We start from the raw sequence: 72,089 nt of genomic DNA on the forward strand, positions 1-72,089 counted from the left end.
GCTACAGTAAACGGTAGTTGTTCGAGTTTTTCTATATGCAACATAGTGTATGTAGCGTCTTTCATGGCCATTAATTGTTGCTCATTTGTGAAATTGAAAGGTAAGAACACACTTCCTTTAAGATAATACCGGGGAACTCACCCAAGTGTTTGTAGTGTCCCCCCAAATTGCGTAACTGATCGAAGTTGGTGTTGACCATGATATCATGTAGACACTTCATTCTTTACAATATAAATAGCAGAAGATAAAATATTGTCTAAAGTATAAATACGGAATGACAATGTTAATAATTTTTATCGACAACAGCAAGGACTTTATCCAAATTGTCCTGATCTATTTGTCGTAGACGTACATCAGCTTCTAGTTGTGATAATTTCCAAAATTCGTTAGAAGCAGCATAAACAAGATGCTTAGCACAGGGGGATTTTTGACCCAAAAGGTCTTCCCGTACATGATCTTGTTTCGTATTGTAATATCAGGAAGTCCCAGGCATGGAGTGCAGTCCCAAAAAAAACTGTGTGCTTCACACGGAACGGATACCTCAAAATAGAATCAGCGATGCTTAGTTTTAAAATTTCACAAAACGTTACTGCTTACCCTCATGAACACAGTGGTGTTCTAAAACATAAGTGACCTAATTGTATTTGGTTTGTCACACTGTCAATACAGTGTATTCCAGAGACCAGGGCTCAAGTTTCCTGAATGCAACTCAAATCAGAGCTACGTGGCATATAATCAGCATTTGTGAGGATTGCCATAGATTCAGATAAGCTTCCATGAAAGGTTGACTAGATTTTCAAATCAAAAAACCGGTACAGGTCATAGACATAGCAGTAGGACTACAGTTTGCTGCAACCGTCGACATAAAAGTAGGGCTATTTGGTAGCTTTCATAGACCTAGAAAAGGGATCACAAGGACAGCTCCTCCACAGACACGGATGAAGAACTGCAGACGAAAAATCAGAGGTATTATACTGGCGGTATCCTTAATTCCATTTCAACAGACTTTGCCTCAACATTTTGGTATAGTTGGTGACCACCCTTGCCTTGAAACTCCAAGTATGTGTTCTTATTAAATGAGTCAATATACATATGGTGCAGTCATCGAAATCAGATACTGCTGTATGTAGAATACTCCTCCCCATATATCACTCCCCTATATTCAACACAGTTGACTAAAATATATAAATAATTTTTGCTTTACTAAAAAAAAAACTTTCATATTTCAAGACATTAATTGAAAAATTATATATACAGGGTAAAAATCCATAAAGTAAGACCAAACTGAAAGACAGCTAAAAATGCTGTTTGATGTAAAAATCCCTCTGTTGCGTTGCACAGTACTTATCTGAGGAATGGATTTGTTACAGCACCATTTGTATTGCAACAGCCAATTGTGGAACTCAGTGCAGCTTTGTTCAAAGCTGACCTTTTGTGATCATCAATGCTTTTAGAGTCTCTGGTTTCTTTCGGTTATCAGTCTGAGTCATTCAGAATGGAAAAATTTCTTTAAACTGGAGCATAAGTTTCTGGCAGATATAATGCAAACTGGAATAGCAGGCCAATGTTCCTAAATGTAATATTGTGATATTTCCACCCAACTTTTTTTCTACAGTCTTTTTATGATCATTGCATTCAAGTCTATCTGCTATGTATTTTGGTACTAAGGTGAATTTGTCGAAACGCTCCATATCATCCATCTCAAATCGGCTTGATACTGATAGTAGAAATAGTTGAGACATTTCAACAGTATCCCAGACAGAATCAGTATCAAGAAGAATCCAGGAAACAGTGTTTAAGTCCAAAACAAGTGCCCCCCACTCTTCCAAGTAATCAATACTGCTGTTGTAGAAAGCGCACACAGCGTTACAGATTTTGGTTTCTGGTGAGAGTCCTTGTTCTTACAGGTATTTATTCACCCTAAGGCCCATGAAGCAGTCCTCTCTCATTTCCTTCAATTTACCAACTAATTGTGTAATTTGTCTATGGCATTTGCATGCTGCTTTTCAATCTCCTTTATTGTGATACTATAAAGACAGTTGGTTGCGCAAAAAAAGCCTAATTTCAGCAAGAGGGTTTTGCTGTTGGGGGATTTGCTTGTGACAAAACATCAGAACGTAGTGCTGGGATTAGTTTTAGCACCCTGTCAACTGCAGGAAGTATGAAAAGCCTGCGAGTGTTGCTAGCATTTAGTAGTCTTTGATTATCTAGATCGTCACTCACCAATGATTTCAGTTCAGTTTGGATGGTGTAGATGTGCAAATGTGTACTACTTTAACACACAAGATTCTATGTCCATAAGCATCCCATCAGCAGCAGTTTGCACTGCATAATTCGCAATGTGTGCTGTACACTCTATCCCAAGTATTTTATTATCAGGAATAGCTTCCTTAAGCTTGCAGAACACATTGTTTTATCCAGCTCTACACTTCCCCCAAAGTTAGTGTTAGTATTATCTGCACAAAACCCAACTGCTTTTTCAAGCAAATTACACTTTTCAAGGGCATGGTACAGTTATTCAGAGTATTGCAGATGTTTCACCAGGTATGGTTGTAATCTCTAAACATGTTCACTTTAACACCCTGAAAGTACTTGAAATACCTAATGACAATTGGTATTAATGTAACTTCTTTCCTGTTGGAAGCATCAATAGACACTTATATGCAAGCAATGTTATTCAAGTCAGAATTTAGGTCAATCATTGCAAGAAGAGCCAGTCCTTTTGTAATCAAGGCTCCAGTCTTGGTGTGAGTACAGCAAAGCTTTTCATATTCTAGTTTGTAAAACAATGCTGATGTACAGTCCATTGAACAAAAACTGTGGTCATGCTTAGCAAGATGACATGCTAATGTACCTTCAGCAGCAGCCCTACTGAGTTCACTATGTCCAGGGGCTGCCTTTTCCCAGAAAGTGGTAAGGTTGCTATTGCTGCTTGAAGATTCGACCCACAACTTGTGGCTTTTTTTTGTCGGTGTGCGCTCCTTTATAGCAGAATTTGCACCATGGCTAATGGAGAATGTGGATTTGCAGATCTTTCAAAACACATTGGCATCACTATTAACGACCATGCTCAAAAGGGGAAAATCTTTACATCTCCTTGCTGACAGAACACTTTTGCTTAGGCATCTGGTAGGTAGCTAGCCTTTCTGTTATTGAATGTAGACCAGTCATGTAACTATTGTTGCAGGGATTCTGTACATATACAAACTATGCGCATGATTATGGGACCTTGGTGTATAGGGGCTAAGCCTTCCCACCACCTTAGTTCCCACAAGCCCAGGACCGAGAAGCTATAGTGTCTGTCTCTCTCTCCTACACACTCACGAAGAAGCAAATGATTAGACACCCCAGAACACAACACTCCCAGATCTCTCAGGAATTGCATTAGGAAGACACACCTTTTCAATTACTCTCGCACCTGTCCACAATAAGATATGACCGAGACACGACTATAGTTTAAAACTGTTATTTCAACTATTGTGCTCTAACATGCAGTATACGAGCCGCAACAAGCAGGAAAATGCTTAACATTAATATAGTTAGCATTGCAGCTAGGCCATACAACATAAAGGGAGATGTCCTCATATAAAGACAATGGAGAAAGGGCTATAATCCCTAACCTCCCTCCCCTTGGTAAGAAGAAGTATTATTGTATAATATCATCTCTGGGCTTTGTCAGCAGACCCCCTTACCTTAGTGCCTAGATGGTATAACTACATTATAGGAATATCATTGCTCTTCCCTATGGAAATCTCCCTCTCCAAGTGTGTCCCAATAATAATGCATCCCTGTAATATCAAAGTACGAGCTTCCAGCAGTAGATGCATTGCAGACAGAATAACAAGGGGCATTGGTTATTGACCTTGCTCGCAATGTTCAGACTAAACACCAGGAACAGGCAGAGAAAGAATACAGCAGACAGTTCTCATGTGAAAGGCATAAACAGTTTTGCAAAAATAAAGCCATGTAGTAACGTGCGCAAAAGCTTCATCATGGCTGCTGGGCTCATGCTAACTTTGTCAACATCACTATGTCCCGATCGGTCACCTGAGGCTATCTCCTTGGGCAGGTTGTAGCATATAGAAAAACAGAATACAACGGTAAGCAAGGTCAAAAGATGCTTGAAAAAAGGCCAAATCATAAAAATGTAGTAATCCAGTTTAAAAAGTTTTTTCGGCAAATCTGGAAAATTCACCGGATTAAGTGAACCGTGGCATGCACACTGTTCCAAAAGGTCATCCCTGTCGCTCATAGCAAAAAAGGATGCCATCCAGTTGAGCAGTTCGAATGAACATACGTGCTCTTCAAAATCAAATGCCTCTAGGAGCCTATCCAGGCAATTTGCGTGATGTTCGATGAAACTCCGTGGTAAGAGGTGCTGTACAACCTCGTGGGTAGTCCAGCCTGCAAACACCAAGTGCTGCTGCATGCATCAAATGACCGTCCCCAGAACAGGCCTGGTCATGACCCAGCAATGGAACCACCAAAAGATCATAATCCAGGTCGACGCATGATGTACTGGAGAAGCAGACATCCAAAGGCCAACAGAAATTATACCGTCTGCAATAGAACACAGGTTGCACACAAGTGAAGTAGGCAAAGCAAAAGATAAGCCATAACTCACTCCAAGCATCGCCAGTGGCAAGCATCCAAGCATTTGGTCAAGGTACAGTTGCAATTGGCTGGGTCTGTGCAGTACCACAGGATGGGCAGCCATTGCGTAACAGAATCAGAAGTACCAGCATGCAGCACGCCAGCAAGAGGCTCAATGGAAACACTCCAAAAGAGCTGGAAAAATAGAATGAATAAAGGCCGGTATTACTGCAAACATCATCTGAAAAGAGGAGACCAGGCCTGATCCCACAAGTTTAAAAAATGTACAAGGCCTTCAGTATCAGACGCATTAAATATTTGGGGCCATATGTAGGTAGCTAAATACCGGTCGGTAACGGCCGAAATTCGGTAAATATCCCGTTACCGACCAGTATTTAGCCAATTGAGATGTAGGAGGCCAAAAAGAAGGATTCGGTAAATATGAATCGGTAAATACCGAATCATATTTACCGAATTCTAAATTACCGATTCATATTTACCGAATACATATTTTCCGAATCGGTAAATATGAAGTGCTAAAACGAGAAAAGAGATGTAGGTAAATTCGGTATTTCAGAAATCCCTGAAATTCGGTATTTAAGAGTCGGTAATTAACACAGATTGAAAGCAGGTGGTAATCAGCAACAGTGCATATAAGCAATCCCAAAATGCAAGAGCGTGAACACCATGGCCGCTCTGTATGTGATTGCAAGGCGCCTACGTCTACAGGCAGCAGCTCTGAGGATTTAGAGACGGGAGGAACGCATTTACAGACAGCGCATCACACTCTTTCAACAGACTGAGGCTGAGATACATGAAAGGTACAGGCTACACCCCCAAACCATCATGGACCTGATAAGGGACCTGCACCCACTCCTGGACCAGCCAACAAGAAGGGCGCATGCCATACCACCACATGTGCAGGTTCTCCGTAGCCTACATCTACTTGCATCTGGCAGTTACCAGGGGGTGATGGCTGCGGTAGGCGGGGTATCCCAGAGTTGCCTGTCCCGTTTTTTCAGGAAGTTCCTGGATGCCATGATGCTGAGAATGCAACACTACATCAGCTTCCCAAACACACAGGCTGAACTGCAGAAAACCAAGACAGACTTTTACCAGATGGCACAGTTCCTGCATGTCATAGGCTGTGGCACACACATTCCAATCTGCCCACCAGCAGCCACTGAGCACATCTACAGGAACAAAGTCCACCCACTCCATAAATGTGCAGGTAATCTGCGATGCAGGGAACATAATCACTGATATCGTAGCTAAGTTTCCTGGGAGCACCCACAACTCCATCTTCCAGAACAGTGGGATCTACACACGACTGGTTGCCGGAGAATTTGGAGAAGGATACCTGCTAAGTAAATCACTGTGACGCTCCCTAATACTTATTGCAAATGATTGTGTATTGAGGCATGTGACTGATGGTACTCTCTTACTCACCTAGGCGACAGTGCATATGCCGTGCGGTCATTCATCCTCACTCCCTACCTACACCCATCAACCCTGAGTGAGAGACGATATAATGTGGCACACAAATCAACATGCAACGTGGTGGAGCGCACGTTTGGACTATTGAAAAGCAGGTTCTGCTGCCTCCACAAAAGTGGAGACGCATGCCAGTACACACCCATCATCTGCTGCAAGATCATTGCCACTTGTGCAATGCTGCACAACCTTGCCACGAAGAGAGGTACAGAGGTGGAACTAACTGATTTTGAGGACAATGATGATGAGTCTGCACAGCCAGAGGCCAACGCAGCAGCAGGAGTGGCAACAGATGGGAGAGTGAGACGGGCAGAGATCACATGCAACTATTTCTGAGTAAGTAAGGGGACACAGCCAGTAGTTGGATGCAATGACTTAGTTTAATCATGCGGCACTACGCCACAACACAAAGGAAAAACTGTCCTATCAATATTGTGCAAGCACTTGTTGTAAGTCAAGGGTTACTTCACCCAATAGTCTCATGCAATTGTGTGCAGCATCAGTGTCTGCGCCCACGCACTACAGTGCGGGATGCCATTGATTGTGCGTCCTCACTGGCTGTGGGACCAGTGGCAGCCCCATGCCGCCTGCTGCTCCTCCGTGTGTCTGGGACGGGGGGGGGGGGGGTAAATGCTGCTCCTGCTGGTGGTTTCTTCGCTGTCCCCAGCATCCACAGCACCAGTTGTGGCAGACTGGCTAGTTAGCAGCACCTCAAGTGCACTGGTGACCCTCACCATCCCCCTTGACACGTCATTGCTGCAGTGCGCAAGCCCCTCCTGCATTGCCACGGAGCGCCTGCAGAGCAGCAAAGTGGCAGTTGCCAGCCGGTTCACTGCCCTTGTGTGATCTTGTTTCTGCCGTTCCCGGCGCCGTGCTGCTCTGTCCTCATCAATCTTTGTGCACAGCAGCATGACGGACTGGGACATGTCCCACATGCCCGCATGCCCGCAGCCATCTCACTCATTCCCTCAGCCATAGCGCTTATGCCCCTGTCAATATTGCCCAAGGTATCATTGAGGCCCCGCATTTGGCGCTGTACTGGCATTATTGCCTTTGCTTGTAGGCACTGTATCTTGACCATGGTGGCCTCCAGGACTGAGAATACTCCATGGCTCTCACCCTGTGGAGGTGGACTTTGCACCCGAGCCCTGCGGCGACGTCTGGCACCTGTGTGTGCTCCCTCAGAGGCGGAGGGCACACTGGCATGGCTACCATCCAGGGGCACAGTGGATGTTTCCGCACACCTCGAGTCTTCAGATGAGGACTCCGAGACATTTAACCTGCAAGCAGCACGCCTCCTCGACCTGAGCAATGCAGGTGGTGTTGATGCCGGTAACTCCAGCAGGAGTGGTGAGGCTGGCTGGGGTGGTGAGGCTGGCTGGGGTGGTGAGGCTGGCTGGGGTGCTGATCTCTGCCCAGAACTTGTGGTGGCCTTCTCTGCGCTGTCCCTCCGGGGTGCCCTCTCTCCCTTCTCATGTGCAGTCCTGCGCAAAGTATCGTCTGTGGACAGAAATGCAACATCAGCTCAGTGTACCTGAAGCCCTGCATTGCTAGCATCACAATACATTTCTGAAACACTCTCTCATTGTCCTCTGCCTGCTTTTCGCTAATGTGTGTAACATGCCTTGTTTGTTCTGTGCTATTCTTCTCATGTTTGGGGTTTCAGTGACTACATCTCCCATAATTCATTGCTAGTATAAACCAACACCTGTACTGGAGTGGGATTTTCATTGCCCAATTGGGGAGTTGGGATAGGGGTAGGGGGGGGCCACATTGCTGTGCATGCGTCTTACCTTGTTTGGTGGCGGCTCTTGCAGAGCTGTCTGCATCCCCAATCCCCACGACACTCTCGGGCTCAATTGTTGACTCCACCAGCTCCTCCAGTTCTGTCAGGGCAGGTGCCCTGTTCCTTCCCCCTCCTGTCCGGCTGGCCTCTTTCTGCAGTTCCCCCATCTTCCTCTTCGTGACGATACGGAGGTCGTACCACCGCTTCTTCAGCAGGTCTATGTCCCGGGGGGGTCACTCCTATTGCATTGACCTGCACCTGGATTCCCAGCCAGATTTACCTTTTCTCAGACTCAGGCACTTGCAGGGACTGCTTTCCAAACAGCTTCTGGTGCTGCTTGACCACCTCCTCCACTAGTTCCTGCAGTTCCTTTGGGCTGAATTTATGTTTTCTCCTCCTTTCACCTCCATCTCTCTCTGTCTCCTGGCTGGACATTGTGTCAGTTTGTTGTTCACAATCAGGCACTGGCTCTGTTGCTCTGCTCTGCACTACCAGCCTCTCCAGAGTCTGATGATTGTGTGCACCTGCCTGGGTGTGGCCACTTCCTGGTTGGCTGGGGTTGGCCTTGCACAGGATTGGCTGATTCCTCAAGTGATATATATTTGAATTACCGATTCAGTAAAATCCGATTCGGTATTTACCGATTCGGTAAATACCGCTTCATGATTCCGCCCGGTATTGTGGATTCGGTGTTCATTTACCGAATTTTACCGATTCGGTAATTTATACCGAATGTTTACCTACATACTATTTACCGATTCATAAATACCGATTCAGTAAAATTCGGTATTTATGAATCGGTAAATAGTATGTTACCTACATGAGGCCCTTGGTGTATTAATTCTCCAAAATGAGTGGCAGATTTGTGTTCGATAACGAGTGTATCTCACTTGTGGTTCTCTCCACCTGCAATTCGAAGGTCTCTCGTGCTGATGTGAGAGCCACTTCTTGTTGAAACAATAGCGCTTTGAGTCTGCTTACATCATTGAAATCTGTTTTCAAAGTTGGAATGGAAGGCCAAAGCAAACTATCTACAATCCCATGTGGGGGTGGAAAAAGGACAGTGCTACAACAAGTAAAACGTTGTGAAACGTTTACTATATACGGGATGCCGGTCCGTAAGCCGCAGCATTCGTGGTTATTCAAAATAAGAACTCCCATTAGAAAGAAAATATTGTGCAGGAATAATCAATGGGACAGTCGTACCTTTTTTTTTTTTTTTTTCTTTTTTAAAAAGGCAGATTAGGTGCAGACACGTTACATGCGCCTTGCAATTTAACTTGTTTGCAAACTAGGGAATGTCCGACTGTGGAATCGCAATCCTCCCTTGTTAGGAAAACTTCCATACCTGCACGCTGACATATGTAGGTGAAAGGTAATGACCACAATTCAAGAATAAATGCACTTCCCAGGGTCTCAAAGCATCCCACAGGAAAGTGTTTGTTTCATGCAAGATGTAAACTGAAATAGTGAAAAGCGCAGTGAAATAACATGCAGCTGAATCTGTCTCTGCTATAGAAAAAGGTAACTATTTTAATTGTTCTATATGTAATAACGTGTAAGATGCGTCTTTCATAGACAAAGTTTTGTTTCAGTCAAATTAAATGGTAAAAACAGTGCAAAAGAATTCAAATAATCCCATGGAACTTTCAGGTTTTGGAGCATTTGTAACGTCCAGGCAAATTGCATTACAGAGCACAATTGATTTTGACCATGATACAACACAGATACATAATTCTATACAATATCAATAACTGAGGAACCAACATTATCCAAGGTGTATATGGGGTAAGATAATGTATTAGTTCTATTATCGACCACTGCAAGAACTTTTTCCAAATTAGCTTGGTCAATTTGGTGCAGGCGCACCGCAGCTTCCATCAGCAACAGTTTCCACAATTGATTATATGCTTTAGAAATAAAACATTTTGATCTAGGTGGTTTTGGACCTAAAACAAATTCAGCCAAATTGATGTCACTCGACAAAAGGGACAGGTATTGTTTCACTGAGTGTGTAGTGTCCCAACCATTGTTTACACAATATCCCCACCAAATACGTGGTGACTGAATGAGAATGTGGATCAGGTCTGCTTTGCGTGAAACCTGTTGTATAAAGAAAATGCAGTTGACATGCATTAGAACTTATTGGCCACAATAACCAACCCGAGGGGTCAATATCAGGAGAATTTATGCTACTATTTTTAGACCGGGCAATCAATACATCAATCGTACAATTGGTGTGCATACGCAAGGCCAAGGAGGCAAAATCACCCTTCAATCCAGGAATGAAGACAGGAGCACGATAAGAGGGACCAAATTATTTTTTGTTCTCCAGCTCTTCTCGTACCAGATCACCAACTTTAGGAAGCCAGCCAGTAACAGGAATCTGCACTGCTGCTTCAGTGGACGAGGGCAAATGATCATTAGCTAGTGTGTTGCTGGTCTTTTGTAGTTCCTGTTGCACTGTAGAATGATAATCTACGTCGAATGTTGCAGCAGCTGCCATAATGTCTATACCATAAAGGTCTGGCACAAACATTTTAATGCCAAAGAGCATTTTGTATGGGGTCCTACCACCCAGAGATCTTCTTGGGAGATTATTAAGTGCACTCTGAACCCCATACAAATCAGTCAGCAAACCCCTGCCAGTACTTAAGACTATAGCTGTCAAAGATTGCTTTAAGTCACGGTTCAGTCGCTCCACTATAGAATTGCCCTCAGGCCTGTATGGAGACAAACTGCTCCCGCGCCCCTGCCCCCAAGACCTCATTGAATCCTTGTAAGCCTTGGAGGAAAATACAAGACCTTGGTCAGAATGGAAGATCCCACAGGTAAGTCCTGACAAAGACATGCAAATCTCTAATGACATTTCGAGCATCAGCACTGTGTTGCGTCCAAAACCAAAGGAATCGAGTGCACGAATCCACTGCAACTAGAATATTTTTATAGGCAGTGTCAGATGACCGCAGTGATCAAGATAAATATAACCAAACGGTAAATTAGAAATGTATAGCTGTGTATATGGTGGACGTGCAACCGTAGAGGGTTTAATCCGGTGACACATGTCACAAGACAATACATAATTACGTGTTTGCTTATATAATCTACACCACCAATAACGTTGCTATAAAATGGAAGCAGTTGCAGAACCCCCGCATGTGTATAAGCCATGCCGCCTTGTGCGGCTATAATCAAAGGAAGTCTGAGGTACTTGTTGGGAGTGAGCCGATCCCCAACGGACTGTATCATAGCAAATGGGACTTGCTCAGGTGACAAATGATAAGAATACTTCAAAGGGAAACCCGTCCCACCCGTCATAGCAGCTATTACTGCAAGAATATCATTATCAATTTTAGTCATGGACCTAGTTACTGCTGCTACTGAACATGTGGCAACTGCAGATTTAACTGCTTCATCAGCCAAAGAATTACCAACCGCATGTGTTCCCACACGGTGAAGGCCAAGAATATGGATAACATGTGTGATTGGCAAACGTTCCTTAAGTTCTGCCACATGGACCCAAAGCGTTTTTCATGCTTTATTGTGCTACCTTCAGAGTCTTGATAATCAGTCTGAGACCAAAAGAATAAATTGTCATTGAAAGCCTGTACACAGTAGTAGGAATTGGACACAACTGTTTATCAGGTTCTGCGAATCCTAGAGCTCAAATCAAGGCAGGCAGCTCCACCAATTGAGCTGTACAGTCCCCAAGTGCTTGTGTATGGACTATGGAAGACTTAAATTCACCATTTACAATTGAGCCAGCCACTATAGAGCAAGTCGCCGAATAGGCACTTTGACCCAACGGCTTGCTGAGCAGAAACATCGGTATAGATGACACATTTGTAACCATCTAGAGGAAACAAAGACAACGGAGGAGGATGAACATGTTCATATTGTAAAAGCTCCTGTGTCTGCAAAGAGGAATCCAAGAACTTGCCCATTGTATCCAACGTTGATGTAAAGCTTTAGACTTCAGAACACTTGCCTTTACCACTGCTTCTAAAGCAGGAACAGGCGAGACCATAAGAATGCATTTTCCCTGCGCCAGAGAGCGTTCGTTCAGAATAGTCATCTGTACTGCTGTTAAAATCTTCAACTGTGAAAAAGCGCATTTCTGCCAATGTGTACAAATGCAATTTATAAGCTATTGGTACTGTGTCACGTTCATTGAACGTCAAATAAATGACACCTATAGTCCCTGGCACAATTCTTATGACCGAGTTCGTATAATTGTCAAGTGTTAACAAGAAGTTGGTCTCAAGCAGATCAGACTACAAAGACTAAAAGATTGTGGTATGTTCCGGAAGCCAGTTGATAGACGAAAACGAGGGTTGTATGAAAGCATAAAGCGCTTTGATATGCTGGGCATAATCTGGAATATAAGGATTGCAGTTTTTTCAATGAAGATGGAGGTTGCAATTGTGCACATTACTCCACAAAGTAGGGGCCAACCCCCTACCTTCATTCCTGAGCTTGTATCCCAAGAAGAGTACCGCTAAATAGGCGATGTGACTTTGCAAATTAAATTAGTACCCCAAGTCCGCAAAAGACAGAATGATGCAATCCACAAGCACAAGATGCGGTATTAATTTGTCATCTGCCAAATATGTCATCGGCATATGAGAAAGCATCTGTGCTGTGTAAAAGAGACATGACACGCACAGCAAAAGCCCCAGGTCTGTAATAGCCCATAGGCAAATGCGTAAATGGCTTCTGATTGCCGACAGTGTTAAATGGCGGTCAGGTCACGGCTATCGGGAGCCAAATTGTGGCTATAAAATCCATTGAAAATATCCAGTGTTTTTTACCTTTTGCGAACTGTTATTCACTAACGCAGAGCTGTGTATGTTTTGTACTGCAAATGTACGAACGTGACTGTTTAAATGTCTGTAATCAAAAATGATACAATATGAACCATCCGCTTTTGATATTTTAAAAAGAGGATTATTCATGGATAAGACACAGGTTTCATTGACACCCTGATATTCCAACTGGGTCAAAATTTTACTTACAGAAGCTTTTGCCTCTCGCTTGATCAGATATTGTACTTGTGGCTGCAGGATAGATCTTAAAGGAATTTTATGTGCTGGCAAATCTCTATCCCAGCGCACCTAATTACAATACACAGCCAGCGCTAGGGCTAACGCCATTCTGCTGCGTAAGCTTGTTTAGCTTCTTCAGAGACGTAACTGGAAAAACTTGGGAGTAGCACGTCCTCCCCTCTGGAAGAAGCCAAAACGAATGGAGGAGGCCAATCTGCCTCTGCCAACAAAATGTTATAAGAGGAGGCAATGTTATCCCAAAAGACTGCCTTAATTGTCCATTTTATATTAACTTCAATTTGGAGGACTATCTCATAAAGACTATCAGGGGTGCAACTCGTGTATCTGCTGTTTCCACTGTAATGAAAGTATCAGTTGGTCTCGCCTCCAGACTAGGTTAGAGTGCCTACCTCACTGTGGTAACTTCCGCTGTGCTGTCGGAGTGTCACCGGCCATCTCCAATCTAAGAGTAGGGTTCTCACAGTCTGAGGCATACTTCAATGTCGGAGGCAATATTCTTCTTCTGAAACAGGGCACAAAAGGGAGGTTGTCCCTCCGGTTTGGCTTTTACGTCAAACTGGCATGGCGGATCACGTCGTTGAGTGGTCTCGCCTTTTCTGCGATCCTGTCACTCTCCCCCACCGAACTGTAGATCTGATGATTCCTGAAAGGAACGAGGAGAGCCCGAATCAGGAACCTGAAACCTCTCTGGTGTCTTTAAATTTAGAGTGGTCACGCAAATCATATCTACGCTCAGAAGCATCAGGTGTTGGTGAACCTGCACGCTAACCTTGCTTCTGCTGTTGCTGCTGATTTCTATTCCAAGCCTTTTTTGGAAAGACCAGATGCCCCTCCTTTTCAGGTGGGGGTTTATTCTTTGTCTGAGTAAAAGTCTAATACCCAGAATATTGCGCCCCAAGGACTTATATACGTTCACAATCATCTTTGGCAACTCGCGTTCATCTACGTCAGCTACTGCCTCCAGGCACTGACTTACCTGTAAACTTACTGCTTCCTCCTTGATGTTAGCAAGAGTCATGTCAGAGACCATAGGTAACATGCCCACTAATCCCATCCCGACTCCAGGGCAGCCTCTGCCCGTGTTAATCTTGAACCTTTTTAAGGACCGTTCAAAGCACTGTTATGGAGGGGGTGCCAACACATAGCAAATAAACTGCTGTAATCACCTTCCCACCCCACCCCCGCAAGTGGTGCAATCAGCCAGATTGGGAATAAGGCCTTTAGGCATGCTCATCCTAAGTATCCTGTGTTTATCCACAGGAGATGTGTGCGGAAAAACAGCTTCAAGTTGCACAAATCTTTCGGCCATCCAAAAAGGAAAGTCATTCCTATTCTGAGGACGCTTTCCCATCACGGAATTAATCATGATAGGACTTGTAACCACGCCACCACCATGCCCTGGTGGCTGAGTGGCACCAGCCGGAGCCGCCAGTTCATTACAAGATCGATACTGAATGACACTTCTCTGTATATGAATTAAAGACATGTATTATATGCTCAGCTCTGCGTGTGAAGCACCAAGACAATTTGGCTGTGGTGTAAATCCCGCCAAAATGGGCCATGTGGCCCCATAAACCGATAAGGGGCCGGGACAGACCACTGAAAGAGGGTGAGGAAGGGCACCATTAAACCATATGGTATGCTCCCAAGCCGACAACGGAACTTCAAGTAAACGATATGGATGGATGGTAAATCACTGGAACCGCACCACTCTCATTTTCATGAAAGGTGACCGTTTCCATCAACAGCTAGAACTAAACCCAAGAGTAAAAAACTTTAAAGTGGACAGCTGCATCCACATCTATCAAGAATATGAAATCTGCTCCCTCAACCGAAACTCCATGTTGAGTCAAATGCACAGTAACTGCGGTCTGGTTATGTGCAGCAATGTTAATCGCCATAATAGAATTTTAAGTAAGAAAAACTGTAGCGCAATACTGGGTCTAATATATTAAGCTTTTAAAATTCAAGCTGGAAAAACCTATAAAAGCTCTAATAAAGGAGGTACACCCCGCGCACCATGGACGTCTCTGAAACTGGTGAGAGGGTATTGTGGACATGCACAAGCGCTACCCAGGGTTCTCGTGAATATGAACCAGAACATACTTTGGTGGCGCCATGTTGCAGGGATTCTACACATACACAGAACTTTGCGCAGGATAAAGGGACCTTGATGTATAGGGGCTAAGCCTTTCTACCACCTTAGTTCCCATGTCCCAGGACCGACTAGCTATAGTGTCACACTAACTCTCCTACACACTCACGATGAAGCAAATGATTAGACACTCCAGAATACAACACTCCCGGATCTGTCAGGAATAGAGGTAACAAGACACCTTTTGCTCACACTCTAGTACCTGTCCACTATAAGGTATGACCGAGACACATATGTAGATTAAAACTATTATTTTAACTATTGGGCTCTAACATGCAGTTTATGATCCACAACAAGCAGGAAAATGCTTAACACTAATATAGTTAGCATTGCAGCTAGGCCATACAACATAAAGGGAGATGTCATCCTATAAAGACAATGGAGAAAGGACTATAATGCCTAACCTCCCGCCCCTTCGTAAGAAGTATTGTATAATAGAAGTTGAGTAAATACAAATAACCTGTAAGAAAACAGGAAAGCAATAGCAACAGTTAAACATAAATGCCAGTAATGTTAAATAGCCCTGATTATCTTGGAGAAAGTATCTGAACTCAATGCAATAGGCACCCCAGAGAAAATGGACTATGATAAGTGGATGCAAGTAGCCACTGTGCGAACAGACAGTAATTATCCAATAGCTTCCATAGAGTGCAAAAGCAGTAATTTATCTATAAGAACTATCTGGGCTCAATAGGTAGACACCCCTGGGAAGACTGACTATTATGATACATATGAAGGCCATGTCAGAATGGCTGTGAGTGTCAGAAAAAGGGGGTGCCATATTTGAATGGCTATGAATAGCGCGCACTGTTTCATGTTAGGCCCCTATAAAAAAAATCTTAAATATTGAATATTAGTAGTCAACAAATATGCATTGGGTTTCATTAATTGCAAGTTCATTTATGATCTTTAAAAAGGCTTTTCTTTACCGTCAGTCTCGCCATTGTAAGAAAGTATTTCCTTCAAAACCCCAACACAAGCACTTTCTGTATTTTACTTAGAGTACAGTTGCTTCAAAAAGGTAAACAGTGGCCTCCGGTTCAGTAAAAAGAACCAAACGCCATGATTGGAGCCCAATTATATAGTATGTATTGAACCACTCACACCTGTCAGTTGTCAAGATCAAAAAAGGCCAACTGAGGTGGAGGCAGACGCCATGTTGAGGTAGCTATAACTGCCTAGAGTCATGAGCGTAGAAGTTTCATAGATGCAGCTAACCCGTGTGGAAACAAGTAAACAGTGGTAAAAATCAACCTTTAGCACCCATAATGCACAGTAGCACTAAAATCCGAAATGCATGTATAAACTCAATAAGGTGGTCACACCTATCAAAACCAAGTGTATGGATAAAAACAGGCGCCATATCAGAATGACCCTAAATAAAAATTTGGTGCCATATTTAAATAGCCACTGGTACCACAAGTCATGTTCCGTGATGTTAAATTAATACATCAAAGAAATTCACATGCAACGTTTAAATAGTCTACAGGTATACACTGGTTCCCATTAAGTGCTCATGCAATAATGGTCCTTTAGAAGGCACCTCATCGGTGGTAGTGCTGCTCCTGGGCCTTGACCTGCGTGTTTCCATTGCTGCCACTCATTCGTGGGGTTTCCTGCCTCCGCATGTGTGACACACCCTGCCTTGCCTCTCTTTGCTCATTCTCCTCCCCTATGGTCTCTGTCATCCTCCAATGGAGGCAGTGGGGGCACATGTGTGCACTTCCTGCACATGATTGGTGTGTGCTCTGGCTCCTCACTTGAGTCCCCATCATCATGCTGGTCCTCAGGATTTGTCATCTCCCTCTGCACTGTCATAAAGTGCCCTGGATTGTGTTGTGAATGTAAAGGGGAATACATGAGTGTGTGTCATTGTCTGCATTTTGCACTCAAAGTTCTACAATTTGTCTTGGCTAACTTCGGACACTGTCTTATTCCCTTAACACTGAACCACATGTTGCATTTGATTTCCTGTGTGTCATGGACACACTATCATACATCTTACTACAACTCCCATGATGCATTCCTGGGTGTGCTGTAAGAAGTGGACGGGAGTGACGTGTTGTCTATTTTGCAAATTCCTCAAAGTGTGCATGGGATGGGGATCTGGGTAGATATATTTGGCATGCATCTTACCTTGGCTGCTGGATGCAGGGTGGAGCTGTCGATGTCAGCCACCCCACTGATGCTCTTAGGCAGTAGGATGGACTCCACCAGCTCCTTATGGGGTGTTGGCTCTGCTGCTGTGGATGATTCTCGCCCGGTCTTGTTGGACTCCTTGAGTCTGGCTGCCACCCTCTCCTTCGACCTTTGCCACATGTTATGCCACCTCTTGCGCAATTCTTCAACAGTGCGATGAGTCACACCCACAGCATTGACTTTTTCTTGAATGTCCAGCCAAATCTTTCTTTTCCTTGATTCAGGGACTCAGTGCCTTTTTCCCAAAGAGGACCTCATGGCTGCATACCATCTCCTCTATGAGCACCTACTGCTCCTTGTCAAAGAATTTGTGTTTTCTCTTCCTCTTTTCACTCTCCTTGCCCTCATGTTGCTTCTGGGACTCCATTGGGGTTGTTACTCTGCTGACTCCTCACACTCTCCAAACAGCCTCTGACTGTGGCTCAGGCAATCAGGTGCAGCAAATCACTCCCACCTCCTGGTTGTGATGTCATCAGGCTGCACCTATATAGCAGATTCCCGCTTTTGCGATTTCTTCATTTGCAAAAAATCGCAATTAAGGAATCGCAAATCATGTTTCTGAGAATTTTTTTTCGAATTTTATGTAATCGCTAATCATTAGCGATTTTATTATTTTTTTTAATACATCCCGATTTGCGAATCTCAAACTGTAAATCGCAATATATCACAATTTGAGCTTCGCTAAACGGGATCATCATACATATGCCCCTTAGTCAATTTGACATTGAATTTGTTGTTAGTAAGATACATATGATATTCTGTGCTGCCATTACAAATCATAAATATATCGTCGATATGTCGACCATTAAAAAATGATATTTTCGACCCAATCCTTTGCACCAGAGCCCCAGGCATGACCCATCTCAAACAAACCCATAAAGAGGTTGGCAGAGGATGGAGCAAACCTGCAGCCCATGGCAGTTCCTTGCCTCGGCAGATACCAATCATTGTTGTGCAAAAAGACATTTTGTATGAGGATCATCTTGGACACCTCAAGAAGCATATGTGTATGCTCTAGGTGTTTGGCATTATGTTTGTACAGAGTGTTAGAGCTCTGAGGCCACAACGTTTCTGGATGCAAGTGTAAAGACTCCCTACATCCATAGTGACACAATTAAGATTGTCACTATCCCATTTAAAATCTTCCAACTTCCATAGTAGATCTCTACTGTCCTTCAGATATGTGGGAAGATTCTGGACAAACAGTTGTAAGAATGTATCTACATACTTAGCAATGCGTTCAGTTGTTCCTCCATTTTCAAATATTATTGGTCTCCCTGGTGGAAACGTGCCCCACCTTGTGTATTTTTGGTAATATATAAATACATGGATATCTAGAATGCTGAGCCAAAAGATATCTGTATTCTAAATCTGTAATCAGACATTCATGTCAGTCTTTCAATTTGGCATTGATGTTTGTTTCAATCATGGCTACTGGGTTAGTTCTTAGTCTCTCAAAACATGTTGTCACTGAGTTGCCTATTTATTTCCATCAAGTAATCATTGAAGTCCATTAGCATGATGCTACCACCTTTGTCCGCTTCTCGGACTACCAAACTGGGATCATCCTTAATTGACTGTAGAAAATTTCTGTCCAAACAGGACACCGATTAATTTTTATGCCTAGTACCATTTGTTTGCTTTATTTAACTAAATAGTTAAAATCACTCATAATTCTAATGGGTCCCGTATAAGGCTTTGACTGCAGTAGCGCGTCATTATTCATGCACAGGTTAGAGAGCACCTATTGACTCATTTTTACGCCAGGGGTCGCAATCGGATATATTAAAATTTCATTATTCTGATGTGGTGCAACATCATGATGAAACTTCTATCTCTGTTCTTTAAAGACCTAACACAAAATCTATCTTCCTTTGTTCTAAATACCAATATGAAGAATATGCAAGATGACTGTTTGCATATTGCGGTGTTAGTGTACTCTCAATTGATTAATACATCAATCAGCTGCTGTGCATTTATGAACAATGTAAAGGACAAGGAGTGTCTCCATTAATTTACCCAATTTATTATATGTATTATTACTTAGCGCTTTTTGTGACCTAGAATAGGTCAATCAGCTTTTGCACAACTACAAACAATACAAAGAGATAGGAGTCTCTCCACAAATTGACTTGATTTCTTCTATGTATGATTACCTCTCTTTTTGTATGGCCTAGAGGTTCCCTAGGGACCAATGTGAATTATCTTGCGTTATTCTTTCTCCCTGTGTAAAAATGAAAAAATGTGTACAGTTTATGTAAGTTATTATTAGATACTCTTATACAGATTCTCCAGTGAACAAATGGCCGACTAAGTGATTAAATTAAGTCTAGGTATATGATCGACATATGTGGCATCTAGTCTAATGTTTAGTGTAAATAGATGTAGTTTTTAATGCTTATAAATATATTGGAAATAAGTTGGTTTTGAATATATTTTATAGCGCTGAAGAAGTCCCAGGTGGTCAAAACGCATTCGCTACTGATAGTACGCCATGATTTTATGAAAAGATGATTAATAAAGATTTTTTGGAAGGAGGAATGACTTTCACATTTGTTAACTGAGATGACCATGTCGTACCATTCTTAATCATGTATTATAGACTGAAATTTTTTTATTTATATATATATATATATATATATATATATATATATATATATATATATATATATATTCACTAAAAAAACATAGGTTTCACACACGTAATAGTTAGGAATTCGCATTTAAAAACCTTGCAAATTCACTGAAAAAACCATAGGTTTCACACACGTTATAGTTAGGAATTAGCATTTAAAAACCTTGCAAATTCACTGAAAAACCATAGGTTTCACACATGTTATAGTTAGCTGGACATTTCACTCGTAAAAAACCAATGAAATTCCCCAGTTATAGTTAGTTCAGCTAACTATAACTCGCGCGCCCGCAATCCACTGCTGATGATGTCACATATTACATCACTCATGACATGGTCAGTGGCATCACTCATGACATCACTGATGACATCTCAAATAACATCACTCATGACATCATCCATTGAGTGTGTTTCTTAACAATTTTAATATGTTTAGGGAAAGGCCTGTTGAAGAATGAGTGGGTGTACAATTGTGTAAATGGATGATTTTCTGTGGTGCGTAACTGACTCTATAAGTGAGTCATTAAATGTATTTTACTGCAGACTAGTGACTAAACTGTGTGAATGTCTGTATCTGTCTGTCTGGTGTATAAGTGGCTGTATGGTTTTGTGAATAGCTATATGAGTGTCTATATGAGTTATTGATTGCTTGTCTGAGTATCTGTATGGGTTCCTGAGTGTTTGTGTGGGTAGGGTGTGTGTGTGACTCCATGCATAGATGTGAGTGGATGATTCTATGGGTGCATGGTTTTAAGAGTGCATCTGTGATGGACTGTATGGTTGGATGAGTGTATGTATGGGTGTGTTAGGGATTGAATGTATATCTCAGTGGTACATTTGTGACTAACTACATATGTGAAAGGCAGTATATATGCGTGTAAGAGTATATAAGTGGGTAGATGTGAGTGTGTGATTGTGAGAGTGACTGTATGGATGAGTGTGTGCTTGTATCAATGATTCTATAAGAGCGTAAGAATATGGTACTATTTTTATGAGTAAGTGAACTTGAGTATGTATAACCGCATAGGTGAGTAAATGGGAGTGTAATTATTTGCATTACTGACTAGGTGTGAGAGTACCTCTATGGATGATTGGTGTGTGAGTGTCTATATAGGTGTATAAATGCATATGATAGTCTTGTATGGAGTGACTGTACGTATGAGTGGAGGTGTATGTAGACCTAAGAGTTAATAAGTGGGTATGTAGTTATTGGAGTATGTATGGTTTTGAGAATGGAACTCTGAAATTTTGAGTCGGTGTATCAAAGGTTATATTAGGGTGTGAGAAGATGTGGTAATTTATCACATGGATGACGTCATCAGTGATGTCATTTGAGACGTCATCAGTGATGTCACTTACCATGTCATGAGTGATGTAATATGTGACGTCATCAGCAGTGGATTGCGGGCGCGCGAGTTAGTTAGCTGTACTATCTATAATGGGGGAATTTCATTGGTTTTTTACTAGTGAAATGTCCAGCTAACTATAAAGTGTGAAACATATGGTTTTTTTCAGTGAATTAGCAAGGTTTTTTAAATGCTAATTCCTAACTATAACGTGTGTGAAACCTATGGTTTATTCAGTGAATTTGCAACGTTTTTTAAATGCTAATTCCTAACTATAACGTGTGTGAAACCTATTTTTTTTTTTAGTGAATTTGTAAGGTTTTTTAAATGCCAATTTATGTATGTATTATATTTTTTATAGATTTATTTTACAATAAACTACCTATGAATATAGTTATAGATTGACTGTATCCTGTAATATTGAATGGCTCAGCTCTTTTTTTTTTTTTTTTTTTTTTATTTGGATAAAGTTGAACAGCATAGTTAATATCTTCTATAAACTTATAAACACTTTTATTTTTTTAGGGTTTTTGACCGTGTGCGCACGGTGTGCGCTCCATGTGCGCACGTTGTGCGTGCTCCGTACAGTGCACGCTCCTGCGTGCTCTGAGCGCGCATGCGTACGTTGTGCGTGCCCTGTGCGTGCATGCGTGCGTTTACCATGTGCGTACGGTGCACGCACCTGCGTACAGGCTCAGAGGGCGCGTGCGTGCTCCGTGCGCGCACGGTACGCGTACGGTGCGCGCACGGCAAGTCATGTGATTACGAAACAACACTTTTCATTGGTTCATATTGGTTTCTGTTTCAGAATCTTTAAAAACCACACCCACTCCCCTCACTTTTTCTACAAATTTCCTGGGAGAAGGTTACTGAAGAGCTACTCCAGTGAAATGGCAGAACACCACTCATCTTCAGACAGTGAGGAGACCTTTCAAGAACCACCAAGAAAGAGCAAACAGAACCACTCTTTCATTTGGAATTGTTTCATTTTTCCAGATGGGCAAAAGAAAGTGAATGCGCCAAAGGTCACTTGTACAATTTGCGGAAGTGTCCTTTCTAGAGTGAATCCGGCCAAAAATACTCCTTCAGCATTTATTGCATGCTCAGGCATTTTAAATCAATGCATCCAATTCGGTTTGCTCGTGAAACCACAAGAGCCCTAAGGGAGAACCCTCCACCTGGACCTTCTCAGCCGAGCACATCATCTGCAGATTCACCATGCACCAGGCCTCTTGACATCCGGCCCCTGTTCCAAAAAGTGCACATTCATTGCAATATGTGCAATGAGGTAATTTGCTACGGAGAGAGTAGCATAAATTTAATTGAAAACCGTATACAGCAGCACACATGCTCCAGGTCATAATTTAAAAACAAAAAAAAATTTGTTCCTGTTGAGCAGTTTTTTGATTCCCAGTTTTGTTTTGGCGCTGTAAAAAATCCCCCAAAAATAAATTGTTTAAAAACAAAAAAAAATATATAAAACAAAAAAAGTTATTTTAAGAACTCACTTCACTTCTCAAAAAAGAGCTATATTCCTAATATACTGTTTTTTTTTTTTGATTGAATGTGTAGTGTATACATTAATGATTGAAATGATTGAAATGACTGAGTGAAGACGAGGTAAGGACAGACAGAATGAGTGAGAAAAGGAAATTATGATCAGTCATGAAAGGGAAGTGAAAGACTGACTGCAACAAAAGGACTAAGGGTAGAGGATACAGGTAAGAAGAGTAAATGAGTAAGGGAATGGCAGTGAGTAATGGAGAGTGGAGGGTGAGTGAGAAAAGGGGAGTAAGGGACAGAGATAGAAAAAGGGAGTAACAGATGAAGCGGATGAAGTACAGCAGGGTAAAGGGATTGAAAGTAAGAAGTGGAGTGATGGTGAGATAAGGGGTATGAGGATTAGAAAAGGGGGTAAGGGAAAGTGAGAGATGGGGAGTGAGGGGATGGAGGGATTTAGGAAACTGGAGTGAGAGAAAGGGAGTCAGGATTTCAATGGGCAAAGGAGAGTGAGGGAGAGTGAAGGAAAGAATGCGAAAAGATAAAGGGGTGTGAGATACAGACAGGAGGAAGTGAAGTAGGAGAATAGGAGTGACTATGAGTAAAGGATAGTGACAGTTAGGGAAGGTGAGGGAAGGAGAATGACGGAGAAGGTTAAAAAATTAACATAGATGGAAAATGAGTGATGGAGAGAGGAGGAGTGGTAGAAACAGATGTTGGGGTAAGACAGACAAAGGCAGAGAGACAGAAACAGACAGAGCAAGGAACTGAGAAGGAGTAAGGCAGTTAGAATGACTGAGACATATGGAGAAAGGGAAAAACATGGTTGAAAAAATTGTGATTGAGGCAGTAAACCTAGGGGAGTAGTAGAGAAGGAGTGAGGGAGTTACGAAAGAGCAGTAGAGGAAGAAGAGAGGGGGAAGTGGAATGAGAAAAGCAGAGTGAGGAGAAGTGAAGAAAAGGGAGCATGAAAGTGAAGGGATGAGAAATACAGATAATTTAAACTTACCTGACCAACAAAATAACTTAATTAGAAATAAATGCTTTTTTTTAATTGCTAGAAAAAAGGATTAAATTTCCTAAGTTTTCTTTCTCGATCTGAAAAAAAGTAGTAATATTTAACAATACATTTTATAATACAGTACACATATTTTCATATTTAACAAAGTAACTTTTTGCCCTTTTTTTGCTGTTTTCAGAATATATTGAATTTCACTGAAAATAGTGATATAAATTGCATTCATCACTTAACAGCGGGCAACATATTTAACAATCTGAAAGATTGTTTAAAAAAAAGCCCTGAATCTATCCTCCGTAAAACATACCTTGATAGAAATGTAATATATATATTAAAAATATATTCTAAGAACAATATCTATTTGCAATAAATAACGTCTGTAAATCTTGTTGCTTAAGCACATACACCAAAATAATATCTGTCAAAGAAGACCACAATAGAAACAGTTACCTTTCCATGAGGCCAAATGGTAATTTTTAAATTCTTTTTTGGTGAAATATCCAATGGTAAACCAATAAAATCGAAATAATGGTTTCTTCAGATGCTGCAATTTGTATCTAAAATTTTGGTTTTAGAAAAATTAAGTAGGAATTTGGTAATTCTGCAGGCAAACGTTGCTTGAAAATCAATTGTGAATCATTAGTGTCCAGCCTTTTTCACATTTTAGATAAACTGTGTAATGACCAGAAGTTATAGAAGGTCCCACATGCAAAATTATTGCAACTGTAACAAAAGTCTGTCCTGATATTGCTAATTGATTTCCTGTAAACTTCTTCATTAAAGTATCCAATTTTGTTCCATCAGCTCTACAACGTTGCATCATTAAAATTACATAGTGTCCATAGTTATTTAAAAATAACGTTGATAACATGTCTGATTTACATTGAGAACATTCCATGCTGTGATTTGCATCTTTAACTAATTTACTAAAAGTCACTGATTTACTCTCTGGTAATGTTAAATATATGAACCTTTCAGAATCAAAATTAGTGCTGCATGTGTTCAAACAATTTTCACAACAATGTTCCCATGTATAAGAGACCAAACATATTTTCTATTTCTACCCCTTCATCTTCCCGTACCATAAGCACATAAATTAAGAATTCCTGTGCATCTTGCTGGACATTTTCTGTAAACTGTATACATCCAGTACATACATCTAATTGATTTCTAACATCAACAGCACTTTCTATTTTAGTTTTATCATTACTCAGCTTCTCATAAAGGAAACTCATCAGAGAACACAATCTTTTTTCATGATTTAGTATTATCTGCTCTTTCAAACTTTCAAGATAAAATACAACATTCAGCACTACATTAGCGTAGCAGTTGACACCAGAGCTATTTTTAAAATGACAACCAACAACCTCTTCAGCATTGTCCTTTTTCTTTTCGCTTGCAATCACATCAGTCTCTATTTGTTTACTCTTCTGTACATCCTCATTACAGATATTCTCAATTCTCCTTTTCCGACAAACACGTTTTTCAAACACAGGATACTGACCTAAATGAGGAGCATAGCTTCTTCTTAATCTATTATACTCCTTTACACAGTTTGCATAAGCACTAACTTTTGACTCATCAAAGCCTATCATGAATAAACCCGATATTTTTTTTCACGCGTGACAAAGCAACATATGCCATACCTTCTTTAAACACACTAGATCCAATGTTTACAAAAGCACTATCTACAGTTAATCCTTGAGATTTGTGAATAGTTAAAGCATATGCTAGAGAAAACGGAAACTGCTTCCTACATACATATAAGTCTTTCACAAGCAAGAAACAAACTGAACAACGACTAATGTCTTTAACCTCTTCAATCTGATCAAATTTTATTTAAAAAAATGTAATTCCATCTTTTTTCTGGTAATTAACAAAACCCACAACTTTACCCATAGCTCCATTCACTAAACCTTTTTCTACATCCAAAATACGTCTTAAAATTACTCGACAGTTCATACATACATAAAGATTCTTTTCTAAACCAGCTGTTTTCGATATGTTTTTCTCTTGAGAATCCAATTTAGTTGTCAATTTGCTTGTCAATATAATAGTTATTACTTCATGCTGTATTTTATCCACAGCTTCCAGTTTTATAATCTCTTATTTCCAATTTCAAAAGTTCTTGATTGAATATAGAGCATTCATGTAGTGTTGGCATTAAGCAGATTACAGTATTTCTTCCTGCAATTTTCTTGTATATTTTCTCTGGAACTATTTGTTCTCTTGGAAACAAATTACATAGCAATCTACTCTGTAAAGCTTTCCTGCCATGTTCTGTGAGTAGTCCAATTCTGATATCTTTGAGAATACTTGCATAATCATCATCATTTGCTTGCTGCATATTGGTAATGAGTTCTTTGTACTCAAAGTATGTCCAAATATTCACATTACCTATACTTCCTAACGACTTTTTCGTGTCTTCATGTGTAAGAGTATGAAATACTGGTTGTCCTTTAACTGGAGTGAGCTGCAGTAGATACCCAAAAACTATGACGTGTTTTCCTCCAAATAACACGTCATACTCTGTCTTTAGAATTTGCTGCATTCTTAAATGCACAGAGGCAAGCATTACGTTTGATACCATGCTTACCTCATCAATAAAGAGAACTTTCATTTTTTTCAATACTCTTGAAACTTCAAAATATGCTTCTCCTGTTAGCTTGTGGTATTGTATTTTGTTCTCATGCTCTACTGGTAACATTAGCAAACAATGGAGGGTAATTCCTTTCATGTTATATGCTGCTACCCCAGTTGGAGCAGTAACAACACAAGACAAAGTTGAATCAGTTTTTTTCTGTAGGTAGCTTCTAATTACTTTAATTAAGAAACTTTTTCCAATTCCAGCTTGTCCACTCACATACAATCTGATTGGTTCAAATGATGTGCATGAGCACTCTTTATTTTCATGTAGTTAATCCATGATCAATTTGTTTTGTGACTTCCTCATAAATGTGTTGTTGTTCATCATTCAGTTGTTCCAAATTTGGTAAGTTTATTAAATCTTCCTGAGCTTGATTCATAGCTGTTCCCACTTCATTCATGGCTATTGCAGCTTCATTTTCTACAATTGGTTGTCCTAGAGGATCTTGACTGAGCGTCCCAGAACTTTGACTGTCTTGAGAACTGTCAATAGCTACTTCAGCTGCAATTGTTGCTTCTTGTTCAATTTCTTCATTTAACATTTGTACATAAGTAGTGAAAGTACTGCATTCTATGCTATCTTTGCGTGCATTAAAGGAATCTTCATAGCTTTGAAAATGTCCAAGTAATTCATCTTCTGAACGCCATGGTTTAAACATAAAAGTGCTAAGAAGTAAAATTCCTTCTTGTCAGTAGTGTCGCAACTCAGCTTTCTGTGATTAATCAAATTTCCTTTTGTTTGTTTTATCAAACATCCTTCCTCACCAATGACTTTATATTTTCCATTGTTGATGTCTTCTGTGGTATTCCGTTTAAAAATGTAGTTCTGCAGCACTTCATAGAGACACGTGTTCTCAAGATGATGACTTCTCTTTGGGTAATATGTGTCCAACATGTTTGTTCTTAAAATGTCTGTACTTTCTGGTTCGTACTCTGCTGAATATTCAATTTCTCGAATAGATTTCAATACCCGATTTCGCATTCCTGCAAGGCCTAAACTTACCCAAAATATTCTTCTGGATTTGGAGTACAGACTTGCAGATGATAACCTATCTGAGCATTCGTATGACCCAATTTCTCGATGCGATAACATCTTTAAACTGAAACTGTATAGCTTTTTACTGACAGTCTTCTCGTGAGAAATCTCTTCCCACATTTCTTTCAATTCCGTTTTCTCAGATTTAGTGATGTAAGATGTGACATACCGAGCAACAGCAATAGAATTGTCAGCTACATACTGAATATCCATGTTAGCATTCCACATGGATAAAATCACTGGGTTGTAGTCATTTATATATTTTGACTCTTCTTTTCTTCTTAGGTTGTAGGTATTTTTAGGCGATTTTCTTGTAATAGTATGTCGCACAGCTGACATAAAACTGTTTACTCTTCCTTTTGAAAGAACAGGTCGTGGAAATCCAAATCGACATTTTGTGTAGAATTTATCTTTACTCTTGTACTTTCGTCGACAGTATTTTCCACACCGATGACTTTGAAAACGTAAAACTTGCTCTTTTAAGTTTTTTTCTTCTGTGCTTTTAGGTATAGCACATGTTGCATATCCTTCAATGAAAGATAAAACTGCATCATCAGAATCTGTTCCAATTTTTGGAGCATCCTTGATCCACAACAGCATATGAATATGAGGAGCACCTCTTGCTTGGTACTCTTTTCTCCAAAGGAAATCCACAACTTCTCAAAGAGGTGGCTTTTTTTTATTGCAGATGAAGGACATTATAGCCTCAAATCTATGAATTGAAATATCTGCAAACATTAACCGGATCCAATGAGCACAATTCTCCTGCTGTCTTGTATTGGATGTTTTCAATATTTGAATTTGCCTCTCGAAGAAAATCCAGTAAATCATCCCAAGTGTACGCAGCACAGCTTAGGGTAAGGAACCATGTAGGAGTTCCTAAATTCTGTAACATACATTTCAATTCTCCATGGCGTCTGTACCAATATTCATTAGTCCCACGCTGACAAGCCATCAGATTAATCAATTGAGATTCCAAATGATCATCTCGCTGTTGCACTTTGTTCAGAAAATCCTTTGCAGACACATTATGTAGATGTACTCCAGTTTTTAAAATGGGATTTACTGCAGAAGATAGTGCAGACAAGTCACTTTCAAATAAAAGATGGAACAAATAAGGAATACTTTGACGAAATCTTGGATCTTCTGCATATTATCTTGTAGTCCGATTCTCAGAAGCAGGAATCTGTACTGGACGTTAATCATATCGTCCACCTTTTCCTGTAGGAAACAGCTGGGGAAAACAACAAGCTTTTCCCTCCCATACACTCACGGGAGTTCCTTTTGCTTTTTTCATCTGAAACAGATCAATAGTGTTTCCCATAACTTCTTTAGAATGAAGAAGATGTATGCTGAAATGTTCATACATTTCTTCTTCTTCTTTTGACTTATCCACTTTTTCAATTTGCCCAGTTGGTATTCCTGTGTCTTCTTGTATTTCTTCTTCATCCATATAAATGGCTTCATACCATTTATTATTTGTTTTCAAATATACATTTGCTCTTTGTACTTTTCGTACATCTACCAGCTCCTGCCAAATTTTCTCATTCTTTGTAGGTACACCATTAACCAGAATAACTAATGGTTCAGTCTCCAAACTATCTGCATCAATTGTTTCAATATTTATTTTCAAATCTAATGGGAAATAGACAACTCTTCCTTTTAAACCTCTTTGTAAATCTGAAGGAGGTAATTAACCTGTTTTGGGCTCCATACGAACTATAGTCTGAAACGGATGGATACATTGAATGAGTATAGACTCATACGTATTTAAATCAAAGTTCTGCAGGAATATCAACCAATTCTAAATTATTATGAACAGCTCTAGCTGGCATTTTATTTTCTTCTAACTTGTTATAACAGTATTTACAAATACGCTGATCTTCACCCAAATCAAAACAATTTTCCAGAAATAAATATGTAGCAAAATCCTTCCACTCATAACTATTTTCTTTTTCACTTTTTTTTTTTTTAGATCAACATTCCTTGTTTGAGTTTTATAATGGCTTCTCCGGCAACAAATACAAGTAATATTTGGTCTTTCATTAGAGATGATAGTAAATTTTGTCATATGATATTCAAATGTTTTACTAACAGTGATTTCTACAATCTCTTCCACATTTTCTTCAATAAGTGTCATTTCCTGCACTTTCTTGCTCTGGATCAAAGTAACAAAACTCAATATCCTCACAAACCTTCTTCACATCTGATACAGATCCATGGAAAAGAGCACTATTCAACTCATTTAACTTTAGTGCTGGACTTTGAGCAAAATACAATCTTCTCACAAATTTTCTAATTTCAGTATGATGAACTGCCAGCATCCTAAAATGGTGAAAAACACTTTGACAAACTTTCCTAGAAAGACAAGCCAGAGAATGTCCTTGCAAACCAGTATTCTCTCTCACTCTGCATGGATCTAGTCTTTGAAGCACCTTAATCTTCTGTTTAACACTTTTTTTTTTTTTACTATATTCTCTTAGAAAGTCACAAAATTTATCAGTAGATTCCTGCCGTACAGTACACATACTACTACAATTCCAAGTGTACACTGGGGCTTTAGGACGTCTCCCCATAACCTCATCAGCTAACACTTCTTCCTCATTTCTTGAAACCATTTTCTCCTTTTCCATTACACAACCATCTTTAACTTCATATGCTCGACCACTGGTGTCAACTGCATCAGGAAACTATTACTTTGAAGATAACTCTCTTCATTAAAAAATGGTTCAGTACTTGAACTATGCTTCCATTCTCCTAAGAACACTTTACAAAAGTTTTTTTTTTCACTTCCCTTTTTCTTTTTCTTTTTGACTTCTTTACATTCACTAATTTATCTAATGTACGGATCCTGTTCAAAATTAAAATGAATAGTTTTCTTTTTAATTCCAAAGCCTTTGCAACAATTGATTCAATATGTTTCTTTTTCTTATAAAATTTGGCTTTCTTCCTATATTTTTTCTCATCCTTTAGCAAATTGAACATCACTCTTCTCTGAAACATTTTTCTATGAATGTTTTTAAAAATCTATTTTTCTTTTAAGTCATTCTTTCTTACTTCTGATTGTACATTAGTATTTAGTATATTCTGTCGATTGTCTTGTTGTTTTCTACTTGAAACACTATTTGCAGTGGATATATTTTTTTAAATTTTTTCTTAGCTTGAGGATATTTTTTATAAAATCCTTAGTCTGCTTACCAGAAGACTTTTTCTTTTTTCCAACATGAGGTTCTTCAACTAATTTTTGTTGTCCAGTTGTCTTCAAATATAGATGTTGTTGCTGTTCTTTTCTCTTTCTTGAGTTTATAGGCATCTTTAATTTATTTCAGTGTTGTTCAGCAATACCTGAAAGAAACTAATAAAAAAATACCTTTATGTAATTTAAATATTACTATATTTTTTATGAGCTTTTCAAATCCTATCATATGAGCTGTCCCTTTCCTACGACTGCAAGTCTTACACAATAAAAGCTACACAAATTAAATCTCTGACAACAATTCCTGTGTGCACACAGACTCATGGTGTGATTCTAGGCAGAAAACGATATTTGATTGGCAATTTCAAAGCACATTTACTACTGTGGTAGAGCAAGTGATAATTACTGTAACAGCCTGACACATTTACCTTACAGTTGAGAGAGGTAGAAAAGAGCACATGTCCTAACAGCTACTTGAGACCATGAGCATGTGTAACCTGGGTGAGTGATTAGACTACAGCAAAGGAAATGAGCCTTAGTGATGATTGTGTTAGCGTTACTCACTGCTATCTGAAATACCACACAGTGCTGAATAGTAAGCATGAGAGTGCAGGAGAAGCAGCTGGCTGTGTGCTAAGAGCGTACTTCTGGAGACTGTGTATTGTCAGGTGCAAGAGAGATCTGCATGGACACTTACACAACTGCATGAAGACTGCACAGATGTGTGTAAGAGTACATGTGTGATAAGTTTTAATTGGAGTTTGTAACATGTAGGAACTACCTCACCCATTGCAGGAGTGGAAGGAAAATCTACCATGTCGATTTCAAATGTGTTAGCCTTTGCCTCTCATTTGTGAGATACTGATTTGTGCTGAATGCTAGCCATCACACTTCAAGAAAACAAGCTGCCCCTTTCCTACGAATGCAAGTCTTACAGAACAAGACCAACACAAATTAAATCTCTGACAACAATTCCTTTGTGCACACAGACTAATGGTGTGATTCTAGGCAGAAAACAGTATTCCTGGGTGATACCAGTACACCTTAACTTATGGTGAAGACATACTCCATAATATCTTACAAGTTCAAGGCAGTTAAATATCTTCCAAAACATAAAATGTAAAACACAAGTTTAAAACAAGAATCACATTTCTATTATTTATATCAAAATGCACCACATACATCCCCTCTCAAATTCATAACTCACCTTTAAAAGTGGTTATTTGAGAAAGAAATGTGGCACTCACACAGCAGATTATCAGAGCCAGAATCTCTGAGCTGTACACCTCTCACCAGAACCAGTAAATGGCAATCTTTCCCTCTCTAATTTTCACACATATACATGTTAACTTCAAATCACAGTGCTTCCAAAATTTTTTCAAATGGAAACACACATTTCTATTGGTTGCAAATTTCAACCCTTTCCAAATGATCCCTACCCCCAACATGACTTCTGCCTGCTACCATAGCAACAGGTCATGGAACACTGGTGTGAGCAGAGGTCAAAAGTTCAGCACACAATGTTTCTAATCCAAAGAGCAAGAGTGCTTGACTTTTCAAACCTAACAGCAAATCCAAAGTAATGTTCTGTGGGAACACATTTTTTCTGAACCAATACAAAACATGCTTTTAAAAATTTAAACATACAGCCTAGTTTTTAGTGTAGAATGGTGTGAAACAGCCAATGAGCTCTTTTTATTTAAAAAAAGTATGTAAGCCTCCATTTTACAACTATCTTTCTATTCATATTGCCATTCTACTGAAAGACACCTGAGTGCATCCAGATCTCCGTGAAAGATGTTCACAGTGTGGATTGTAGGTCATAGCTATGTCTTCTGGAGTGAAAAGTATGCAGAAAAAGAGGTATTGTGAAAGACCTTGCTTTGCCAAATGTAGACATTAAATGGATTGGTCAGAGAGGGTAAAGTGGCACCAATTAATGCCTTTGGTGAAATCCTTTCTACATCTCCCACAACCTAACCTTATTGTGCACTGTGGTGGTAATGACCTAGGCACTTTAACTGGGGTAGGTCTGGAAATGCTTGTTAAGGACACCTTTGTGCAATTGATGTCACTTTTTCCACAAGCTACCTTTGTATATTCTAATATATGCCAAAGGCAAAAGTGGAACTGGTCCAACCAATATTGTCCGCAGATTGACAAAGCAAGAAAGCACGTCAATAAGTCTGTTTCTGCTTTCCTCAGAGACTATGGTATGGGTTCTATATACCACAACAACTTGCGTTACAACATGCAAAGCATTTATAGAGGAGACGGTGTACATTTCACAGATGAAGGCAACAGAGTCTTCCTCTTGAACTTTAGACTGTGCATCGGTACTTACTTGTAAGTACACAAAAACTCAATGAACACAACGGCTCTTATTAGAGCCAACCAACATCTAAACACTTAAACTTGATTTTTAATTCTATTTTATTTGGTTTTTTTGCCGCCGTGTGCGAACCGTGCGCGCACCATGCGCGCACCCCGCGATATTTTTTAAATGTTTTTTGGGGTTTTTTTGGGACCGAAGGGGTCTTTCATGGTCCCCCTGAGAAGGCCTAGGGGGTCAGGAACTCTCTACCCTGCCCCCTTTTCACGTTCTCCACCTTTCTTTTTCCCTGTTACACACACAAAATGGCGGCCGACACTTCCTGATTTCGACCGATTCGAATGTTGACTGACATGTAACCACCAATCAGAATTAGGCTCGCGCATGGCACCGTGCGCGCACGCTGCGCGCATATAGATATTTATGTTCTTTTAACTGTAATTTTCTCAGGAACTGCTGAACAGATTGACACATATATGCAAAAGGCACATGCCTGACCTGAGGACTACCTCTTTGCCAAATTTCAAGTAATTCTGTTCAGCCGTTCGGGCTGTACCTTCGACTAAAGGTCCCATGGGAAAATGCATGGGGAAAACGCGTTTTGGGACCCCCCTTTTTTCTCAGCCCCCGCTTGACGAATCACCCCGAGACTTTCAGGGTAGGAGCCGAGCGGAGCGCCCCATTAGTTTTAAAAATTTCGCGAGGATTCGTCAACCGGCGCCAAAGTTATTCAAAATAGAATTTTGAGATTTCCTATGGAAACTCGGTACTAACTATAACTATCTACTGACGCTCGCCAGTAGAAAATAAATATATATATATATATATATAGCGACAAGCACACAAGATATTTGAATAAACATTTGCATATATTCACTTAAAAAAAAACATAGGTTTCACACATGTTATAGTTAGGTGGATGTTTCACTCGTAAAAAAACAATGAAATTCCCCCATTATAGTTAGTTCAGATAACTATAACTCGCGCGCTAGCAATCCTGCTCATGATGTCAGATATTACATCACTCATGACATGGTCAGCGGCATCACTGATGACCTCATCATCCTTGTGATAGAGTGGCGGTCGCGCGAGTTATAGTTATCTGAACGAACTATAATGGGGGAATTTCATTGGTTTTTTACGAGTGAAATATCCACCTAACTATAACATGTGAAACCTATGGTTTTTTAAGTGCTAAGTTATGTATGTATTATTATTTTTTATATATTTATTTTACAATAAACTACTTTTTAAAAAAAAGTTAGTTTTTTTTCTTTTGGTTTTTCACCGTGCGCGCAGGGGGCGCGCACCCCCGTGATTTAAAAAAAAAAAAAAAAATGTTCTGCCTTCGGGGACCCCCTGACAAAGGCTACGGGGTCGAACTCTCTACCCTGCCCCCTTTTCACGTTCGCCACCTTCCTTTTTCACTCTCGCACTGAAAACAAACAAAATGGCGGCCGACACTTCCTGATTTAGTTTTTATAATCAATAAAATCAGATATATTAAAATCTGATAAAATTCATATATAAACTTGACCAATGTATACCATGTTATTTGAAACCAAGATGTTTCATAAGGATGAATATTGGCCCATTGCATCTCAATATGTCCTATTTATATAACTGCGTTAATGCTATTACCGTAATATGGAATATCCTGGCTTGGTCAATGCCTCATGTTTGAACAGTGTTTGCTGATACAAGGGATATGTATCTACGGTTGTTGTTATTCATTTAAAAATGCAAATACATGATAGTGTGCAAAAGCTATATTCAATGTTACATTCATTTTTTTCTCTTCTTTTACCTTTATCTTTACTTAGTGCATATAGTAGGATAGCCGTCCCTAACATAAAATTTAAAGTGCTAGTGCATGGAGTCATAACACATATGTCTATGAATATTTTCATTTTGTGGTAAAAAAAAAGTGTGGATAAATGTGGAAAAAAAATATGGATAAAAGATAGCTGCCTAAGGTTTATTTAGCAATGTGTGAAGAGAAATGCTGTTAGACGTGCATATTTTCTTTTCGTGCATGTTTGTATCCCTTCAGCCTGTAATTTACCCTGCGTTATCTTTCGGATATCAAGTAAAACTTCATAGTAATTTATACATGGAAAATTAGACGTGTTATAATATTGTCATAAGAAATTGTGAAGATCCTCCGTATTATTCAGTCCGTTTGGAGCTTTGCAGTCAAGTTAAAGAATCATGCGTGATTCCAACTGACGAAGGAGTTTTTCCCTATTTCCTCCTTTTAATAGAGGTGGCACTGCTGAGATCACAAAATACTTAAGGCAATTCAAGTTGTTATCATGACATGCCTTGAAATGTCTGGCAACTGGATACACTGTATCGTTATTGACTATTGCTCTGAGATGTTGCAATATTCTGACATGCACCTGCAGCTTGGTACTTCCCACATATTGTAAGCCGCAGGTGCATGTCAAAACATAGACGGCATATTCTGTCCTGCAATTGTAGGTGCCTTTAATGGTGATCTCGCTGTCTTGAAAGGGAGTGCTATATTTGGATTTGTTTTCCCCAAATTTGCACGCCCTACAGGTTGAACATTTGAAAAATCCTTGTCTAGATTGTAGTCACGTTTTTCTCTTCAAGTTAGACTCTGGATTACTCCTGAATATTTGGGCTCTCATGAATATTCCTTTTATGAAAGTTATGGTTGGATCCTTTGTTAATGTGGGTGCTAATACTGCGTCTGTGCGCATTATTGGCCAGTTTTGTTTGACGATTGATCGTATTTTTCTCTCCTGCCGATTAAATGTAGTGATCAATCTGGGTGTACTGTTCTCAGATATTATCTCGCGGTTCTTTTGGGTATCGGATTTCAGCAATGAGTTCCTTGGTCTAGCAGATGTTTTGGCTATTGCTTCTGTAAGAATAGCTTCACTATAGACCCTATTTTTGAAACTGGTTGCTGAATCCTTTATGCACACATCCAAGTCTTCCTGGGTGCTGCATATTCTTTTTAGGCGAAGAAATTCCCCATAGGGGATACTTCTGATGAGGTGATGTGGATGTGCACTGTCTGCATTTAGTGTGGAATTCCCTGCCAACTTTTTCCTGTGTAAGGTGGTTGCTATAGCCCCATCCTTGATGTATATTTTTACATCTAGAAAATCCACACTGTCTTTGTCAATATGAGATGTAAATTTAAGATTGACATCATTAGTATTCATATAGTTAACAAAAGAAGTTGCACTATCCACATCCCCCTGCCATAAAATGAACACATCATCGATGTATCTGAAGTAATGTTTCACATGTTTGTCATACATGTCTGAGTGGGCAGCCCCGAGAGCCTGCTCCTCCCACCAGCCAACCATCAGGCAGGCATAGCTGGGAGAGAAGCAAGCTCCCATCGCTACCCCCCTCAGCTGCCTGTACACCTCATTGCCATACATAAAAAAATTGTTGTTCAGACACCATAGGATCAAGTCAATCAAGATTTTGTTATGGTTGTGGCATTCAAGTGGTCTGGTCTCCAAAGAATGTTGAATAGCCTCTATTCCAAAACAATGTTCAATACATGTGTATAAGGACTCTATATCAAGGGTCATCAATAACATGTCATTTGTCCATGTAATGGTACTTAGTTTGTTTAAAAAGTCTCCTGTGTCCTTGACACATGTAGACAATGTTTTGACCATAGGTTGCAAAAAGAAATCTACATATTGAGATACATGTTCCCCCATGCTATTGATAGCAGAGATTATTGGACGTCCTTGAACGGGGTTTTTTGTTCTTGTGAGTCTTGGGGATAAAATATATTGATGGAATTTTGTGATATTCAACCCATAGATATTTAAATTCATCCATCGATATCAGTCCATCTCTCTTGTATTGATGTAGTTTCTTTGATAGAATTTCTTTTGCTTTATTATATTCCTGTATGGTTGATTTTTCGTAGCAATTGGTATCAGATAGTTGTCTTTTTGCTTCTTTTATATAATCATTTTTGGGCCAGATCACAATATTGCCACCTTTGTCTGATTGCATTACAACTATTTCTTGGTTGCTTTGGAGTTTCTTTATCAGTTTTGCATATTCAATTTCTTTGTTTCTTATTCAGTTTTTTCTGTTTTACTTTACAATAAAGTTGTTTGATATCATCTGTGACCCTCTCATGAAAAATGTCTATGGCATCTTTATGCATCATAGGGATGATTGTCGATTTTGTTTTTGAAGGGACTGCTACCTGCCCCTTGCTGTGTAATGCCCATATCCAGTAGATTCTGTTGAGTTGAGTGCTGAATATATATATATTTGATCTTTGAGTTGAGTGCTGAACCACTCTTGTGTCTAAGTTGTAGAGCTGCACCCCAATGATAAGAGTATGTTTTGAGTTGCCCATCTTCCTCCCTATCTTGTGTCATAAATCACAATACTCTCCTGGTCTTCTTGTGTGCCCAGATAAACCTATTCAACATACGTTCTAGCCCCTTGAACCATTGTTTTTTTTTTTATATTCCAGGGGTAGAGCCTGAAAAGATAAAGAACTTTGGGCAGGAACATCATCTTGATTATGTTGCACCAGCCAACAATAGAGAGATGGAGATCATGCAGCCTATCAAAGTCCGCCTTTCCTTTCTTGATAACTGGAGCTATATTTATCTCCACCATTCGCCTCCGCTCTGAGGTTTTATTTATTCCTAGCTAAGTGGCTACTCGAGAATCCTCCAGGTCAACTGCTCTATTTATGACTATTTGTTTTCTCCTGGTTAATTAAATACCGTGATCTCCTTCCAAATGCCATGACTTCCTCCTCTATTACCACAAGTACTGATTGAGGGTTAGATGTTACTACTGCCAAATTATCAGCGTAGGCCAAGATATTAGTTCTCCGCCCTTGAAACTTCATTGATATAATACTCCTATTGACGTCAATCTTCCGAATCAAGGGTTCAATATATAGTGCAAAAAAGGTGGTGCACGGGCTTCCCTGCCACGTCCCTTGTGTGATACGTATTGGACCTGTGTATACCCCATTCAATCTTAAAGAGTAGATTTAAATACTTCTGGTTCTCACTACTCCGTTTTGGTAATTATTTCCCTGGAAGTCATTGGACTAACTCAACCTCATCCACCTCGAGTTTTTCTGAACAGAAGTCCTGAATTATTTTATTTTTTTAAAGCTTGCTTGATCTCTTCTGCATCCTCCACCACTCTGTCCTCTTCACCTACCTGTATTCCCCTTTATATATTTACAAGATCTGCCCATTCTGAATTTCATGGCCAGCAGTTTCCCACATTTCTCCCCTGCTCATATTTCCTCATCTTGCTTGCATTCCATTGCTGTTGTAGTTTTCCCTCCAGTTTCACTCTAAACTGACATTGTAAACCTTCAACTTTTTTCTCTAAGCTCTTCCCTATATTCTTCTTTACATGTACTGACTTTAAGTTCGCTTTGGCCACAGCTAATTTATCTTCCAACAGAGATTTGTTTTCTTTCTTCTCTTACCTAGGCCACAGAAGAGATCTTTAAGGTTCCCCTTAGCTAGGCTTTAAAGGCATCCCACATCACGTGAATAGGGGCTGAGGTTAAATTCCACTTAAAGAAGTCAATTGCTCCCTCATCTATCACTTTCAAAAATCCTGCTTGCAAAAGTAGCCTTTTTATGGAACCAATCTGTTTATTGGTAAGGAGTCAGAATGAGAAAACACAGCCTCCTGCCTACATCCACAGGCTGGCAGAGCGAACAACAAGCTGCAATACACAGCTTTTATGTCAATAACCCTGAGGCCAGCAGCGCTATAGCATGCATGGCTTTTTGTAGTAATCAGTGACTTCTTACTCTTCAAAGTAGAGAATAACAATAAAAAAAAATAAAGGGGGAAGACAACAGGGAGAACATACCCAAACATAAACCCCCCTTACCCCTTCCCCACCCTCATCTGCACCAGTCAACTCTACCAAATCAGCTCCCTAACCCACGATCAGAAAAGTTGGTGGCAGGTCCCTCTCGTTGTGTTCATAGGTGCGGCTACAATAGTGTCTTGTGGCAATAATTTAAGGATTTGCAGATATTTAGTGCATGTAATTTCCCTCATATCTTTGGACAGCAGCTTGCGAAATGGAGCCTACATTTCGGCATAGACCTCCCCCTTCCCGTCTTCTACTAGATACAGTCACTCCATAGCCAGAATGTGCCACAGGCGGTGCAACCAAGTTGTAAATTCTGAGATGGCATTTGTTCACCACTGAGCTAAGATGAGTTGCCTTGCTGCCAATAAGGCTAGCGCCATTTGTTGGCCTCTCATAGAGGGAAGACCCGAGAGTGACAGTCAAAGGAGGGTGTATTCCGGTGGCGGTATCAAATGCTTTGTCAATGTTAAGGACCTCAGTCCAGTAGCGCTGTAGTTTGGAACAATGCCGTAGCAAGTGCGATAGGGTGCCAGACATCCCACACCCCCTCCAGCATAACTCAGATATGCTCTTGTCCCAAATGTGTATTCGCATTGGGGTATAGTACCAGCATGAGAACTTTAAATGTGGATTCTGCCCCGGCAATACTGTGCGCAGTGTGGTGTGCTCTGTAAAGTATATGCTCCCATTCTTTGACAGAGAGCGGCCTTTCCAACTCTGTCTTCCATCGTGTTTGCACCTTTGTGCACTGCTCTGTGGGTCTCGCAGTAAGCATAGCGTACAGTTCAGAGATAAGGCGACGGTCATCTTTTTTGCAGATCAGCCATTTTTCAAATGTTGCAAGAGGTCGGGACATTTTATTGTAATTGGGGGGCATGGTGACCCAGTGATATAGTTGGCGGTATGCACATATTAATCAGTCTCTAGGAGATCATAGTCTCGCCTAAGCTGAGCAAACGGGATCAGGCCTTCTGTGCCAAAGAGATATAATTCTCTTGCATCCCTCTTCTCTCAATCTTTGGAAGAATACTGAGGTCTGCCCTGGGTGAAATTCCAGGTTCTCAACAATCGAGGTCATAGGCAAGGGAAAGGTCATCCAGCCCTTTTTGATGGCCACCAAATCCCAAACCTTCAATGTCGGGGAAGTAACTGGCGAGAAGTATAGCCCCCAGGCCCTGTGCTTGCGTGGTAGCCAGAGCTCCCGCCCTATGTTAATTCCAGCCACCGTCTGGTCCATGAGTTCCAGTGCTTGCCAGACTAGGGTCTGTTCCATTCCATGATGTAGCGAAGGCAGGACGCCTGGTAATACCCGCTAATCAAAGTAAGACCCACTCCCCCTTTTTTTGGATGGACCATTTGAGCTAACGAGAGGCGCTGTTTCTTTCCTCCCCATATAAATTTATTGATAAGGGTCTGTAATTGAGCTAACTCCTTTGGGGTAGGTGCCATAGGGATAGTTTGAAATACATAAAGGATGTGAGGGAGAACTGTCATTATGACTGCCACATCCCTCCCAAACCATGCCAATCGCAGTCGTGTCCAAGCGTCCAGCGCTTTGGCCGTGTGTTCTAATAGTCGCATAGTTTAGGGCTACTGTCCGGGTAATGGTCGGTGAAAGGCGTATGCCAAGGTACGACATGTCTTGCTTGGTCCTTTGGAACAAGAATTGTTTCTGCAGACCATCCACCATAACTGGAGGGATCGATAAGTTCAGAATGTTTGATTTGTCCAGGTTGACTTGGAACCCAGAAACCTCCCTAAATGTGTGTAGTTCCACAAGTAAAGCTGGCAAGGTCGCTTGAGGGTTGGTACGGGATAGAATCACATCGTCAGCGTATAGACTGATCTTGTGAACGTCGCCCCAAATTTCAGGCCATCGATGCGTGGGTCAGCTCTTAAACGTTGGGCCAGTGGCTCCCTGTAAAGTGTGAATAAAAGGGGGGGGAGACAGAGGGCAGCCTTGCCATGCCCCCCGCGATATTGGGATAGTAGCAGATCTGGTGCCATTTACACTCTCACAAGCCCTAAGCTCGCTTTAAATGCATTTGATCCACTTTATGTAGTTCTCCCCAAAGCAGCGCAGGGTGTCAAAATTTAGGAGAGATGTGCCGGTAGGACCCACAATCTCTCGGGTCATTGTAGGGCTTCAGAATGAGGGAAATAGCTGTGTTTGACATGGAATGAGTTACCGCCCCAGTCTCCAAAAAGGAATTAAACAGTTTAGTTAAAAAGGGAGCTAGCTCAAAATAGAAGGATTTGCAAAAGAGGGCTGAGCAGCCGTCAGGACCTGGCGACTTGCCACATTTCAATCAGTAAATAGCTGTGATCACTTCCTCCATGCGAATGGCCGAGTCAAGCAGTTCCGCCGTTGCTTTAGGGAGAGGAGAAATCGTCCAGCTATCTAAATATAAGGGAGGGTCAAGTGCCTGTGGGTCTTGCCCAGTGTATAGGGTGCAATAGAAAGAGCAGAAGGCTTCCACTATTTGCGTATCTGCATTCTGTTCCTCCCCGGTCTGGTCTCTAATCGTCTGGGTCATAGCCGTCTGTGTTTTAGTCCACAGCCTCTGGGCCAAGAACTTGCCACACTTGTCGCTGCTAAGGTAGAATTTATGGCGGAGTCTATGAAGTGCATGCTCAGCCCTGTCGAGGTCCAGATGATTTAGAAGATGCCTGTGTTCCTCCAACTCCCCCCACACCCTCGACACCCCAGTTCTTTTATGTATAGACTCCCTCTCTCCAGTTCGCTGCACTTCTCTTTAAGTAGTTTGTTTTCGGCTGCGGAGATTGCGATGAATTTGCCCCTGATTACCAATTTTAGTGTTTCCTAGACCACAGACCGCGATGCTGAACCCACGTCATTAATCTGCAAATAGTCAACTAATTTTTGTTTAATGCGCTTCACTGTTTTGGAAGAATGCAGGAGGCTCTCCCGCAAATGCCAACTGGGGGCACCGCATGGGAGGGTTGCACAGGGACCTGGGCTACAATGAGTGCATGATCCGACAAAGACCTGGGCTCGATAATGGTGTTTTGTAATTGACGCGCTAAGGGAGTAGAAGCCAATAAGTGGTCAAGCTGTGCATACATTTTGTGAGATGCTGAGTAGTAAGTGTAGTCCTTCATCCCAGGGTGTTGGGCACGCCATACGTCATGTAGTCCATTGTCCATCAGCCAGTCCAAGCCCGGGGAGGAGAATGTCCCAGCCTGATTCAACCTTTGCCCTGCTCTATCTAAGTCCGCATCCATCACTAAATTAAAGTCCCCTCCTACCAGGATCCCTGTGTCTTGAGTCGTAAGAACCTCTGTGAGGGCTTTAATGATGAAGGATTCCTGTTGTATGTTGGGAGCATAGAGCGAGGCCAATGAAATAAATGAACCACCCCATTGTATCCTATCTGCCAGAAAGCGCCCCTTGATTTCCACCACGGTTGTTACGACTTTACCTGGGAAGTGTGCTCGGACTATGATCTCCACCCTATTTTTCTTGGACGGACCCGTGGACCAGAATTGCTGTGGGAAGCGTCTAGTGCGAATGCGGGGATTGTCCTTAGAAAGGAGGTGCGTCTCCTGGAGAAGACCAATATTACGTCCAGAATTTTCCAGATGGCTGTTCTTTTCAGAGGGTTGTTTAGACCCCACACATTAAGGCAAATTATCTTGAGGGCTTTCCCCATTGGGAGATTGAGAATGCAATGTTCTGCTTTGTCTGTATCATGCTATCTGGGCCTGTAATTCTCCGGAAGCCCCTGTGGCTCTGTGAGGGGACATTGAAGGAAGACTGACTGGTGCAAGGAAAAAACATGCAGTGACATCAGAAAATATTTCACAAAACAGCTACTGGGAACAATGAAAGACAAAAGTTCATCAAGAGAGAAAAAACCAAGGAGGCCATGGCTTCCTCAGCAACATGTGTGGTGGAATGCATGGTCCGCCTCCGGCCGCAAGCGAGATGCTTGCTAGGGAGTGTCAGAAACATCTGCCCGTGTCCCCCCGGCTGCCTGCTACATCACCCCATGCAGCGTAGGTCATGGGGAAGCCGGGAGCTCCGAAGGCTGTCTCACGGAGAACACCGCCTCTTGCTCTTTGGCCATCGTTGCCAGATCAGGCTTTAGTTTGGAAGTAGGTTTGCCAACCAGCTGCCATCGCGTTGATCGCTGAGGAGCGCGCTCTCTAGGACCCCTGTCTGCGCCGCTGTCCTCATTTTTTCAAGGCCAAACACGTCGAGTCACGTGCCTCTGTAAGAGGAAGAAATCTGATGCAATTTCCCTTGTAGTTTGAATATGATGCGGAAGGAATGTCCCCAGGAATATGGAATGCCTTTCTCATGGAGATAGGAGGTGACCACTCTGAATTCTCGCCGTTTGATCAACGTGGATGCTGCCAAATCTTGGAAAATAGCTGGGGGGGGGGGGGGTCTGACCCCGGAACTGGACAGGGAAGCCTGCCGTGCTTTGCGAATTAGCTGTTCTTTAAGTTGAAAGTCGTGGAAACACACGCACGCACTTTGGTGCTTTGTCTCCTCTGGGGAGGCCCACCCTATGGACACTGTCCATTTGTATGTCCTTTGAATCTTCTTCACCCAGTATCTGCTGTAACAGAGCCCTGACATAAGACCGGAGATCATCTCCCTCCTCTCACCGTGTCACACCTAGAATCGGAATGTTATTCCGCCGAGAGCGGTTCTCAAGATCTTCGGCATGTGCCTGTAAATCCAGGTGTTGCTCCTTGAGGCGTAGCAGGTCTTGTTGCATCTGGTATAGCTCCACTTATCGGCTGAGTTCATGTTCTTCCAGATTAGCTACCCGTTTTCCCATCTCAATGTTGCGCCTAACCTCCCTGAGATCGGCAGAGAGTTGGCCATTTAGGTCCTGATTTTCTTCCTTTATGGCAGAGAACAGATCCATCATGAAGGTCTTAGTGGCAGGGCCATCACCCTCCTCTAGTACGCCCCCTATTGTCTCTTAGCTGCAGGTGTGGTGTGCCCAGGTGGTTTCAGGAGCATCTCCTTCAGGGTTTTATCTTTTTTTGGTGCGTACCTCCGCCATGTCATGTGCACCGGCTGTCCATTCTCCTATCCAAACTGGGTAGCGGTGGGGGCCCAGAGCCATCTAGGTACCACCTTGCACGTCTCCCAGTCGTGCCCCAAGGAGTGCTGCACTACCGACTCGCTGCGTCTATTCGGGTCTGGCACAACCAGCGCCTTCCAGGGGACAGAGCCACCTCCAGCGAGCGATCGTGCCGGCTAACCACTCCTGTCAGAATCAGGCTCGTAGCTCTACTGTGAGGAGGGCTGCTGCCACTGCAGCCCTCATATGAGCCCTCAGAGAATCGCGCAGGGTAACCAACTCCAGGCCTACAGATGAGCCTGGGCCGAGTTTTGCAAGTCTAATGCTGGGCAACTCTCTTCCGCCGGCCACACTTGGTGAGTTACACCCCATTACACATTTGCAGGCCTCCACTAGGGGAATCCTAGCATGGGGGAGCTGTGATATCCAGGCCAGTACCCACACGCCAAACCACCCAGGCGCCTCGCCACTGTTTGCAGGCTCTTGCAGCCCTGTTCACAAGCATGCCCAGGGTAGGCTTCCTGGTGTGCTCGTGCTGCCAGGCCTCACCTTATTATCAGGAGGCTGCCGGCTGTCCCGCTCTGCTGCATAGGCCCTTCTCTGATTCTGTAGTTCCGGCCGATGCAGCCCGGGGCCTCGTCGCTAGAGTTTCGCAGTGTGCTGCTTATCCCCAGATCACGTTGGGGTCCACCCTGTCTCCCAGGGCTCTGCCTGGCCTGATGTGAGGCCCCTGGCTGTCCAGTGTGGAGGGATGTCTGCCTCTGCTCCACATACCTGCAAGCGCTAGCAATGGCTTCTGTGCGGGGACCACTGTGCCACAGACCGGCAGCAGCCCCTCGGAGTCTACAGCAACCCGCAGCCAGTTACCAGTGTTGCTGGTGTTCTCAGCAATGAAAAGTTTGAAAGAAGGGGACCCCTACATAATCAATAGATTTGCTATACGTAGGGACAATAACAATATTAGATAAAGGGCAATAGCAAATTTTATTAAAACTGCCAAAAAATACCAGGTATATATCTACACGTAGTTAATCAGTACAATTCTAAATATAGATCCAGAAAGACATATTTAGGTGTTTTATGATCATTTATTTGTTATTATACAAAAAGATAAAGTATCTATATACAGGAACAGTGATTTTTTTCAAAATAGTGAACAATGATTCTAATTTTCATATAGATTCATATCCTAAGAAAATGATAATACGGTCAATAAAGTAGTCGATGGAAGCAAAGCGGCAGATGGAGACTACGCACGTTTCGGCAAAGCTACCTTCACCAGGGGACCGTCTATTGCATTGTAACTATAAGAAGCATAAAATAATATAGAAAAGAATATAAGTAAATAGAATCAACAAATCATATCTCTTGTTACATTTTCAACCAAATAGTTAAATATATATATACATACATACACCTGGCAAGTTTGGTCAATTATTAAATACAGAGAAATACAATATAAACACATATATTTTCAACGGCTAATCATAGTTCTTCTGAGAGATAACAGTTAATCTGAACTAATGCATAATATACCTATTTATATCAGGGAAGGGGTGAACAAGAACATACATTAAAGTCACTTTGAATATGACAGAGCATATATACAACTCTATGGAAACAATTGGAAAAAACACACTTTTGGCAACATCAAGAAAATATATAACTCATATAGTCAGCACTTCTTTAATTACAAAGTGAAGAATTTAAGTAAAAAGAATAAACGTGAAACAAGAAAAAGAATAAAAAATAGTAATAAGACCGAAAGGATAGAGAAAAAATATAATATTAAAAGAGAATAGGGACAATAAAGATAGAGGGATAAACTGAAAAAGATAACAGAAAAAAGAAACAAGAAAAATAACTTCTCAGGGTATATGAAAGGACCTTTCCATACTAAATTGCACTATATGAGCTACATGTTGATACCTAGAAATCATGTTTTTGGATATAGAGGAATAATGATAATTAGGTGCCTCAAGGTACACCAGTATCTCATAAAAGCTTATGGGAATACTAAGTAATTATATGTTAAAGTGTACTTACTAAGGTTCTATAAGTTTATTATCATATCTGGAAAGATATAATGGAGTAATTCTTATTCCGTATTTTTCATATATGCAAGAGTCCTAAAGAGGGAGAGAATCAATGATAAATTTGAAACGTTATCTTTAGTTGAATGGTGACTCCATGGTAAATCGCTCATACTGAACAAAAATAGATAATATAGGCTAAACTTACTAGGAGATTAATTCAGGATATAGCGCGCCAAAAGGTCTAGGTGCAAACTCGTAGTTGGAGTGCCACAAAAAGGTTGATATAATATCTGCGAGTAAATAACAATACTTAAATCTTGATCATAAAAAAAGTGATGTATGCATTCATAGCCCAAATTGCTTACCAAAGATAATGAATACTTACTAAAATCGTTTGATTAAACGTACTACAAACGAATAATTGCGCAATGTATTTACAGGATGAGTAGTTACATGTGTCAACATCTAGAAAGAAGAGAAATATGGTGACTAAGTTATGTAATAATAAATGGAAATATTAAAACCAAGGATATCTGCACCCTATCGTAAATAGCAAATAGGTTTCCCGTGTAAGATCAGAAGGTCAAACCGATAGCTAATCAGCTAAACACCTTAAATATCGAAATAAGGTTAAACAATACAAAGGTATTTGAAGAACAACAAACAATATGAGCATTATATGCTATTAAATGTTGTCCTGAATAAACTAAATGAAAAAAACAAGTAAGATAGAACGGACAAACTGATGCTACATACTTACTATGGCCGAGGTTTGAGCGCAATATACTGCAAGTGAATATTTCATTGTTGTTGAAGTTTGTTGATACATATATCGGTATCTAAACAAATGGGAAGTATAAGAATTATTCTATAGATATATTAACCCTCTAAACAGAACTTCCAAACTTAAGACATACCTTAATAGAAAGTAAAGAAACCGTGAAATGGGGGCTCTTTGCAATAGAGAATCTCCGATCTTCTGGCGATGAGTCAGGATAGATGCGAACCAAAGAGTTCTGCACTATCTTAAATAGACGTTGGATTTGCCGCGCAAATTCAAATTGGAAAAACCATGGTCCAATGAGCTACAGATAATATGCGCCATCCTAAGGTCAGGCAATCAGTAGGTATTGTAATAGAAAAAAGACTACATGTTTCGATTTTAATACGTGAAGTTTATAGATACATAATTGACGGCAATACTAGATGTTATCTTTAATCCAAAAGACTGTTACAGCTATGTACCGTAAAAATAGACTAACAATAAAACATTTTCTGAATCCAAAAAGTATATTTTATTGGTAAACTAGAGATTCGAACTAGCAGTATTGGGGTAGGGTAGAAAGATATCTGAGCATTACTCAAGTGAGCTGAATGATCAGAGTAGAATAGATGCGCCTTACTCGAATGGAGTTAAATAATTGAAGTGAAATAGACGCCATATGTCACTGAATAGACAGAGTAATCAACGGGACAGAATGAAAGTAAGAAGAAAAATAGAAAAAATAGATATTCAGAATTTTTAATCTATTGAAAAAATGGAGACTATACACCATAAATATACATGAGAAAAAAATGTTTTTGTTACTGAAAACTAACTAAAAAAAGATTAGAAATATTTACAAAGACAAAAACAAAAATGTCAAAATAGATGCCATACACAATGAGCTAATTAGAATTCGATACGAGTTGAGACATAGTCCTAATTAACGCAAAATGTATCAAGTCAGAAACTAGGAATATTACAGAAAACTCTGTTCCCACGGGATATCAACATTAAGGCCCCTATTGACTGTATCCAAAAAAGATCCAGAAGACCTCGCGTTTTTTTATTATTCTGTCAGAACATTGTCCTTCTTACGTTACTATCCTTTCCAAAATGAACCAACGTATATCGGCTGAAGTATGGTTATTGTCTAGGAAGTGAGACACCAAAGGTGCAGTCAGTTTTCTGGTTTTTATGGCTGATTTATTTTCAGTCAAGTGTGTATTAAGTGTACGTGACGTTTCACCCACATAACCTTTGTCACATGGACATAAGAGCAGGTAGACAATATTTTTGGTATTACAGTTATTAAGGTTTTTTGATGTTAAAGTGTAGTTCTTTTGTCTCTATTGCTTGCGGACAAACTATACAGGTACCTCACTTAAAATTACCTACTATTGGATTCATGCCATCAATACTAAGTTGTGTGTGTTCTTTTTATTTCGGCATGTGTGATCTAACCACTAAATCTTTGAGATTTTTATTTTTGCAATAGGCAAAAAGTGGTTTGGGTATTTGTTCAAGTTTGGGTTTGTTAACATTAAGAAGATGCCAATTAGAACAGATAATTTGTCGAATCTGTTCGTTCATTAGAGTCGTGTCACAAAAACAAGTTTAGTATCTTCCTTTGGTTGCGTATTTTTCAGAAGATTTTGACGATCAAAAAATCTAGCGCGTTTATACGATTCCCTGACCAATCTGTGCGGATATCCGCGGTCCAAAATTTTTTTCTTCATATCAACTGCTCTGTTGTCCTAGTCTTCCAGTTTAGTACAATTACGTCTCAAGCATAAGAATTGGCTGAATGGAATACTATTTTTTTGTGTAGTTGGATGAAAACTATTGTAATGTAACAGTGTTACGAGCAGTGTGCTTTGTATGGAGATCCACAAATAAATGGCCATCTTCATGTTTGATCAAGATATCCAAAAATTCCAATTCAGTATTACTAATGTGTGATGTAAATTGGAGATTAGAATCACACAAGTTGAACCAAGTATTAAACTCGGTCAGGACATCCTCGTTCTCATCCCAGATAAATACAATATCATCTATATATCTTGACCAATAGAATATAGATTCAAAGAACGAGGCCACCTCATTGAAGATAAATTGTTGTTCAAAGTAAGCAACGTAGATATTCGCTATGGTTGGGGCACAAGATGCACCCATGCTTACTCCTTTTATTTGTTTGTAGAGGTACCCTTGAAATTCAAAAACATTCTCCTCAAGTATAATTCTTAGACAGCCAAGAATGAAGATAGTATCACATTCGATTTTATGTGTCTATAAACCATTCAACTGCTGTAACAGCTCCAGCACAGGGTATATTGGAATATAGGCTCTCTACATCAAGAGTAACCATCCATTGTCTTTTTGAATTAAAAGTTGTTCCTTCCATAAGGTTGATAATATGGCGTGTATCTTGTACATAGCCTGGAATTTTAGTTACATATGGACGCAAGATAATATCCAAATATTTGGAGATGGGTTCCGTGACTGAACCAATAGTGGTTACTATTGGTCTAAAAGGGGGATCTGTTTCATTTTTGTGGACTTTCGGAATGCCGTACAGGCTAGCCATTTTGGGAAACTGCATATTCATAATCTTTTTCACAGATCGACCCATGTCGTAATGCTTTTATTGTCAATCTTTGAATTTTATTTTTGATCTTTTCGATGGGATTTCTAGTGATTTTAGAGTAGAATGTATTATCACTTAGCATATCCTCAATTTTTCGGATATAGGCTACAGTGTCCAAAATAGCTATTCCGCCACCCTTATCACAACTTTTGATTGATAAGTCATTGGTGGTTTTTAGTTTTTGAAGAGCCTCATATTCATCAGTTGAGATGTTGAAAGGTGTTTTAGGAACATATTTAGTGGCATTAGTTAATTTATTATATACCACGCGTTCAAAGATTTTTACTTCTGGGGTGACGTGCTCTAAAGTGGGAGTGAAGATTGATTTTGGTGCCAACCCAGATCTGTTGGTGTCCATGGCAACTGTTTCGAGGTTGGCAAAAAAGATTTTAGTCTAATTTTATGAAAGAATGACTGCAAGTCATTGAATAATTCAAATTTCTTTAGTCCTGAGTTAGTCACTAAAGATAGTCCTTTGGACAAAAGAGAATAAATAGGTTCATTAGGTTTCAATGAACTCAGATTGAAAATTGGTATAGTTTTTATTGTCTCCAATAGCGTGCATTGCGTGTTTCCAGAAATTGATTCTGGTTTGTCGATTGATGACCCTGGAATTGCGTCTGATATTGAGGACGAGGCTGATATTGTTGCAGAGGTTGGTATTGAGACTGGTTTTGTGGCTCTTATTGCGGTCGCCAATAACCTCTGTATTGACTGCGTCTCCCTAAAAAAGGGCGATAACTTTGGTTTTGACGCGGAGTATATCTACTGCTTCTATTATCAAAGTTCGATGGTGGACCATCACCATCGGAATCAGAGGTATCAGAGAAAGTAATTACTTTTTTAGTATTAAATTGTCTAGAGCTTTGTTGGTAAGAAGGGTTGTCTTGACCAAAGGATTCAGATTGTGTGTAATAACCATCTGAGAGATAGGGATATACATTCTCTTTGCTAAAGAATCTTATGTCTTTTTTGAGTTTTTCAGTTTTCCGTTTTGTAAGATAGTCATTATATGAAGATAATTCCATGTCTAGATCTTCTAGTTTCTTTTAGGCATCTTCTAGAGCCATAGAGGATTTTATTTTCTAATTCTAGAATTTCATTTAATAGCTCTGAAAACATTTCTTTTGCAGTTTCGACTATCAACATCATAAGATCCCTAGAACATCGATTAGCTATTTGGGACCCTTTGTCTAAGAACTCCTTGATCTGGACAAAAAGCCCTGGAATGTTTTTAATTTGTAATCCTTGGGGAATGACACCAGCTCTCAAATATTCCAGCATAAACTGGCCATGTAACTCAATCCTTTTTGTCTTTTTTTTAAGGGACAATAGTTTAGCTACAACCTCATGTTCCACATTAGAGGTACCTCTATTGTTGAAGTTCATAGATGCATCTACCATAGAGACAAAATCGTCATCTGTAAAGCCAAATGTTTTAAAATTGGCCATGATTCTATTTCTTTTTAGTGTCGTCAGAGTTATATAAGAAAAAAGTAAACAGATAGGATAAGAAAGTACTCAAAATGAAATGAAAAGAAGAGAGAACATTGTTATTTAAAACATAAACACTATAATAGTGTAATAGTTCAGAAGAATAGTTCAGAAGAAATGGAAAATAAAATAGAGTACATTTTAAATAGAAACAGTAGCCGTAAATGAATATACAACAATATACACTAAACCAACTATCCCCTCATAGCATGGCTATGAGAAATACAAGTTTAAAAGAAGGGGACCCCTACATAATCAATAGATTTGCTATACGTAGGGACTATAACAATATTAGATGAAGGGCAATAGCAAATTTAATTAAAACTGCCAAAAATTACCAGGTATATATCTATATGTAGTTAATCAGTACAATTCCAAATATAGATCCAGAAGGACATATTTAGGTGTTTTATGAACATTTATTTGTTATTATTATACAAAAAGATAAAGTATCTATTCACAGGAACAGTGATTTCTTCAAAATAGTGAACAATGATTCTAATTTTCATATAGATTCATATCCTAAGAAAATGATAATACGGTCAATAAAGTAGTCGATAGAAGCAAAGCGGCAGATGGAGACTACTCGCATTTCGGCAAAGCTGCCTTCATCAGGGGACCGTCTATTGCATAGTAACTATAAGAAGCATAAAATAATATAGAAAAGAATATAAGTAAATAGAATCAACAAATCATATCTCTTGTTACATTTTCAACCAAATAGTTAAATATATACATACATCCACCTGGCAAGTTTGGTCAATTATTAAATACAGAGAAATACAATATAAACACATATATTTACAACGGCTAATCATAGTTCTTCTGAAAGATAACAGTTAATCTGAACTAATGCATAATATACCTATTTATATCAGGGAAGGGGTGAACAAGAACATACATTAAAGTCACTTTGAATATGACAGAGCATATATACAACTCTATGGAAACAATTGGAAAAAACACACTTTTGGCAACATCAAGAAGATATATAACTCATATAGTCAGCACTTCTTTAATTACAAAGTGAAGAAATTAAGTAAATGTGTTTTTTCCAATTGTTTCCATAGAGTTGTATATATGCTCTGTCATATTCAAAGTGACTTTAATGTATGTTCTTGTTCACCCCTTCCCTGATATAAATAGGTATATTATGCATTAGTTCAGATTAACTGTTATCTTTCAGAAGAACTATGATTAGCTGTTGTAAATATATGTGTTTATATTGTATTTCTCTGTATTTAATAATTGACCAAACTTGCCAGGTGGATGTATGTGTATATATATAACTATTTGGTTGAAAATGTAACAAGAGATATGATTTGTTGATTCTATTTACTTATATTCTTTTCTATATTTTATGCTTCTTATAGTTACTATGCAATAGACGGGCCCCTGATGAAGGCAGCTTTGCCGAAACGCCCGTAGTCTCCATCTGCCGCTTTGCTTCCATCGACTACTTTATTGACCGTATTATCATTTTCTTAGGATATGAATCTATATGAAAATTAGAATCATTGTTCACTATTTTGAAAAAATCACTGTTCCTGTATATAGATACTTTATCTTTTTGTATAATAATAACAAATAAATGATCATAAAACACTTAAATATGTCTTTCTGGATCTATATTTGGAATTGTACTGATTAACTACGTGTAGATATATACCTGGTAATTTTTGGCAGTTTTAATTAAATTTGCTATTGCCCTTTATCTAATATTGGTATTGTCCCTATGTATGGCAAATGTATTGATTATGTAGTGGTCCCCTTCTTTCAAACTTGTATTTCTCATGGCCATGCTATGAGGGGATAGTTGGTTTAGTGTATATTGTTGTATATTCATTTGCGGCTACTGTTTCTATTTAAAATGTACTCTATTTTATTCTCCATTTCTTCTGAACTATTCTTCTGAACTATTACACTATTAGTGTTTGTGTTAAATAACAATGTTCTCTCTTCTTTTCTTTTCATTTTGAGTACTTTCTTATCCTATCTTTTTACTTTTTTCTTATATAACTCTGATGACACTAAAAAGAAATGGAATCATGGCCAATTTTAAAAACATTTGGCTTTACAGATGACGATTTTGTCTCTATGGTAGGTGCATCTATGAAATTCGACAATAGAGGTACCTCTAATGTGGAACATAATGAGGATGTAGCTAAACTATTGTCCCTTAAAAAAAAGACAAAAAGGATTGAGTTATATGGCCAGTTTATGCTGGAATATTTGAGAGCTGGCGTCATTCCCCAAGGATTACAAATTAAAAACATTCCAGGGCTTTTTGTCCAGATCAAGGAGTTCCTAGACAAATGGTCCCAAATAGCTAATCGATGTTCTAGGGATCTTATGATGTTGATAGTCGAAACTGCAAAAGAAATGTTTTCACAGCTATTAAATGAAATTCTAGAATTAGAAAATAAAATAAAATCCTCTATGGCTCTAGAAGATGCCAAAAAGAAACTAGAAGATCTAGACATGGAATTATCTTCATATAATGACTATCTTACAAAACGGAAAACTGAAAAACTAAAAAAAGACACAAGATTCTTTAGCAAAGAGAATGTATATCCCTATCTCTCAGATGGTTATTACATACAGTCTGAATCCTTTGGTCAAGACAACCCTTCTTACCAACAAAGCTCTAGACAATTTAATACTAATAAAGTAATTACTTTCTCTGAAACCTCCGATTCCGATGGTCCACCATCGAATTTGATAATAGGAGCAGTAGATATACTCCGCGTCAAAACCAAAGTTATCGCCCTTTGTTAGGGAGACGCAGTCAATACAGAGGTTATTGGCGACCGCAATACCAGCCACAAAACCAGCCTCACTACCAACCTCGGCAACAATATCAGCCTCGTCCTCAATATCAGACGCAATTCCAGGGTCATCAATCGACAAACCAGAATCAATTTCTGGAAACACGCAATGCACGCTATTGGAGACAATAAAAACTATACCAATTTTCAATCTGCGTTCATTGAAACCTAATGAACCTATTTATTCTCTTTTGTCCAAAGGTCTATCTTTTGTGCCTCACTCAGGACTAAAAACATTTGAATTATTCAATGACTTGCAGTCATTCTTTCATAAAATTAGACTCAAATCTTTTTTTGCCAACCTTGAAACAGTTGCCATGGACACCAACAGATCTGGGTTGGCACCAAAATCAATCTTCACTCCCACGTTAGAGCAAGTCACCCCAGAACTAAAAATCTTTGAACGCGTGGTATATAATAAATTAACTAATGCCACTAAATACATTCCTAAAACACCTTTCAACATCTCAACTGATGAATATGAGGCTCTTCAAAAATTAAAAACCACCAATGACTTATCAATCAAAAGTTGTGATAAGGGTGGCGGAATAGCTATTTTGGACACTGTAGCCTATATCCGAAAAATTGAGGATATGCTAAGTGATAATACATTCTACTCTAAAATCACTAGAAATCCCATCGAAAAGATCAAAAATAAAATTCAAAGATTGACAATAAAAGCATTACGACATGGGTCAATCTGTGAAAAAGAATATGAATATACAGTTTCCCAAAATGGCTAGCCTATACGGCGTTCCGAAAGTCCACAAAAATGAAACAGATCCCCCTTTTAGACCAATAGTAACCACTATTGGTTCAGTCACGGAACCCATCTCCAAATATTTAGATATTATCTTGCGTCCATATGTAACTAAAATTCCAGGCTATGTACAAGATACACGCCATATTATCAACCTTATGGAAGGAACAACTTTTAATGCAAAAAGACAATGGATGGTTACTCTTGATGTAGAGAGCTTATATTCCAATATACCCTGTGCTGGAGCTGTTACAGCAGTTGAATGGTTTATAGACACATATAACATCAAATGTGATACTATCTACATTCTTGGCTGTCTAAGAATTATACATGAGGAAAATGTTTTTGAATTTCAAGGCAACCTCTACAAACAAATAAAAGGAGTAAGCATGGGTGCATCGTGTGCCCCAACCATAGCGAATATCTACGTTGCTTACTTTGAACAACAATTTATCTGCAATGAGGTGGCCTCGTTCTTTGAATCTATATTCTATTGGTCAAGATATATAGATGATATTGTATTTATCTGGGATGATAACGAGGATGTCCTGACTGAGTTTATTACTTGGCTCAACTTGTGTGATTATAATCTCCAATTTACATCACACATTAGTAATACTGAATTGGAATTTTTGGATATCTTGATCAAACATGAAGATGGCCATTTATTTGTAGATCTCTATACAAAGCCCATGGCTCGTAACACTGTTACATTACAATAGTTTTCATCCAACTACACAAAAAAATAGTATTCTATTCAGCCAATTCTTACGTTTGAGACGTAATTGTACTAAACTGGAAGACTATGACAACAGAGCAGTTGATATGAAGAAAACATTTTTGGACCGCGGATATCCGCACAGATTGGTCAGGGAATCGTATAAACGTGCTTGATTTTTTGATCGTCAACATCTTCTGAAAAATACGCAACCAAAGGAAGTTACTAAACTTGTTTTTGTGACACGACACTCTCTAATGAACAAACAGATTCGACAAATTATCTGTTCTAATTGGCATCTTGTTAATGTTAACAAACCCAAACTTGAACAAATACCCAAACCACTTTTTGCCTATCGCAAAAATAAAAATCTCAAAGATTTAGTGGTTACTAGGTCACGCATGCCGAAACAAAAAAAACAAACACAACTTAGTATTGATGGCATGAATCCAATAGTAGGTCATTTTAAGTGTGGTACTTGAATAATTTGTCCGCAAGCCATAGAGACAAAAGAACTACACTTTAACGGACAAATTATAACATCAAAAAAGCTTAACTGTAACACCAAAAATATTGTCTACCTGCTCTTATGTCCATGTCACAAAGGTTATGTGGGTGAAACTTCACGTACACAATACACGCTTGACTGAACATAAATCCGCCATAAAAACCAGAAAACTGACTGCACCTTTGGTGTCTCACTTCCTAGACAATAACCATACTTCAGCCGATATACGTTGGTTCATTTTGGAAAGGATAGTAACGAAAGAAGGACAATGTTCTGACAGAATAATAAAAAAAAGCGAGGTCTTCTGGATCTTTTCTTTGGATACAGTCAATAGGGGCTTTAATATTGATATCCCGTGGGAACAGAGTTTTCTGTAATATTCCTAGTTTGTCTTGATACATTTTGCGTTAATATATTGGGACTATGTCTCAACTCGTATCGAGTTCTAATTGGCTCATTGTGTATGGTATCTATTTTGACATTTGTTTTTGTCTTTGTAAATATTTCTAATCTTTTTTGAGTTAGTTTTCAGTAACAAACATTTTTTTCTCATGTATATTTATGGTGTATAGTCTCCATTTTCTCAATAGATTATTAAAAAATCTGAATATCTATTTTTTCTATTTTTATTCTTACTTTCATTCTGTCCCATTGATTACGCTGTCTATTCAGTGACATATAACGTCTATTTCATCTCAATTATTTAACTACATTGGAGTAAGGCGCATCTATTCTACTCCGATCATTTAGCTCAATTGAGTTAGGCTCAGATAGCTCTCTACCCTACCCCAATACCGCTAGTTCGAATCTCTAGTTTACCAAAAAAAAAAAAATTTTTTGGATTCAGGAAATGGTTTATTGTTCGTCTATTTTTACGGTACATAGCTGTAACAGTCTTTTGGATTCAAGATAACATCTAGTATTGCCGTCAATTATGTATCTATAAACTTCACGTATTAAAATCGAAACGTGTAGTCTTTTTTCTATTACAATACCTACTGATTGCCTGACCTTAGCATGGCGCATATTATCTGTAGCTCATTGGACCATGGCTTTTCCAATTTGAATTTGCGCGGCAAATCCAACGTCTATTTAAGATAGTGCAGAACTCTTTGGTTCGCATCTATCCTGACTCATCGCCAGAAGATCGGAGATTCTCTATCGCAAAGGGCCCCCATTTCAGTTTCTTTACTTTCTATTAAGGTATGTCTTCAGTTTGGGAGTTCTGTTTAGAGGGTTAAAATCCCTATAAAATAATTTGTATACTTCCCATTTGTTTAGATACCGATATATGTATCAACAAATTTCTCAACAACAATGAAATAATCACTTGCAGTATATTGCGCTCAAACCTCGGCCTTAGTAAGTATGTAGTATCAGTTTGTCCGTTCTATCTTACTTGTTTATTCATTTAGTTTATGCAGGACAACATTTAATAGCGTTAAATGCTCATATTGTTTTTTGTTCTTCAAATACCTTTGTATTGTTTAACCTTATTTCGATATTTAGGGTGTTTAGCTGATTAGCTATCGGTTTGACCTTCTGATCTTACACGGGAAACCTATTTGCTATTTACGATAGGGTGCAGATATCCTTGGTTTTAATATATTCCATTTATTATTACGTAACTTAATCACCATATTTCTCTTCTTTCTAGACGTTGACACATGTAACTACTCATCCTGCAAATACATTGCGCAATTATTCGTTTGTAGTACGTTTAATCAAACGATTTTAGTAAGTATTCATTATCTTTGGTAATCAATTTGGGCTATGAATGCATACATCACTTTTTTATGATCAAGATTTAAGTATTGGTATTCACTCGCAGATATTATATCAACCTTTTTGTGGCACTCCAACTACGAGTTCGCACCTAGACCTTTTTGGCGCGCTATATCCTGAATTAATCTAGTAAGTTTAGCCTATATTATCTATTTTTGTTCAGTATGAGCGATTTACCATGGATTCACCATTCAATTAAAGATAACGTTTAAAATTTATCATTGATTCTCTCCCTCTTTAGGACTCTTGCATATATGAAAAATACGGAATAAGAATTACTCCATTATATCTTTCCAGATATGATAATAAATTTATAGAACCTTAGTAAGTACACTTTAACATATAATTACTTATTATTCCCATAAGCTTTTATGAGATACTGGTGTACCTTGAGGCACCTAATTATCATTATTTCTCTATATCCAAAAACATGATATTTCTAGGTATCAACATGTAGCTCATATAGTGCAATTTAGTATGGAAAGGTCCTTTCATATACCCGACTGAGGTTATTTTTCTTGTTTCGTTTTTCTGTTATCTTTTTCAGTTTATCCCTCTATCTTTATTGTCCCTATTCTCTTTTAATATTATATTTTTTCTCTATCCTTTCGGTCTTATTACTATTTTTTATTCTTTTTCTTGTTTCACGTTTATTCTTTTTACTTAAATTCTTCACTTTGTAATTAAAGTGCTGACTATAGGAGTTATATATTTTCTTGATGTTGCCAAAAGTGTGTTTTTTCCAATTGTTTCCATAGAGTTGTATATATGCTCTGTCATATTCAAAGTGACTTTAATGTATGTTCTTGTTCACCCCTTCCCTGATTTAAATGGGTATATTGTGCATTAGTTCAGATTAACTGTTATCTTTCAGAAGAACTATGATTAGCCGTTGTAAATATGTTTTTATATTGTATTTCTCTGTATTTAATAATTGACCAAACGTGCCAGGTGTATGTATGTATATATTTAACTATTTGGTTGAAAATGTAACAAGAGAAATGATTTGTTGATTCTATTTACTTAAATTTTTTCTATATTATTTTATGCTTCTTATAGTTACTATGCAATAGACGGTCCCCTGATGAAGGCAGCTTTGCCGAAACGCGCGTAGTCTCCATCTGCCGCTTTGCTTCCATCGACTACTTTATTGACCGTATTTTCATTTTCTTAGGATATGAATCTATATTAAAATTAGAATCATCGTTCACTATTTTGAAGAAATCACTGTTCCTGTATATAGATACTTTATCTGTTTGTATAATAATAACAAATAAATGATCATAAAACACCTAAATATGTCTTTCTGGATCTATATTTGGAATTGTACTGATTAACTACATATAGATATATACCTGGTAATTTTTGGCAGTTTTAATTAAATTTGCTATTGCCCTTTATCTAATATTGTTCTCAGCAATGATGCCTCCCGATAAAATGGCAGCTCCTGTGCCACTTCTCACTCTGGCCTCTGCTCTGTGGCCGGTTCGCGCTCGCTGTAGGTCCTCACTGGTACCAGCACTTCACCTCAGGTCACGGAGACCTCTCTGTGCTCCCTTGCAGCAGACGCACTCCGCCCGGCAGCTCGGTCGGTCAGTGGACCTCCCAGCTCCTCTTGCCGCGAGTCCGCTCCGGCCTATGTACCTGTCTTGAGCTGGGATCAGGTGAGCCATCAGAAATTCCGCATTCAGGCACTTCGCTGGTCGCAGATACCACCCAGTTCCCTTACGGTGCACTAAAGAACCGGGAATGGGCTTTAATACAATGCTAAAGAGTGGCAGTGCCGGAGAGACACAATCCTGAGTCCTCACTAGCCGCCATCTTGGCCACGCCCCAGTAGCCTTCTTTTTAGTGTCCATCTTAATACAAGATGAGATACTCCCATGTACTTTAATGGGTGAGCCAACACATCACCACACCTACAAACATTTCCTCAACCAGCCACACATTTGTCACTTATATACAGCAGAGTGAAGACTCCTAAGCTACATAAAGAAGCAGGATTTACCTTCAGACTTGAGATTAAGGTGTAGGAAGAGTGGCTCTTCCCTCCCTCCCCATTACCCTCTCCCCACCCTCATCCATCCCTGCCTTCCTCTTCCCTCTTCCCTCTTCCCTCTTCCCTTCTTCCCTTCTTCCCTTCTTCCCTCTTCCCTCTTCCCTCTTCCCTCTTCCCTCTTCCCTTCCTCCCTCGTCCCTCTTCCCTTCCTCCCTCTTCCCTCGTCCCTCTTCCCTTCCTCCCTCTCCCTCTTTCCTCCCTCCCTCTTTCCTCCCTCCCTCTTTGCCCTTCTTCCTTCTCTCCCCTTCTTCCCACCCCTTTGCTTTTCTCCCCTTCATCCTTCTTTCTTCCCCACTCTCCCCTCTTTCCCCCATTCTCCCACTCTCCCCCTCTTTCCCCCCACTCCCCCTCTTTCCCCCCACTCCCCCTCTTTCCCCCCACTCCCCCTCTTTCCCCCCACTCCCCCTCTTTCCCCCCACTCCCCCTCTTTCCCCCCACTCCCCCTCTTTCCCCCCACTCCCCCTCTTTCCCCCCACTCCCCCTCTTTCCCCCCACTCCCCCTCTTTCCCCCCACTCCCCCTCTTTCCCCCCACTCCCCCTCTTCCCCCCCACTCCCCCCTCTCACTTTACCCCCTTCCCTCTTCCCCTCCCCCTTCCCCTTTCCCCTTCTTCCTTCTCTCCCCTTTGCTTTCCTCCCCCTTTGCTTTCCTCCCCCTTTGCTTTCCTCCCCCTTTGCTTTCCTCCCCCTTTGCTTTCTTCCCCCTTTGCTTTCTTCCCTTCATTCTTCTCTTTCTTACCCTTTCACTTTTCCCCCCTCTCCCCCTCTTCCCCCCCACTCTCCCACACTTCCCCCCTCTCCCCCTCTCCCCCCCACTCTCCCACTCCTCCCCCCACTTCCCCCCACTCCCCCTCTCTCACTTTACCCCCTCTCTGCCTCCTCCTCCTCCTCCCCTTCCCTCTCTCCCTCCTCCCTCCTCCCTCCTCCCTCCTCCCTCCTCCCTCCTCCCTCCTCCCTCCCCCTCCCCCTTCCCCTCCCCCTTCCCCTCCCCCTTCCCCTCCCCCTTCCCCTCCCTCCCTCTCCCTCTCTCTCCCTCCCCCTCTTTCTCCCTCTTCCCTTCCCCTCTTTCTCCCTCTTCCCTTCCCCTCTTTCTCCCTCTTCCCTTCCCCTCTTTCTCCCTCTTCCCTTCCCCTCTTTCTCCCTCTTCCCTTCTCCTCTCCCCTTCTCCTCTCCCCTTCTCCTCTCCCCTTCTCCTCTCCCCTTCTCCTCTCCCCTTCTCCTCTCCCCTTCTCCTCTCCCCTTCTCCTCTCCCCTTCTCCTCTCCCCTTCTCCTCTCCCCTTCTCCTCTCCCCTTCTCCTCTCCCCTTCTCCTCTCCCCTTCTCCTCTCCCCTTCTCCTCTCCCCTTCTCCTCTCCCCTTCTCCTCTTACCTTCCCCTCTTCCCTTCCCCTCTTCCCTTCCCTTCCCCTCTTCCCTCCCCCTCTTCCCTTCTCCTCTTCCCTTCCCCTCTTCCCTTCTCTTCTCCTCTTCCCTTCCCCTCTTCCCTTCCCCTCTCCTCTTCCCTTCTCCTCTTCCCTTCCCTTCTCCTCTTCCCTTCCCTTCTCCTCTTCCCTTCCCTTCTCCTCTTCCTTCTCCCCTTCCCTTCTCCCCTTCCCTTCTTCCCTTCTCCTCTTCCCTTCTCCTCTTCCCTTCTCCTCTTCCCTTCTCCTCTTCCCTTCTCCTCTTCCCTTCTCCTCTTCCCTTCTCCTCTTCCCTTCTCCTCTTCCCTTCTCCTCTTCCCTTCTCCTCTTCCCTTCTCCTCTTCCCTTCTCCTCTTCCCTTCTCCTCTCCCTTCTCCCCTTCCCTTCCCTTCTCCCCTTCCCTTCCCTTCTCCTCTTCCCTTCCCTTCTCCTCTTCCCTTCCCTTCTCCTCTTCCCTTCCCTTCTCCTCTTCCCTTCCCTTCTCCTCTTCCCTTCCCTTCTCCTCTTCCCTTCCCTTCTCCTCTTCCCTTCCCTTCTCCTCTTCCCTTCCCTTCTCCTCTTCCCTTCCCTTCTCCTCTTCCCTTCCCTTCTCCTCTTCCCTTCCCTTCTCCTCTTCCCTTCCCTTCTCCTCTTCCCTTCCCTTCTCCTCTTCCCTTCCCTTCTCCTCTTCCCTTCCCTTCTCCTCTTCCCTTCTCCTCTTCCCTTCCCTTCTCCTCTCCCCTTCCCTTCTCCTCTCCTCTTCCCTTCCCTTCTCCTCTTCCCTTCCCTTCTCCTCTTCCCTCCCTTCTCCTCTTCCCTTTCCTTCTCCTCTCCCCTTCCCTCCTTCCCTTCTTCCCTTCTCCCCTTCCCTTCTCCCCTTCCCTTCCGCCTTTCCCTCCCCTCCTCTCCCTCCCCTCCTCTCCTTCCCCCTTCCCCCTGACCCCTTCCCCTCATCCCTCTTTCCTCCTCCTCATCCCTCAAGCGAGTTGACCACAAGGGCATCCTATATCTTGGAAAAGCCTCCACGGCCCAGACTACTCATTAGAAATTTGGCCTCCAAGGAGTTGAACTCTGATATCGGTAAAACTAGGTATGTGCCAGGGTGTATTTCTGCTGCAGGTCTTGGAAAGTACGTATGTGAGATCCGAACCCATGATGATGGCTCAATCATGAAATCCCTATGAGATCCAATGCCCGAAATCCACATAGCGTTGCTTCCTCCCCAACCAAGCACCATAATGGGGAAGGAGCGACGTCTGATAGCTGTCTCGGTTGCATATCCCCGTTGTTTACTTGATGTTTGACGGTCCAACTCCAGGCAGCACCAAATCCGATTGCCGTTAGGACAGACTGTTGGTGAGGTCAGGAGGGGGAAAGGGTTTAAGGGAGGAAACTGCATGAAAGGAGAATTGTAGGAAAATTAATAAGATGATTCCCTTTGTCAAAATACTCATAAACCCCCAATCCTTACCCAAGAAATAGGAAAGAATATTCACCTATATTTTTAGTGGAGTGCAACTCTAATCCCAGTATAGCCCTGTAAGAAGGAACAAATATAATGGTGAATGCACTACGTTTCCGCTGTTTATAGGAAGAATGCAAAATGGAATGGTAAGTGTGAATTTCGCCTTCCTATTAGACTTCACCTCTTTATTCTTCCATGGAGTCTTTTTTAAATATTTTTAGCTATTAAACTGAATGCTCTATATTAAGATTCTCCTTTGGTGTGATGTATTCCCAATTGTTCATTTGAGGTATGCAGGTCCTCGCAACTTTATACATTGAGTACTTTGGTTGTTCTAGTTCAAACACGCTTCAAAAAGGACCAGGCAAATATTAATATGGATCACATAAGTTCAATGCAATAGCAAGTGGCCTGTTTGCGAAAATATTGTTCGAATTGCCATCTGGCAACAACAGAGTTCAAAAGGAAACAAACTACACTAATTGAAGTCTGATGCTTTGTTCATTTACACAGGAAAGTTTCAAAAAATTATAACTAGTATCTCTTACCAAAGAACTCATTCCGATTTCAGTTCTCCCCACCAAAGTAAGCAGTACAGTATTCTTGCTTCTCCATCCACTATAGGGCCACCCTCCTCCTCACTCCATACTCAAAAATCCAACCACCAGCATAAGCGAAGGAAATCCAGAAAACGTCTGCCTGGCAGACTGTCTGAATACCAAGCACGTGGTAACTGGCGGGGCTTTGTTTTTATAGCGGGCCTCTCCCAAGCCTGCCGTCATGTTGCTGTACATGCCGTATCTGCCAGTGATAGTTAACATTGCACAACACTGTTCTGTAATTGGGGTTAACATTTACATTGCTTCTGTTACTGAGAGAAAATTTAGACAAGAAAAGGAAATTAACACACGTTATGATATTGTGTGGAAACAAAAGGGAGTTAACACAATTTTATCTCTATCTCGCAGTATGACCAGGATGGTGGATTTTTCCACAGGGGGTTTTCTTGCATATACAATCCATGAAACCACCAGTCTGCAATGAAATGGTGGGGCCCCTGGAGCCGCAGCCCATAACTATGACAGTACTTTCCCCTCCCAAGTGGTCTCTAGGGGCAGGTTTAGGAGGGAAGGAGTGATGAAACTACTGCACCAAACATGGTGAATGAACATTAGCTGATGGCTCCCAGGAGTCCTTTTATGGGCCTTACCCTTTCCAGAAGACCAAGTAACATAGCTGGGTACCATGTAGATGAGAATCCAGAATGCATTGTACTTCGAATTTCCCCTGTCGACGTACTAGGAGTGGGCCAGGGTGAGGTGAACAGTGTTCCACAGGTTTCAATAAAGTATGAAAGACAGAAGGATTTTTCATATGTGGTGGAAGACTTAGTCTGCATGTCACAGTATTAATTTGGCGGAAAATTGTGTATGGTCCAATGTATTTTGGATGAAATTACTTTTTATCTCGAAACACAGTCTTTTGTAGATAGCCAGCCTTTATCCCCTATATGATAAACAGGACCAGGTGTTTGTCGTTTATCTGCTATTTTCTTGTACTTTGCCTTTGCTATAGCCAAATGTTGCATGATTTGAGAGTGTATTTTCAAAATGTTTTTAACACTTCCAGTACGGTTGGTACATTATTTTGCTCCTTAGGAAGTTGGATTGGTAAATAATTGGCACAAAAACCATAAGTACAGTAAAACGGTGATGTTTGTGTGGAAAAGTGAGGCACAGAATTATAGGCTATTTCCTCTAACCAGAGGAATTGGACCCAGGATTCTTTTGCAAATGTGGCATAACAGCAGAGGTATTGTTTCAATGTCTGGTTCAATGGCTCGGTTTCACCGTCCGGCTGTAGATGATGACTTGTGGAAAGCACTGGTGTACAAGAATGCATGTGTATCCTTGGTCATTTGGCAGATCAGTTATGAAATTGAGTGAACAATGTTCCCAGGGTTTTTATGGTGTTGGTAAGGGCAGTAATAGACCTTTTGGTTTGCCATGATAATGCTTTTATTCTTAGCAGGTTTGTTTAACTCAGTCACTGATATCGGATGTCATAGTGGGCCACCAAAAATTTCGTTTTATGGCTTTCATTATTCTTAGCCTACCTGGATGTCTAGCAAAAGGATGATTGCGATACCTTTCAAAAACTATTTTACATAGTGATTGTGTAGGAAGGAATAAGGCAGAGTCATGAAATGGTAGATCTTGTTTAATTTCTGTTAGGGACCTGACTAATACAAGTTTTCTAGTCTTGTATCGGAACTTGTGCCTGCACGGAATCTAAAAAATTCTCTGTAGAAACAATATTCAAAACATTAACTGGGTCTATATGGCTTTTCCGTTTCTGTGGAAGGTAATAAAGTAGAGTCTTGTCTTGTTAAATCATCCACTTTTTTATTGTCTACTCCTGGATGAAAAGTCACAATAAAATCGCATTCAGAAAACATCATCCATCGCAATTGATGTGGTGTTTACACGTGTGCAGTCTTCATAAACGGTTAGGTGTGATGGTCTGTGAATACTGTTATGGTATGCTTAGCACCTAGTACACAATGTATCCATACTTTGAATACCTCTCGTATGGCTAAGAGTTCCTTTTAAGCTATGGGGTAATTTCTTTCTGCGGGTGAGAAGCTTGGTAACATGTATGCAATGTGATGCAATTGACCCGTGCTGGTATTTTTAGCGACAGGATAGCCCCTACTGTCATTCCTGCTGCATCTGTTTCATTTATAAATGTTTTTTATGGGTTTGGATGGAATAGAACTGGTGCTGATGGAAAGGCTTGTTTTAAATTATCAAATACTTGTTGAGTTTCCGGCCCCCAGTAGAATGATGCATTTTTGTGCAACAGCTGAGTAATGGGAGCTCCTACTTCAGAAAAATGGTCAATAAACCTTCAATAGAAATTGACAAACCCTAGGATACTTTGTATATCCTGCACAGTTATTGGGATTGTCCAATTAAGCACTATCTCTCTGCCATTTGAAATCCACCTGGAGATTGAATCAATCTAAAGAATTCCACTTGAGTTGCATGAAAATCACTTCTGCACAATTTTCAATAAAGCCCGTGTCTCTAAGGTTTTTAAATTAAGAGTCACAAGCTGTACATGAAGTGTTTGAAAGTTTGAATAGATCAAAATATCATCTACATAGATGATGACAAATTTATATAAGAAGTCACAGAAAATGTCATTTATGAAGAATTGAAACGCCCTTGGGGTGTTGCATAGACCAAACAGCATCACTGAGTATTCAATCAGACCGTATCTCATCCTGAATGCAGTTTTCTACTCTTCACCATCACGCATGCATATGAGTTGGTAGGCTCCTTTTAGGTATAACTTTGTATAGATCACAGTTGACTTCACTGGATCTAGGAGTACTGGAAAGGGTGGAAGTGGATACTTGTTTTTACCTTGATTTTATTTAATGCTCTAAAGTCAATGGAGGTGTGAAGTTTGCCATTCACTTTTGGGATGAAAAATAAAGGAGACGCAGCTGAAGGCTTAGAAGGTCTAATAAAATAATTTGCAGGATAGTTCTCCAAGTATTTTTAGATGAGCTTTTTCTTTTTCAGATAACGCAGATACGACAATTCGGATGCACAGCACCAGGTATCAACTAGATTTGGCAGTCAAGGACAGTGTGTTGGTAAAACGTCTGCCTGTTTTTCATTAAACCCATCCTGAAACTGTACTTATTGTGGAGTCAAAATTGTTTCTTTTTCTTCAGCAGTAGCTACTACATGTTTCTGTTCTTTTGGATGGAGTAAGAAACAGTGTTCTTTGCAATACAAAGATAATTCTGCGATTTATTTCTTAACTCAGTCTATTCGTGGATTGTGGAACTGTATCCAAGGCATACAAAGAATAAAGCTGTACTGAGGAGCTCTGATCAAATTAATGTATTCAGCATGTGTTATGCCTGTCACACTCAGTTCTATGTCAGTTGTTTGCCTTGTAATAGGCCCAGGTGTTAACACTTGACCATCTACCGCCTAAACAATCTTGATTCTTTTTTTTGTACACAGGGGAGGTTTAATTTTTGTGCCGTCAGAGCATCTTCAAAATTTCCGGTGGCTCCTGAGTATCAGGACATTGATAGAATGTTTGTGATTTGGTGAGATTGTCAAAATCATGTGTAACATGAGATGGGTTCTGTGTTAAAACACAGCTGTATTTAAGGAGGGGATTTGCCATGCTCTCAAAAGATCCCCCTTCTCATCTTTTGAGTCCGTTAGTTTTCCGTCTCTGTATCGGTTTTGTTGAGAGTTTTCATTGATGGGATTTTTTTTTGATCCCTTTGGCTTTGTTGGACATTCTTTAACAAAGTGTACCTTTTTCCCCTCAATATATACACAACTCGTTCCGACGTTAAAGCTCTTTTTCTTCTTTGGGTAATGCTGGACATACAGAGCCTATTTCCATTGATTCACCACCAGTTTCTAAAGCATGAGTCTGTGACAAAACGCTTGATCGATCAACTCTGAAACTTGCTGGGACGACGGTCACATTTTAGCTCAATTAAGCGATGGGCTAATCGTAGAGACAGATTGATTGAGGTAGCACAGTCTTGTGGTTGGGGATCTATTTGCGCTATTATGTCCCTCAATTCCTCTCAAACCTTGATAATACAATACTGATGATTTCTCTTCTGGTCAAGCTGTCTCAGCTACTAAACGATTAAAGTGAGTCAGATAGGTTACTAGATCTCAATTACCCTGTTTCAATTCAAGCAGTTCTCTATCCGCAGATAGGGTAGCTGTTTGTCTATCAGAAATCTTTTCAAATTCACGAACAAAGGCCTTCCGGTAATACAAAATGTTATCTCCTCTGACTAATGGAACCGGACATGCTGCTGCATCCCCCACTAAATATGATATTAAAAATGCTACTCGTAATTGCGCGTCTGGGAATGAAGTAGGTCTGCATGTAAAATGGAGTTAAATTTGAGTGAGAAATAACTGTACTTTATTGGGATCCTCTGAGAAGCATTCTGGGGCTGCTAAGGTTATTTGTGGCGGGACCGTTACAGCTATGGTAGGAGGTGATGCTCCGGCTGTGGAGCCCCCTTGCCCAGTTGTGTGTACTACACTGGGATATTTTCCAATTGGAACATCAAAGGTATTCCTATCAGTGACTCCCCATTCACCCGTTCTCTGTTGTAGTTGAGAAACCTTTTCAGCTGGAGATGCATCATGGGCCTTGGAATCTATTAACTTGTGTTGTACTTGTCCTAGTGCCTTAAGGATATTGTCTAATGTAGCCATTCTAAGATCGAGCAAGCTATGAGGGTTTATAAATCGTAGGCTTGCTATTCCCACTCAGCGAGCGTGTCCTCGGAGCTTCCTCGATGTTAGAAGGCCCACCTCCAGGCAGCACCATGTCTGAAATCCATTATGACAGACTGTTGGAGTGGGGGAAAGGGTTTAAGGGAGGGACAGCGGGGAAGGTGACCTGTAAGAAAGAATCAATAAGATGACACCCTTTGTCAAAATACTCCTTAATCCCCAATCCTTACCCAAGAAATAGGAAAGAATATTCACCTATATATAGTAGAGTGCACCTTTAACCTCAGTATTGCCCTGTAAGAATGAACAAATATAATGCGGAATAAATATAATGTTGACTACACTACGTTTCCTGTGTTTTATAAGAAGCATGCATAAGAGAAATATAAGTATGACGTTCTCTTCCCAATTAGACTTTACCTCCATATTTTTCCATGGAGTCTCTAAAGTCTTTTAGCTATTAAACTGGATGCTATATATTCAGGTTCTCCTTTGGTGTGATGTATTCCCAATTATTCATTTGAGTTATATGGGTCCTGCCTCACCACTTTATACATCGAGTACTAAGTCAGTGCTAGTTCAAACACGCTTTAAAAGTGACCTGGCAACTATTCTTAAGGGTCACGCAATTTCAATGCAATAGCAAGTGGCCTATTTATGAAATTATTGTTCAACGTGTCTTTCTTGCAACAACATCAGAGTTCAAAACAAACTACACTAATTGAAGTCTGATGCTCCGCTCATTTACATAGGAAAGTTTTCATAACTTTTTTTTAATGAGTTTAGATTTTTGTTTTAATTTTTTTATCATTTAAAGTATACAAACCGGCAGGAAAAAAACAGAGCAGCAAGGTTTGAGACACCCCCCCCCCCCCCAAACAATCCGGGTCCAACATTGTCCAGAGAAACAAGGTCATCGATAGCGAATAGTCCATTTTGCATTAAAAAAAAAAAAATCCATCATAATAGGCCATCAAGATCGTTGGAAGTGATCATAGCAGAATCCTTCAGGCCCCAAACATTCATAAAGTGTAAAAGTGTAAATAATCAGTTTTCAGAAATACATTCACAAATATATGACCCATGTGAAAGTGCATAAAAAAAGTACAAAAAGGTGCAAAAAGATAACATGATGGACAAGACCCTTCTTCCAATCTTCAAATAAATAAGCTGTCCACTCCTCTTGCAGTCTGCCAGACAAGCTCAGGAGTAGGTGGCATTACCCCCTCCCTAAATTTATTGTGGGTTTGTCTGCTAAAGCCACCTAGACAGAGGTTCCCAAATTACCAAACCCTTCAGTTTAGCCCGGATACCCTTTTTGGCGTAACTAGACTTCTCAAAGTTGTGTATTGAATATAGCCGGGCCAACCACTGCTTAAATAAATTGGTATTGTGGTCTGACCAAGCCGATGGGATACACAACCTATAAATTGCCATGGCGATAAAGATTAGGGCCCCTCCACTTTTCCTGTCTATGGCTTCTTGTACTCCTAGAAGAACTGTGGTGGGAGTAAGCAGGATGTCTCGATATGGAACTGTCCTGAGAAACCCTTGGATCTCAATTAGTGAGTGGCCAAGTTTCTCTCCCGTGGTAAACATATGAATGGAGTCTGCACTACATTCGGAGCACCGGAACAATTAGTACCTTTGCCGGTTCCCCATTTTGCAATTTTATGCGGGGTATAATACAAAATAAAAATGTTTTGTAAAATTAGCTGAAAGTAAATCACTTTGGGCAGATTGAAGAGCCAACTGGAAGACGTTATAGATGATATCTAGTTTCTGTTGCCATTTCCTAGAAATTTTAGCCATATTGTCCTGCATCGAGTTATTAAGAATGCCATAGATGGTCCCGATTTGGGGAGGTTATGGGATCGAACAATCTCTCAATAAGTTAACATTTAGTGAACACCAAAGACCCTCCTGACTTGCGTGATAAAAAATTCCTGATAGCTATATATTTGAAGACCTCTTCGACTTAAACCAAATTGGGTTTCACGATCCTCAAATGCCAGAGCGCCCTGAGTCGAGCACAGGACCCCCAGTTTGTTAATACCGGAGTTAAGCCAAATTAGAAAGTAAGAGCCCCGATGGTTCAATCTGCCAATCCCCACTAGCTTGCGTACGACGGTAAAGACCTAATAGGTTCCCATAAGGGCCTTGAACCTTACTTTCTTATAATAGCCATATTTGAGCTGGCGCAATAAGCACCACCAAGCGTCTGACCCAAGTAGTAGGGCAAACGGAGACAGGAGTTCCGTAGTTAATACTGAAGGCCGGTCTTGTAACAATACTGGTCATATCTGCAAGATAGTAGCCTAGAAATATATTTTCAGGTTTGGAAGCGCCCAGTCCCCTCTATCATGGGGAAGAGATAGATATTTAAAAGACCTCCTTGGCTGCGAATAGGCCCAGATAAACAGTGAGAAAAGACCATCCAAATTTTTTAGCATTGTGTTGGTAAATTCGAGGGGGATAGCTCTAAAAAAGAATTTTGGGGAAAAAAAATCATTTGGGGGACATTTCACCGGCCAACTAATGACAGGTGTAAGTTACTAAGCCGATTCAAAGCCGCCTTTGTCTCTGATGCTAACGGGACTAGATTTTCCCCAACTATCAAATCCGTTTCAGCAAAGATGTTCACCCCAAGATACCTTGCTTTAGTGATGACTCTATCATCAATCCAAGTGATTTTATCATTTACAGTTATCTGGGTTTTTCCTTTATTTACAGTATACCCAGAGACCTCGCTGAAATTCTGGGCCTCTCGTTCTATAGCCTTACCATGGCCCGCGGTCACAAAAGCCAGGTTGTCCGCGTAGGCCATGATTTTTGTTTCAAAGCTGTGTCTATATATGGCCAGGATCCCTTAGTAGTTTGCAAGCCTTTTAATAAATGGGTTGATATACATTGCATAAAGCAAAGGGGAGCAGGGACAACCCTGGCGAGTCCCCCGTGTTATTAAAAATTGCTGTCAATCGCCCATTGATCAAAACCCTAGCCGTAGGATTCATATATATAGAGCCTTGGTGGCCTGAATAATCCCGGGCCGAAACCCATTCTCTGCATGACGCTTCACGGAAACAACCACGAGACCCGATCGAAAGGTTTTTCAGCAACAAGAAGTATTAATGCAATCATGTCTCCGGTGAACTGTGCCACGTCAAACAGAGTAATGGTACTCCGGATATGAACTGTAGTATTTTTGGGGGGAATATACCCATGTTGCCATTTGGAGACCAGTTTTTCAATAATAGCAGATAGCCTGAAAGCAAGGATTTTGGAATAGATTTTAGAATCTCCATTGATGAGTTATAGGGCGGTGAGAGCCCATTTCCAAGGAAGATTAATTCTTCCTAGGAAAGATAACAATTTTGGCTGTGGACAAAGAAGGTGGAGTCATGCCATTAAAAATTTGGACCAAAAGGACTTTAAAAAAGTCTTTAATCTGGATTGAAAAAACATAATGGAATTCTACCGGTATACAATTGGTGCCTGCTGCCTTGCCATCAGGTAGACAAGATATTGCCGTGGCAATCTCCTCCCAAGAAGAGGGAACTTCTAGATGTTCATGATTCTCCCAGGTGAGGCGTGATATTAAGACCGGGTCTAGAAAGTTGTCAATATCTTTTTCTCTAGCAGCTGGCGAGCCCGTGTCTTCCTCAGTACACAGGTCTTGATGAAACTGGTGGAAGGCTGTTTGAATTTTATTCGACTCGCTGGTAATCCCTCCTGACAGGACTCAAATAGAGTGTATCTCACTGTTCGTGAGGTGCTGCCTAGTTCCCAAAGCTAACTGGTGACCGATTTGCTCACTAAATTAATAAATATTTTCATGCGCAGTGGGCCATTTAGCGGCAGCTTTCTCAGCCAAGATTGCGCCGATTTCAGCTCTTACTGCTGTGGCTTCTAGTTGTACCGGCTCAATTTTATCCCCCTTCTGGACAGCCCCAATAAGTTTTTCCTCTGCCCTTGCAAATTTTTTTGAAGCTCCAAGATCAGCAGTTTCTCCTGTTTCTCCTTTGTTCCCGAATACATGCCTTCAGGGCGTCCCAGATCACCTCAACTGGAACAGAGCCAATATTTCTCTTAAGTCCTGTATCCAGCTTTTCATATACTTTTGAAAATCTTTATCAAACAACAATACCCTCTCAAAGCTCCTAGACGGAACTTCTTTGCAGAAGGAAATTCCCTTAAAACCTAAAATTAAAGGGTTATGGTCCGATACGAATCGTGGAATATCACTGCTAATATCCTGAACCAAAGAAGAGGAAACCCAAAAATAATCACGTTGGGCGTGTGATTAATGGGAAGCAGAATAGTAGGTGTACCCTGGTTGATTTGGTTTTAAACGGACCAGGTATCGACCAGCCCATGTGTGAAATAGGTACC

The sequence above is a fragment of the Triturus cristatus genome, chromosome 11 (genome assembly GCF_964204655.1).
Source record: "Triturus cristatus chromosome 11, aTriCri1.1, whole genome shotgun sequence".
NCBI lineage: Eukaryota > Metazoa > Chordata > Amphibia > Caudata > Salamandridae > Triturus > Triturus cristatus.